The sequence below is a fragment of the Mixophyes fleayi genome, chromosome 11 (assembly GCF_038048845.1).
Source record: "Mixophyes fleayi isolate aMixFle1 chromosome 11, aMixFle1.hap1, whole genome shotgun sequence".
NCBI lineage: Eukaryota > Metazoa > Chordata > Amphibia > Anura > Limnodynastidae > Mixophyes > Mixophyes fleayi.
The window spans coordinates 21,546,988-21,619,076 of record NC_134412.1 but is presented as its reverse complement, the minus strand read 5'-3'; positions in this window follow the sequence as shown (position 1 = coordinate 21,619,076).

Below are 72,089 nucleotides of genomic sequence, written 5' to 3'. Positions count from 1 at the left end.
AATGTGAGGATGACTAGTAATGATGATGATTTACACATAGAAATTGAGGATGCTACTTTGAAACTTGCTAATGTGCAACAGTAAAAGTAAGCATAGCTTTAAGCAGCGGTTGTCTGTGAAGCAAGTGTTTGCAAGTATGACAGCCAGCATCCTGTTGCACTGCGGATCACTAAAGCCATGACAGCTATGTTAGCTTTGGACGTGCGCCCAATTTCCGCCATCAATACATCAGGTTTTAGCAGATTAGTTGAGGTCATGTGTCCAAGCTTTCAAATTCCATCTCGATTTCATTTCTCCCAAACAGAAATTCCTCAGCTGTACTGTGAGATTAAACTTATTCAGTCCCTAGAAAATGCCATTGTACCGACTGTCCACTTAAAGTATGGATATGTCACAAGCGGTACTGGTCAAACACAATACTACGTGACCATGACAGCTCACTGGATAGGTGTATCGCCTTCAACAACAGCACCTGAAGCTTCATCATCATCCTGCCCCTCACACAATTGTTTTCAGATTTAAACACTTGGGATTTTAAAAGAAAAAATATATTTGTTATCTGGGGTGTGCTACTCACAGTCATATAGCACCCTGCCTTTTCTCCACTAAATAGTTCAGATGTCTATACTATATATATATATATATATATATATATATATATATATATATATATATATATACTATAATATACTATTGCAAAAACTAGTAGCCACTGTTTGTCAACTCCTCACTCCCTCACACTCAATTGATCGACACACAATTCTAGCAGACTGATCTCTAAAAAAACTGCAGTAAAATCACAGCTATTGCAATACCCATTGCCTCCTGGAAATTACGTTTTGCCTTGTTTTCAGATCCGATTTTGGTGCCGGAAACCAAGTAAGGACTCTGTTCGACTCGGCACCCCAAAATTTGGATCTGTCGGATTTCTCTGAATCCGAATCACTCATCTCTCCAGTGAAGTAATCTTTTTCCGCTCTGTCCACCATGCGTATTTCCATTTGGAGCCACAAGTGAGCAAATGGTCACTAGGGCATCTTTAGAGGGGCATGTCCCAAAAGTAGAACGGGGCTTTGGAGCAATATGTGTGTTTGTCTCGGGGTTGTATTTTCACCATTGTCACATTGTCAGCGGACATATAGATAAAGGTTGTCACTGGGTATATAGTTATAGCAGAAGTGTGTGTAGCTATATTATTGTACCATCTCCCAATGCAGTCATATATCACAATATTACAATTGCTGCAACTTTCCCTTTAAGAAGAAATACAAAGGCATTCCTGGTATTTATCGAACCGTCCGGTGTCGCCCTGTAAGTGCATGTTGGCACAGCAGATTGTGTTTTGCTGTGCCCGCATTGTTTCTTTATCCACTTCTCTTTTATGTCATACTTCCGTCTCACTGTCATTTTTGGCACTGGATAACTGTTTAGCTTTGTTCTGCCCAGTGAATGAGGCAATCATGTGAATGAAATCCAATGAATGGGGTTTTACAGATACTGTATAAGTGAGAAGAGTGCCAGCCAATGGCAGACAATGGATGCCACGGAGACAGGCTTCTCATTGGTCCTGGAGTAACCTGCGCTCTGAAAGAAAGGGAGGAGAATTAAGGGGATCAGGCCTATCGTTTCCATCTCAGGCCATTTACCTTACCACAAACAAAGTAAGTGTTATCTTAAAAAGGCTTGTGGACAACTCCCTGTTAAACCTGCTGATTACTTAGTTATGCACCAGGAGTAGATTGTGTTACTGTACATAGTTACCAGATGTCTGCTGGATAGAAAGACACAGGAGGGACTGGAATGTACTCTGTCCTGAAAGTAAACAGAGAATCTTTATACTATCTTACACCTGTAACCAGAAATGGAAAATAACTAACGATGTCTGCATAAGGACAGTACATTAGTGATTCTGGGCCTTATTCAGTTGGATGCAATCTGCAATTACAATATATAGTAGGCAAAATGCGTATATTTTCATCATCATTTATTTATTTATATAGCGCCACTAATTCCGCAGCGCTGTACAGAGAACTCACCCACATCAGTCCCTGCCCCATTGGAGCTTACAGTCTAAATTCCCTAACATATATACATACAGACACACACACAGACAGATGGAGGGAGAGACTAGGGTAAAAAAATGTAATAGCGGCCAATTAACCTACTAGTATGTTTTTGGATTGTGGGAGGAAACCGGAGCACCCGGAGGAAACCCACGCAAACACGGGGAGAACATACAAACTCCATACAGGTAAGGCCATGGTCGCTTAAAGCATTTCCTACATTAAAAGTGGTTTGTAAGGCCGAAAAATGTACATACTGCTGGCAGCCTAGACTGGCACCGGCAAGATCAGAGGGGGACAAAAAACATGGGGTTCCCCCCGAAATTACCAAAACCAGCACTAGGCTTTGCCAGACAGGTTTGTTGGCACTTCAGCTGGTTGGTACTTTGGCAGCTGGATCCCACACTGTAGATTTCCCTGCAACAGTGCCAACAGCCCTGGCTGGCATAGTCTAGTGCTGGCATTGACAATTTCACTCAATTTGTCCCTGAGTTTGCCTGTACCAGCCTAGACTGGCAGCACCACTAAGGCTGGTTGTGTTTTCTGCATGGATGATCCATGCTGATGATCATCAGGCTTCAGCACGGATCTTGCACCAGGGGGGGAAGCAGCCACAACATATGCCTCAGTGACAATATATGCTGCTAAGAATTTAGGTAGAGTAATTGATCAGTGCCCTCATCAGAGCATTTCATTTCTGTTGCATATTTTAGCGCATTTCTCAGTATCTTAAAATTCCAGCAACGTGCTCTGTAGATCTTGGCAATGTCTACTAAGGGTTGACACGGGAAACTCCTGCCTAACTCAAAGGGAATAACTTACTATTAGTCACACACCAAATAGAAGGGACCAGCCAATTGGCACCTTTATTAATAGGCCTGAAAATTGTAAGGCCAAAAAATAAATGTATAATGACGAAAACGAGGAACTAGCCCACAGTTGAATAAAAGTGGCTTAGGTTACGGTTTCAGAAGAAGCACAACAAATAGCAATAAGACTTGGAAGAAAAGATTAACATGAACACGAATACGGTTGCTTGCCAATCAACAATGCCTGGTGTCATAGGCAAGCTAATTACTAGTCATATAAAACCGCAAGTATGTGTTTGCTAATTAAGCTATAGTAATAGCTTGATGTGGCTCAGATGAGCTCTGTGTCCAGCCATGAGTTAAAACCTGAAATCTGAATCCCTAATGAATCCCTTTGATTGTTTGTAAACTCTTCAGCTCTCCCCATCAGGGTAATAGATAAGAGAGCTACAGATGGATGCCCAGTGCCAATTCATGGCATGAGTCATAAACGCTGAGGCCTTTGAAATCTCTCTTTAAGAATATTTCATTAGTGAAATGCAACAACTAGACCCCTCACATCCTTGGTTATTCTGTGGACATCTCCACGAGTTGTGTGATTTGGGGGGCAGAGCAGCTGGGATAAGTGTGAACAAAGTTAAGTAAGGACACAGGAAAATGTCATATCATATTTTCTCAAATATCATACTTACAGGAGTCATGTTTGGTATGCAAATGAAGGGAAACGTATGACTTGTTGTTTGGAGGTAAAATCATCTTTGTAAGACATTCTGGTAAGAAGTAGGTCAGCGAAAAGAAAACCTGACTTGAAAGGCACTTGAACAGAGGTCATGAACAACTAATTTGCATTTACACAGACTTTCTAGTTCTGACATCACAGTTAAAGGTGGGCTGTGGCTACCCACATAGTGTCTAAAGATGTCCTGTAAATCTAAGATTTTGTTCACTTTTGGAGAGTCAGTGTCATATTGAGAGTTGTCATTTTATTCTGCTTCTCCCAGCTAATAGAAACTTGATGCTTTGTGAGTTTATTGTATTCATTTTTATTTAAAAAAACAAAAACAATTGTATTATATCTTTGTATGTAATTTTGTTAATTGTTATCTTAAGTATTGTGGATTTATTCTCCATATTAAATTACACTTAACAGGTTCAGGTCTCTATGTTCTTACAAATTCACATGTCAGACTTAGCTTGGCTTTAAAATGCTACAAAGTTGAAATAGGGGAGGTCATTGGGTTTATGGTGAAAGTAAATTGTGATAGATTAGTTTAAAGGGAGAACCCGGGGCTTAAGAGTGTTAGCTCTTCACAGAAAACCTTGGCGTTGGCATAAGAGCTAAGGCAAAGCTACTGTATGGCATAGACTTGGAACATTTTAATAAAGGTGGGAAGGCCAAAACAAAGAGAGGGGAAGGAGGATTACATAGTGGGGAGGAACACATTACACAATACCGTAGTAACAATACCAAGTATAAAAAGTATCTATCAGCATTATATGTCAAATATGCATCAAAAATATAGAGGTCGTACTCACAGTTGATCCTTTACCTATGTCAATCTACTCGGGTCCTGAAGGGAGCTCATTCAATGAGAACAGGGGAAGGGGGAGTAGCAAGTCCACTTGGGCCTGTCTTTCAGCATACATATTAAAGATGAAGATATGGTAACTCACAATAACAATGATAAAGATATGTTGATGTGAGAACCCACACTGATAACTTAGACTCAAGCATATAAGATATAAGAACATTTGCACTCCATTGCCTACTTCTGCAATTGAACTGTTCTCATCAGGCTGTGTTAGTTTATTGTACCTTTATTCACATGCATGTGCTAAAGTATACAATTATATTTTCGGCATATTTTAGGTTAAATACTTCATATCATCCACGTCTGTCCTCTAGCTAACAAGGGGACCTCTGTCTTCGCAAATTTACCACCCTATTGGTCCCAATATAATGGACAAGGGTCCCTAAGGCCAACAAATTAAAAAAAATAGAGACACAATTTGGAAATATCCAATGATCTTGTCCCAACATTGTCCAAATGAAGTAAAAAAGAAAGAAAATTATCCACTAAAAAACATGACCCATCTGTACCCTGGCACAAGCGGAAGTTGTCTGGGAGTCCCATTTATCGATCAGCCAATCACAAGTGTTTTCCCATGCTGACTGTTTGTATAGTCCTAGCCAGCTGTTAGATCACTTTAGTATTGGGCAACAAAACAACAGCATTTAATATAAATGGTACATATTAATTCCTAAGTGTCACAAAACTCATAATATCTATGGAATGTCATTGTTACGCAATTTATTTGTGTAAGCAAAGGTATGGAAACTTTTGCCTATATATTTGCGATTATGACAAAATGCCTTTCCATACTAAATCAATTTTGTATTTTTTAAGTTTAATGGACCTTTAAGTGACAATGTTATTAACACATTTACCAAACACAGGGCTCAGGACTCACTGAAGCGAAACACCAAAGTAACTTGAAGACATCGGAGTATGAGCTGGCAAGAACAAACCATGCAACCGGCCAACAATAAGTCAAACAAATGGAAGAGACAAGAGAGAGCCATTGCTGTTAGACTCTTAGTAAAGGTCACCCTACTATTCACGAAAACGACTCAGTGACTTTTATTAAAAATCAAATGGAATGCAAAAGGGTGACTGCAAAGCAAGAGGAATCAAGTCAGCAGAGTTTCAACCATTTCATGCTCAAGAGGAAAGGATCTATTTTAAGACAAATAATATTTGAGCAGTGGGAGCGGACAGCGCTGCTGATGTTCTTGGCCGCAGAACGTGGCTCTATAACCATTAGTACAACTATTTATAATGCTCAAGGTGACCTGTGATATGCTGGATGGCCCACTCTCACTAGAAGAGGTCGCTGTCCTTGCCCCCATCTCCAATAAGAAAGTTCCAGGACTCCCAGTGCAGAATTTCCGAATATGTGGGCCTAAACTAGCTAACTCTTTTCAAATAAGCCTTCTCCAGGTGTCAGTTGACCCCCTGACTCGGACACGATGGCTAAAATGGCTAAATACTTCTCTTTCTGCCCTGAAAAACGTAAAAAAGTATGCCAACAAATTTTGTTGGATAATCCCCGGACAGGTGCACGTTCCCACTAACCCACTCTTTTCAAATAAGCCTTCTCCAGGTGGCAGTTGACCCTCTAACTTGCTCAAGCGGACACGATCACTAAAATGGCTAAATACTTCTCTTTCTGCCCTGACAAACGTAAAAAAGTATGCCAACAAATAAAGTTTTTGTTGGATAATCCCCGACACGTGCACGTTCCCACTAACCCACTCTTTTCAAATAAACCTTCTCCAGGTGGCAGTTGATCCCCTAACTCACTCAAGCGGACACGATCGCTAAAATGGCTAATGCTTCTCTTACTGCCCTGACAAGCGTAAAAAAGTATGCCGACAAATAAAGTTATTGTTGGATAATCCCCGGACAGGTGCACATTCCCACTAACCCACTCTTTTCAAATAAGCCTTCTCCAGGTGGCAGTTGAGCCTCTAACTCGCTCAAGCGGACACAATCGCTAAAATGGCTAAATACTTTTCTTTCTGCCCCGACAAACGTAAAAAAAGTATGCCAACAAGTAACGTTATTGTTGGATATTCCCCGGACAGGTGCACATTCCCACTAAACCCCTCCTCTATGTGTGATCTGCCAGTTGGCTTAATTTACTCCTGGCAATTCTCGTAACTAGACCATGTTTGTATAGTGTTGTTTATCTATTGCATTTTATTCTTGCTTCTGTGTTTTTAGAAACACCTAGCATTTGTAACCTGAATTATTTGTTCCTACATTCTCTTCTGTACATATTCAGTTGTGCCAATAAAAATTCTTCAATTAAAAAAAATATTTTCACAATGGGTGGTTCAGTCTACAGCCATTAAAGGAGATTTCCAGCTATCGTTCCCAGGCGGTGCTAAATTTATCTTTGTGTATTTATATATTAACCTCTTATTTGGGAAGCTCATATACCCACATATTACCCATTCCCACTTGGGGCTTTCTCACCGAAAATGTAAGAATGCCTATCTACTGAGAGATCCTGGTGTCTAGTGTCACCAATGTACCCATATTGTTGTTAAGGGATTTGGGTACCTGCTCGCAGTGGTGAAATTCAGATTATGTGAAAGAAGACATCTAGTCCATATATTTCCATATCTCACAAAATGAAAATCCCGGGAAGTGGTGCACAGGGCATTGGCAAACCGAGGGGGGTTTCCTTGTCCCTCTCCAAGCCTGGGGCACTGTATAATTGAGGTGGTTGGACCCTGCCCCTGCTTCACACAACTTTGCTTGAAAAGGGAGAGCTGTGTGCACCTAACAGTAGTGCATGCAGCCTTGCCCATGTATATTATGGGGATAGGAAGAGTTGGAGAGCAGCCAAGCACTGTCTAATATTATAGCTACGCCCCCATGCATGCTGGTCAAGCCCACTGGTGGCGTGGTGTGGAAACCCCCCTCTACAAATCCTGCGTTTGCCCCTGGGGGGTGTGGCCATGTCATGATTGGGGAGTAGTCACATCACATTGAGGACATGGCCACACCCCCAGAGAGATGCCTAGCTCTGTAAAGCACTCGGCTGCCCATAAGAAATTTCTCTTCCCACCCGAGGGACAAACAAGTCACTGGGCGGGACAGAGGGACAGATCCCTAAAATCGTGACTTTCCCGCTGATATTGGGACATTTGGGAGGTATGAATTTCATATATTTTGTCTTGAATTTGGAGAGTCTGTAGTTTGTGTAATATGAGCTTTGTCAAATGTATAATTTGAAAATACATTACATACAATACACGGGTTGGGTACTCTTTAACGTTGCGGATAATACCGACACCGGGGAGTACTACCCTTAATTTCTAAATGTGGCAAAAAACGATTGTAATATAAGCAGACTAACCTCCAACCCGACGCTGTAGATCTCCGATCGCAGCAGGATGGTGACTGGAAGTTATTCCGACTAGTCAGGTGTCCGTCAGTAGATATTCACATGATCGCGACCTCTATCACTTTTAATTTAAAGTGCCAATGTTGGGTTAAGTGTTTAAACACTTAACCTGCGGTGTCCTGACATTGCCAATACTCTATAAGTATGACCATGACGCAAAGAGAGCTTCACGACTTTGGAAATATGTTTATTTTTACAAAAGTGCAGATATCATGTTTTCAAGTAGTAATCTCCAACCCCTTACCTGGTTTGTGAGGGGTCTATTCCAGGGACCTGCTTCCTGTATGCTTGTAGGGTCCCTGATTCAATCAGCAGGGCTGCCAAGAGGAATTTCGGGGCTCCGGTACCGCAGCTTCCTGGGGCCCCTTCTATAGCTGCTAAAAGCAGTGTGTCCACAGCAGGTTGGTGGCTCCTCCCATTAAGCAGGCAGGCCAGGGGCCACGGTACTCCCCCCCCATATTGGTGCCTCTGACTATCGGGTGTCCACTAAGGACAACTCAGTTTGTGAGTGGTGCGCAGCGTCTTCAAACCACTTTGTATTCAGTAGTCTTGTATATATTTCCTATTATGATGTTGCAAGATCAATGTGTGGTTTCTTTTTCCTCTTTTTTAATTAATAGATTTCTCCCAGAAATCCGCATCCGAGGTTTGTGGTTACATGTTTCCTTCCTTAATCTAATAGTGATCTGTCCTACATTAAGGTCAAATTCATAAAAGCTGAACCAGGCACAAGTTGTGTAGCAAGAATACGGCTGACACCCAGAGCTCTGTCCCTGCACTTATATAAAGGTCAGTGCAGCATCTTGGCCTGGAAGTAACCTTGTTTTACACAGCAAGAAAGGAGTATGAGACTGTATAGGGGGCATCGGGGAACTGGACAAAAAGTGCAGTTGTGTCGTCAATGACAACCATTGTGGAGGAATCACATTGTGTAAAGAATGATGGACAGATGGAGTGCGCTGTTCACCGCTGAGAGAGGCACAACAGTCTGAGCACTGCAGGTACTTGACGTTGTTCCTGTTTTGTTATATTGATCATCATCATCATCTATTTATTTATATAGCGCCACTAATTCTGCAGCGCTGTACAGAGAACACACTCACATCAGTCTCTGCCCCATTGGAGCTTACAGTCTAAATTCCCTAACACACACACACACACAGACTGAGAGAGACTAGGGTCAATTTAATAGCAGCCAATTAACCTGCCAGTATAGATTTATCAGGAAATTAATTTTTTTTGTAATTACAAGTCATCCGCCTTAATTTCAGGGACTATGGGGCATATTTATGAAAGGGTGAAAAACTCTTGTTTTCACTGGTGATAAGTCTTATCATCACCCACTACATAAAAGAAGTTACCTCCAGTGTTGACATTGTGCTTACGAACGGTAAATTCCGTCGGCAAAGGCGCTACTTGTACCTCCGCGACATCTGTTCTGCTCTCTACATCTCAGATTGGCAATAACTTAACAAAACCATTAATTCTTTCAATACGTTTTTTTAATGCATAAATGGTTTTCATTTGCTTTTTTTTTATTTTTAAAATCAATTTTACATTATTTTTAAACTATTTATTATTTTTCTTTATTAGTGGACATCGAAAGCCCAAACCTGTCCGTTTAGTTTCACTGAGCGCGCACGTGCTGGCGAGCTGACACGTCCGCACCTGATTGGAGAGACTGGCCCATGGGAGCATGAAGTTACCTCTTATCCCTCCCAGTCAATATTCCTGGGACAGCGATATTGACTGGGCAAACATGACAAATATTTTATAGCTTTATTTTTACACTGAAATTTAAAGTTAATCTAGGACATGGCCTATCCAAACTATCTATCTATCTATCCCCACATTTTAAATGTACCTCCCCCTCCAATGCAACATGGTTTTGCCCAAGTGTAAAGTTATAGTTGCCTATTCTCCCAGAATGTCCGGGAGACTCCCGAATTTTTGGGAGTTCTCCCGGACTCCCGAGAAAGCAGGCGAACATCCCGGATCCAGCCATCTCCATTGTTGAAGTGGGTGGGGGCGGGGCCACAATGTCGCGTTTAGCCCCCTGCTACGATTGGCTGAAATTGTCCAAGATTGACAGGGGTGGGGCCTAACGGCGCATCACTCGTGGCCACGCCCCCTCGACGGACCCCCTCCCGGACAGCTGCTTTCTAAAGTAGACAAGTATGTGTAAAGTTACTCCTTTTTTATGCTTTGCTCTCCTTAATGACTCAGGCCCACAGTGCGCTGCATAGCTTGTGATCCTGTTAAGTGACAATCATTGTATAAATCATTGTATGAATCAAGTATAAAGATAGTTGTGGTGTAGCTGAGGATAGTAGAACTATAAGACGTGTTAAACATTCTTTTTTGGTTTCCTTTGCATAAATCTGCTTATTCTCCATTAATCTCAGAGCGCTTGCTGCTAATCACTCTGATTTCAGAACAGCCTTGAATCTTTTTTCTTTATTAATCTCTGACATTTGTTGCAATTTAAATCCATTTAATAGTTTTATATTTCCAAAGGAACTTGATCTATATCATAAAAGATCCACAAGCCTATCTAAAATGAGGCGAAAAAAATGTCTAAATGTTAACATGTCTGCTGTTCTTCCCATGTTCAGTGGGGTTTGTACAATATGTCAAGGACAGAGCAAATACCTACTTAGGAACAAGCACTCCAGAGATAAGAGATTAAGCCATTTGGCTGATTTACTTGGAAGCAATAAAGTCTTTTGGATTCTGGTCCCTTCCTCTTTTTGGCTTTGTTTGAGCAAAACCCACCCAGAAATGTTTTAGTTTTTTTTGCTGGGCCCTCTAGTGAAACCTAACATATCATCATCATCTTCATCATCATCATTTATTTATATAGCGCCACTAATTCCACAGCGATGTACAAAGAACTCATTCAAATCAGTCCCTGCCCCAATGGAGCTTACAGTCTAAATCCCTTAACAGACAGACAGAAACACAGACTAGGGTCAATTTGATAGCAGCCAGTAGTATGTTTTTGGAGTGTGGGAGTAAACCAGAGAACCCCGGAGGAAACCCACGCAAGCATGGGGAGAACATACAAACTCCACACAAATAAGGCCATGGTCAGGAATCGAACTCATGACCCCAGTGCTGAGAGGCAGAAGTGCTAACCACTGAGCAACCATGCTGCCCACTAATTATCAGAGTGTCTTGCTTTTATAGTGTGTTTGGCCAAGAGTGATAGCACCTTTTTTTTTAACGTTCATCATCAGAATTGTCACAGTGGTGCAGAGTATTTCAGTAGATACATCTGTACCGATCTTGTGGGCGGAGGGGGGCAGTGGTCTATCAACTAAAATGGCTGTATGTGGCGAGGGGAAAGGAGGCCAGAAGGAAGCCTCAGACTGAACTAGTGGAAGTAGCAGGTTCCTCCAGCAGTGCAGACTGCAGAGCAGTAATGTGATGCAGGAAGACTGTGGGGGTCACACACGTTTATGATACAACTTCTTACAATGGACATTTGACTTACACCCTAAACAAATAAGAAAATTTGATTCAACTGTAAGGAAACTCGGCCACACCGCAATACTTATGGAGTTATGGCCGGGAAACTCGGCAGCAGGTTGTCTGTTGATAAGATGTGCATGTCATGTGTTCAGCTACCCTGGGAACAGGGGCGGATCTAGAAAATACTTCTACCCGGGGCGATGTAGGGGGGGCGATTTAGGCCCCGCCCCCTTTTTGACATCTGAGTCTGCCAGCGGCTGCATACTATGTGCAGGTCCGTTCAGCAGTGACAGGTAGGGACAGTGTGCTGCCCAGATGCTCTGATTGTGTTTAAAACACAATCAGAGCAGCCAGGCAGCACACTGTCACTGCTGAATGGACCTGCACATAATGTGCAGCCGCCGGCAGCAAGCCCCTGCTAGGGGGGGCGATTGCCCCGATCGCCTCCCCCCCCCCTGGATCCGCCACTGCCTGGGAAGAACTGTTAAATAGATATTGCTTGGTGTTTCCATCCTTAAATAAAATCCAAAGGTAAGAAGATATTGTTACATAGGTACACTCTATAGTACATGGGTACACTCTACAGTATATGGGTACACTCTATAGAACATGGGTACACTCTATAGTACATGGGTACACTCTATAGTACATGGGTACACTCTATAGTATATTGGTACACTCTATAGAACATGGGTACACTCTATAGAACATGGGTACACTCTACAGTATATGGGTACACTCTATAGAACATGGGTACACTCTATAGTACATGGGTACACTCTATAGTATATTGGTACACTCTATAGAACATGGGTACACTCTATAGTACATGGGTACACTCTATAGAACATGGGTACACTCTATAGTATATGGGTACTGTCTATAGTACATGGGTACACTCTATAGTACATGGGTACACTCTATAGTACATGGGTACACTCTATAGAACATGGGTACACTCTATAGTACATGGGTACTCTCTATAGTACATGGGTACACTCTATAGTATATGGGTACACTCTATAGAACATGGGTACACTCTATAGTATATGGGTACACTCTATAGTATATGGGTACACTCTATAGAACATGGGTACACTCTATAGTATATGGGTACACTCTATAGTACATGGGTACACTCTATAGTATATGGGTACTCTCTACAGTACATGGCTATAGAATAAAATCAGTGTAAATATAACCTTATAAAATAGTTAAAATAAACCCTATTTCTAGCCCTGATATCCAAAAAGGCAATTTTTGCTTAAAATAAACAGGACATGAGATGAGGAGGTGGGGAGATGGCAGCTATACTCCCTACTAAATACACATGGATCATTGAAATGTTTACCAAGCATGAATATGACTGCAGCTTTATAAAGAGAGCAGGGTAAACATTATAATCTCTCCAAGATAAGAGCGGCATTTCAGAAGATTCATGTGTATGTTTTGGCAACAGAAGAAATATTTTGCCCTGTTTAATCAAATATTATTGACTATTATTCCTGAGCTGGTTTCATCTCCATAAAAAAATAAATATCAATTTAACTGTTCAGATTCAATGCACACGTGACAAACATTCTCAATCATTTTCTTCCCACCAGAACGAACCTGAGAATCTTTTAGCTGATACAGTGGCTGTAAAATGTATTCAGTCCATTTGGAATTTTCATGTTTTTATTTTATTGTACCGAGGATTCAGAATGGATTTATTTGGGGATTGTCGCCTTCACAATTCTTTGCAAGGTGAAGTACAGAAACGATTCTGCAGCTTTTGTTTCAAATAATTACGAATAAGAAACAGACGATAATTGGTTGTATTTACGCCCTTTGCTAAAACACATCAATAAACCCTAATTGATTGGAGATTGATTGTGTACAATTAAAGTGTTTTCATTGATTACCAAACAGATCCACCTGTCTGTGAGGGGTTAAATGCAGTTTCCAAACAAAAGCTGCATCATGAAGATCGAGGAATATTCAAAAGAAATCTGAGAAAGGGTTATTGAAAATCAGGGGAAGCATATAAGAAGGTTTCAAAGATTTTATATTGATATAAACATATTAATATGCGTGCACGGTGGTGTTGACTGACCCCTGTGAAGTGATTTTGGTTTGGTTTTGGCAAAACCACCCTCGTGTGTTTTGGTTTTGGTTTTGTATTTTTTTTAGAAAAATTGCTAAAATATGCTAAAATCACATAATTTTGCTCTTTTTTTGATCCTACATTATTATTATTATTAACCTCAATAACACTAATTTCAAGTCATTTGCAGTCAATTTTGGCCACCTCACAGGTCACAATATTATTTTCATACACTTTCGGAAAAAGACTGCAGCGACCTGGCTGGATGGTAAGCGACAGAGCAATGACACAAACACACGGCAGTTCCTAGCACATCTAGGACACATTGGCACACAGCAGTGGCAGAAAAGATAAATTGGGGTCCGCCCTCCCTCCCACCCTCCGTGATGTTGGATCTTTAAAAGGAATTCAAAACTCGTGAGATCCGAGATCTGACGACGTCACAATGACGTTTTACCTCGTTTGCAATTCCGAGGGCGCGCGACGGTACCCCTAAGTTCGGGTGTGTTCGGTTCTCGAGGAACCGAGCCTGAGCATCTCTAAATAGAACAACTGTGAAATTGTCTAGCATAGGCTGTCCTCCAAATCTGAGCATCAGAGTGAGAAGAGGACTCGTTACTGACAGTTGCAGTCTTCATGGCAGAGATGGGAGGAACTGTCTATCATACAAGGATAGCTTGAGTACTATACAAATATGTACTTTACGGGAAGGTGACAAAAAGAAAACTATTGTTTAAGAAACTCAGATGTTTGCCTGAAAGCATGGGGGAGGCAGGACTGCGTGGCCTCACTAGGGCAACATGGCACGTTTGGCATAAGCCTAACACTACATTACAAAAATGGAGAGGGCAAAATATAGACAGATCTTGGAGAAAAAAATTGCTACAGCCTTTAAGAGACCCAGCAGAACATTTATATTCCAGGAAGACAATGACCTAAAGCATTAAACTGCATAACCTGGATGTGCTTCACTCTCTTAACCATAACCTCCTAAGACATATAGCACTTTTTTAACTTATCTAAGAATTACGACACTGAGACTTATGAAAGTGGCTAAAGAAGTTCACAGTTTATTAATTGATTAAATGAATAAGTGGGGATGAAAGTGAACCGTGAGGCAGCTAAAGCAAACTGATACTTGGAACCAAGCGTGGATGGCTAACGGCCTACTCCACTTAACGGGACAAATCCTTAACTGCCTGGCCAGCACTAAGTCTGACGTCAGAGTGACTACGCCCCCTCCCGATTAACCTATGACCGCCTCAGAGGCGGGCCAAGGGTTCCTCACCAAAAAAGGACCATGCGTCACTTTCCTCGAAGGGGGTAGTACCTGCTTTCAATCAGCAATAACGCTGTAACGATCAGCCGCTGCCCACAGTGACTTCCTACCAACTGTGCCTGCTCTGTGGTGTGGGGAAGAACCAGGTTAAAACTAGCAATGCACGGGAGCAGGGTGGTCCATAAAGGGCATGGGTGGTGGGAACTTGAGCAGTGAATAAGAAAGAGCATGTGACATGCTAGGACTTATATAGCCAGAACTCCAGGCACTCCTCTTCGTTCCTCATTGGCCGACCCTGGGATGTGGCATTTTAACTCCTTGCAGGTTAGGTTAACTTCACTTACTCCCATATGTATGCGTTTAAGTGCTTTCGTCCATATGGGACTGTTGTCAATAGCAGAGGCCATGTTATATTGACTTACAAAATGTCCTGGAGTGGCCCACTCCAATCCACATCTCAATCCAAGAGACACTTTGTGGAATGGTTTCAAAATTGCTGTTCAACAATGGATCCCGTCCAATTTGATGCAGCTTGAGCAATAGTGCAAAGGAGAATCGGTGAAAATTGCAGTCCAGGGGGTAAATGTATCAAGCTGAGAGTTTTCCGGCGGGTTTGAAAAGTGGAGATGTTGCCTATAGCAACCAATCACATTCTAGTTATCATTTTGTAGAATGTACTAAATAAACGATAGCTACAATCTGATTGGTTTTTCAAACCCGCCCAAAAACTCTCAGCTTGATACATTTACCCCCAGATGTGCAAAGACTTACCCAAGAGACACACAGTATTAATTGCAGGTTTTATATATCAAGTACAAAAACAAGGGGTGGGAGGGGTGTAAACACTCACGTAATCAACTGATGTCTGCTTTTATTTGTACTTAAATAGGAAAAACGCTTTCCGAGCAGTACACCGCTATTCACCATTATAGGGGTACCCCTTAATGAGCAGAGATTTCCAGTATACTGATAATGTAACATTGTAAAACAATATGATAAATACGTGTTAAGATACAAGAACAATTGAATTATTTCCTGTGTCGTTTTTCCCCTGATGAATAAGGTGATTGCTGGAGTCCTGTCTACCAACCCATTGTGCAGGCGATTAGTTCCCTCCAGTAGAGTGAAGGATATCTGTGACCCCCACATTTAATAGATGCAGCCAACTCCATTGTTAAAATTAAAACTATTAAAACAGAATGAGAAAAGGCTGCTCCTTGAGGTAGGTTAAACTATAGTTGGTGTTTGTACTGCATCTGATAAAGACAAGAGTTTTGTCTATTTATTTTTGTTTTTCCCCTACAGTTCAAATGATTGCCTCTGTTAAGCTAAAATAAACAAACATAGAGTAGGAGTACCTTGAAACCTATAGAAGCCAGGTAGGGCATTCATTTTGCAACATTTTTTTAGAGGGGAGTTTAATCTGCCAGACAAATAGAAAAAAGTCTTCGCAGAGGAGGGAAGGGGGTCTTCACTGGGGCTCCCAGAGCAGCCCCGATATGATAAATTACAGCGATGAGTATTGATTGTTACCAGGTCCAATTAAGGGAATGAAGGCCCGCTGGTTAAGGGGTCCTCCATTTCCCCGTGAGCCCCCCCGAGCGCTTACCAGCTACCATTCTTCTGTCCCTGTAGTGCTCCCGCGGGGCACAACAATCTCCTTACTGAGGAGATCTCCTGAGAGTGAGACTGGGACTCATAGTGACAGTCACAGTGACAGCAGGCAGCTAACAGCATAACATTTGCTGTTAGCTGCCCCTGACTCATTGAAAGCCGGCGGGCCCCCCAGATGCCCTAGGCCCCTGGGCTCTAGCCCAGTCAGACCTCAGGTTAATCCGGCCCTGATTGTTACAGCAACTGTGTTAATAAATAGGCCGCTAAGTAAGATCAGTGATGGCGGCCATTTTGTTGAGGCCAATGTTTATTAAATCATATGCAAATACTCAGAAAAATGTTTCCTATTCTGCAGACAATGTGTTACAGCTCATGTAACGCATATACAACAAGTCAGCAGATCATGTGATTGGAGAAAGAGGGCTTTCTTGGTAACTGGAAACCTCCCTATGTGCGCTTAGGGTCAAAATTAGTGAGCTGCAAGAACAATGCATAAGATGTAATAGACAAGCTGGCACATAAAACACATAAAGATTAGTACAGATCATGCTCCTGACCACGTCATGGTCGACGAGCAGACAGGTGTTTGCAAGAGCTTGCACTCTAATCCTTTGCCGTTCAGGAGGTTGTAAGATTTGATCAATTGTTCTCTGCTGAAGGGGTTAAATTTAACCGTTTAAGACATTAGATGATGTTGTTAAATGTGAAACCTAAAATACTAAGATGCCAACTGTACCTAATTTGCAAAGACCGTGCCAGGCTTGGAGGTTTTATACCTGGGAATGTCTCGTTCTCAAAACAGGTTAATTACACAGTGTAGATCTTTTTAATTATGTAAATTGCATTAAATTCTCCCTGTCTGTTATTATACTATGGGCTTTTATAATTCAATATCTATTAAGGAGGAATTTCTAAAATTCCGGCATAATTACATTATAATTTGAAGAGTTTAATAAGCATTTTATGATGTGAATCGTTGTTCCCTGCAGTCCGCCTAGACTGCACCGTCTACAATGAAATTAAATTCACCTGTTCAGCATTAAAGTCTGCCTGGGAATTATTTTATAATGTAATGTTAGCATCTATGAACAGATCTTTAATCATGTGACTACATTACTGTACATACAAATGGTGTCAGCTACATGAATGACTTATCTTGTGAGATCGGCGCCACCTACTGTTGCAAGACCAAATTACACTGAATGATTATGAAGAATGTTAAGTAGACATTAATGTTATATTATATTGTTTATTTGTTTAGTTGTCACCATATTTCACAGAACGTTTAACCTTGGGCCTGATTCATTAAGGATCTTAACTTAAGAAACTTCTTATTTAAGTCTCCTGGATAAAACCATGTTACAATGCAAGGGGTGCAAATTAGTATTCTGTTTTGCACATAAGTTAAATACTGACTGTTTTTTCATGTAGCACACAAATATCAACTTTAAATTTCAGTGTACAAATAAGTTATTAAGTATTTGTGTGCTACATGAAAAAACAGTCAGTATTTAACTTATGTGCAAAACAGAATACTAATTTGCACCCCTTGCATTGTAACATGGTTTTGTCCAGGAGACTTAAATAAGATACTTCTTAATTTAAGATCCTTAATGAATCAGGCCCCTTGTGTGGGCAATAGATGCAGAGTAATTATTAACATCAGACTTTACAGTAGTAATGTTTCATTAGTCCTAAATAGTAGAAGATGCATCTACCCAGTGAGTCTTATAAATGAAGCAAATTAAGTTTTTTTTCCAAGCTAAATAAATAAAAATATAATAATAATAATAATAATAATAATAATAATAATAATAATAATAATAATAATAATAATAAAAGTTAACAGAAAATGTTTTCCAAAACTGTATAAATAATAATGTTAGTCTCAGTTTTGTTATTAGAAAACATTCTACACTATGTGAAAAAGCAACACTTTGTGACTCAACCGCACTCATTATTTACAGTAAAACAATTAAATAGTTCACTGTGTATGCCCTTAGTTCTACACAATACCTTAAATTACAATAACCAATTTATATAAATAAAGACACGGAGACTTGAGTAACGTGGCACTAAAAATATTTTATTATAACCTAACTAGACCTGGTGCCGGAGAAAGGGCACTGAAGATCAGCTCCAGCGATACCCAACCAAGCGTGGACATGGCAATATAGCCTTAAGTCCACCCACTTCTCTCATAACCCCACTGCTTGGCCGGCCCTAACCTGCACACACCTCACTACTCACTCCCCCTCCCTCACTGAGCCGGGCGAGGCCCCTCCCCACGGAAGGGACAAGAGTAACCGATTGCCTTGTAAGGGGACAGATACCTGCGACCAATCACGATAGAGCCGTCTATATCAGCCGCTGATCGCAGTGCCTTCCTCCCCCACCAAAATGTAATCCTACTTAAACCGGCTAATGCCAAACACCATTAAACTCTAAGCTTGATTAAAAACGGCGTGGGTGGGCGGAATTTTGCAAGCCGAGTGATTAAGACCAGGAAATGCATCACCTATACAAAGCCACAAGGCCCTCCCCTTAGCATCATTGGCCAGCTCCACAACCCCATGTTAACTCTTTCAGGTAAGTGCAACTACGAATGCAACACTGTCACTATTTAATTTCGTTCGTCTAAAAGGGGACTCTCTTGTACTTAACTACAAAAAAGTGCGGCAAGTTTTAGAAATATTACCTTTGCTCCTGTAGTCCTCAGAAAAATTTGCTAAATCTGACCTCATGTGACAATACAAAACAGATCTTACTTTGTCGTTATTTAGTCAACAAAATAATAAGGCAACATTATGAAGCTATTTGTAGAAAAATTAAGTACACTCCAAGACCTAGTAACTTGTAGAACCAGCAGTAGCTACAATAGCAACAATGGGCCTGATTCATTAAGGCAAGCAAAGCAAAAAAAGGAGTACATTTGCTCCTGGACAAACCATGTTACAATACAAGGGGTGCAAATTAGTTTATTACCTTGCACATAAGTTAAATACTGGCTGCTTTTTCATGTAGCACACAAACATTTGATAGCTTTATTTTTACACTGAAGTTTAAAGTTGATCTAGGATATGCCCTACCCCTACTATAAATCTGTCATCACATTTTAAATTTACCTCCCCCTCCAATGCAACATGGTTTTGCAAAAGTGCAAATTTACTCATTTATTTTTTGCTTTGCTCTCCTTAATGACTCAAGCCCAATGAGTTTATCACTCTCTTTCATAATATTTGAGGAATTTTGGCCCACTCCTACTTATGTTTGTACAACTTACAAACTTCATTGATGTTTGAGAGCAGTTTGTTTTAGCCCCACCACAGCATTCAACGAGGTTGAAGTCTTTCAGACAATCAGTTGTAGATCTGCATGATCCAGCTTCAGCCAAGCTTCAGTTGTTGGATAGATGGCTTCACAGATTCCTCTAGAATACTACAGTATAAAGGGGAGTTCACTGTGGACTCAATAAGTGTGTGATGTCCAGATCTTTTACCCTCTGAGGAATCACAATGCTAGCTTCAGATAACAGCTGTCAGATAACTCTTCACAATGACAGCTACAAAAGCCTTCTCTCAATTTCTTAAATCAGCCCTTTAGTGAAAAGATCAAGTCAATCAGAACAATTTATCTCACCTGTTTGTAGCCTTTATAAAGTCCCTCAGTTCTATCAAACTTTTTTGGATTCATCTGCTTGTTCTTTGAAGAAGACTAGTCTTGTTGGACTCTTGTTGGACTGTGCATCACGGTTCGCCCTTCTCCAATCCGCCTACCTCGGCTTCATCCCCCACTATTCTATTTTGTACAGTCCCATGACTTTGGCTTCATCCCTCACTAGTCAACCTTCTCCAATCCTTTTACCTCTGCTCCATCTCCCACTTTTCTACCTTCTCTAATCCCATGACTTTGACCTCACCTGTCACTAGTCTATCTTCTCCAATCCTTTGACCTCTGCTTAATCTCCTACGATCCTACCTTCTCTAATTCCATGATTTTGGCTTCACCCCTCACTAGTCTACCTTCTCCAATCCTTCCACCTCTCCTTCATCTCCCACGATTCTACCTTCTGTAGTCCCATGACTTTGACCTCATCCCTCACTAGTCTACCTTCTCCAATTCTTCCACCTCTGCTTCATCCCCCACTATTCTGCCCTCTGCAATCCCTCGACTTTGACCTCATCCCTCACTAGTCTACCTTCTCCAATCCTTTGACCTCTGCTTAATCTCCTACCTTCTCTAATCCCTTGACTTTGGCTTTTTCTATCACCATTCCACCTTCTACAATCTTCTGACTAGTAAATCAAGGCTAGGCATTGTTTGAAGTGTTTCCTCCTGCTGTAATGAAGCCCTTACTTGACGTATTACAGAAATTACTGCACTCTGGACACCTGGTCCTATACATGTATATGTGTATTTATCAGGGGCAGACAGGCATCTGCTCAACAGGCCAGCCCCATAATGGGCTACATTGGGCTGGGTCTCTGGGCCACCTGCATTTTTTCCCTTTAAAATGTTCGCAATAGGCTGCTGAGTCGATTCTTGCCACCCCGGGCTAAAATTTGCCAGAGCTCCCCTGGTATTTATTGAGTTACCTCTCCTACTGAATAGCCTGTAGCTATTTACTATGCTTGGCTATATTGAGTGTTTGTTAATGACTGTAAATACAACATCGTGCTCTTTAAAGAAAATAAAAACAAAACAACAACAACAGTGTATATAAATCTATATTCAACCCTTCTATGTCATACCCACATCTTCATGTTCATTAATTTTTGCGATGCATCATTTAAGCATGGGTTAATTTTTATTTTAGTAATTATTACATTTCATCCAATTAGTGCAACCCCATAAATTCAATGGGGAGTTACAGGATGGGAACTTGGCATAGAATTTCCCATGCCTGTTTAGGAGCTGGGATTATTGCTGGGTAGTAACTTGAAATCTTGAATGCTGAACACAATCTATTGAATATCTGTCACAACAAGCCCTGACACCGTCAAGATAAACTTACCGCACTGGAAGGTGTTATTACACCACAAACCCCCCCCCCCCCCCCCCACCTGTCTTGTTTTATGTGGGAAATTCCAGACTTCAGCAGAGAAACCAGAGTAGGGCCTAACATTTGTGGGTGGAGCTATGCCAAGGCGATGGCATGCTTGGGCAGATCAGGGTGTGGCCTTGGATTATGGTTACGCCCTTCACCATTTGGAATGTCGCTAGGCAAGTATTGCCAAATCCTCCAGGAGAGAACTTCTCAGATATTTTTTATATTTACACGTTTGGGTGTTTTCTTAATCTTTTTTTTTTTTCATTTATGCTTTTTATATTGCAAAATCTTGTATTTATATGCAATAATATAAGCCTGGGTGTCAGTGACAGCTGCAAATTAATTGCTAGTGTTGTGTTGGCCATAGAGTCTGCAGCAGACCCCTCAAGCGACGAAATAGAGGTATCACCGAGTTCTGACTGCTCTGCAAGACTCTAAATGGGACACAGTCGGCTTGTACAAATCTACACCAAAAAATAGATAAAAAGGGGAAATTGTTCTAACGTTGCTTTCATTTATATTACTAGACATTAATTTGGCCCTCCAATAATCCTTGCTAGGACTACTACCTATATAAGGGACTGAAAAACATCTAGCTTTACTGTATGGCGTTACAGCTTTCAAAGTAGCATTTTATGCTTTCACAGTACATTGGGCCTTGTGTTCATTGCCTCACAATTGATTGTAAAGGTCACCGTAAAAACAGCTTTTTTATGGCTTGTTTCCCAGTGTGAACAGCTTCACTCTGCAGAGCAAGTAGCTTTAAACTTATCAGATAGATCAAAGAGAAAAGGTTGCACACAGGTAGGGAACTCTATATCAATTTTTGATGACAAAAATGTCATTTCCCAAGAAAGATAGGGTGCAATCTTATGTGCTAATATCGTAATCAGGACAAAGAAAGAGAAAGAGAGAAGCAAAGAATGCACTCCAGTACCCAAAAATCAATTATGTATAATATAAAGTAATCTTGTATTTAAAACTTCACTTTTATTAAATCATATTAAAATAATCAAAAGCTGCGAAATATTAAAAATGTAGATGTATATGTTGTGTGTTAAAAACTTAAAGTAGTGCCCAACGGCGGCACAGTGTACACATATTAATATCATACTTGCCAACTCTCCCGGAATGTCCGGGAGACTCCCGCATTTTGCGAGAGTCTCCCGGACTCCCGGGAGAGTGGGGCAATCTCTTGAATTCTGCCCAATTCACTAGGAAGTGCCCCACTTCCTAGTGAAGTGGGCAGAATTAGCTCCCAAACGCCGCGATTCCTGGTGAATCACGCGGGTCCAAAATGACGAGCATTTTGGAGCTCCGCCCCTGTCACGCCCACCTCCCATGACAGGCTCCCGGAAGCCAATTATTCAAAGTTGGTAAGTATGATTAATATATTGGAGGGTAACTCTAATAAAAGGGTTCCTATGTTCTATTCAGAGCCCCTATAGATTGCAGAGAGTCAGAAATACTGAGGTCAATTCTATATAATGAGCCAATTGGATTTTATTACCTCAAAAATGGCTGAGTATAAAAGGTGTCTATTATAGGATTATTTATTCCTCCTTAATTATATCAAAGATCACATATATATAATAATATTATTGTAAGTAGTCTGAACACCTTTGAAGTATATCTATAATCTCATATGTTCTGAGCACTCCCACTCTACTAAAAATTATGTAAGACAGATATAGGAGGTCAGATACCTTCACCAGGGCCATTTTTTCCATTGGGCACGATGGGCAGGTGCCCGGGGGCCCCACGGACAAGGGGGGCCCCATAGGCAGGGCTCTTAATTAGAATAAATAATCCTGAAAAAAAAAGCCTGCAAAAAAACCCTTCAAGGGTCACTGAGCAAGTACGTCTATCTATCTCTATATATCTATATCTGTATCTCTATACATATATATATATATATATATATATATATATATATATATATATGTGTAGGGGCCCCGGTGCACTGCTTTGCCCGGGGGCCCATAATGTTGTTAAGATGGCCCTGACCTTCACCACGTATCTCTGCAATCTATAGGGGCTCCTGAATAGAGGTACATAGGAACCCTTTTCAAGAGTTACCCTCCAATATATTAATATGTGTACACTGTGCCGCGTTGGGTACTACTTTAAGTTTTAAACACACAACATATACATCTACATTTTTTAATATTTCACAGCTTTTGATTATTTTAATATGATTTAATAAAAGTGAAGTTTTAAATACAAGATTACTTTATATTATACATAATTGATTTTTGGGTACTGGAGTGCATTCTTTGCTTCTCTCTTTCTCTTTCTTTGTCCTAGCTTCAAACTTATTAAGCTTATTAGCAAAACATCTGAATGACAGTCACACAATCCCTATTTCTTTCACTTTCTTTTGACAATTGTCTAATGTAAATATTAAGCGATGATGGCATAATAATATTCTTGTTTCATGACTTTGTCTACCTACTATAATGGTGTTAGTAAATCAGCTTGCAGATGGAATCAATCACTAAAGAGCCATTGTTTATGTCTCTCTGACATAAAATCCAACAGATGTCTGGGATTCCCAACTCCCCATTTGCCCTCTTGTAGATAATATCTTTCAAAGTAACCTGGAAAGACTAATCCTTTACTCTCTACTGTACCAATGAGCCCTGGCATGCTAAATAGCAGTGGTAGTACATTTTATAGTGTTGTGGTATGCAGTGATACAATGAAGACTATAGTTACCACCACCCACTAGCCGCCATCGATTAATAGACCCTTTAATATATTTGTGGCTGGATCACTTAAAAATAACTTATTGTATAAATGTATTTTAATTAGTGCGCCGATGTGTGTCAATGCAAATGTACTGATTTTTGTATTGGAAATGTATTGATTTGTCAGTATGCCATGTTGGAGGAAATTTGTTTTTGTAACCTTTCCAGAGGAAATCCCATGCTAATTAGACCTTCTCGTTTGTGTGGCCAACACATCTTTTTATCTTGAATGCACAGGAGGGGGTTGTTAGTCTTTCATCCTGTGTCTTAGAGAAATAGGAAACCTAACAGCAAGTAATTTAGGAAATCACAGATTGGTGAAAAGTTTGTTAAATTTAAATTGCGTTCAATCCAAGTTGAGAGAATATATTACATCCTGATGCTAAACATCTGGTGTAATATATAAGACTTTGTGGTGCCAGAAAAGATCAGAGGGCCTGGGTTACCCCTTGCCAAGATGTTTCTTAGAAACAGTATATAAAGAGCTGTAGTTTGTATTTTAACTGTAGTATACTAGTGGAACTTCTGGAGATCACTAGTACTTCTAATTAATGTGTAAAGGACCCCTTGAGCAATAAACATCACTGCATGAAGATTCTACCTGCGACTATTACCTGCTGTATCCTCTGACCAACAGATAAGAGCTTACATTCTAATCCGTTCCCCGGCTGTCCTGTGTTGACCCCAGCACCTCTGTGTCAGCGCTCTACCCGCTACTCGGCAGTCCTGATCCATAGTAAGCGGTCAGAAGGTACCAGCCAGCCCCCAGCAAAGAGGCGCTGTAGCAGCTATACCAGTTACCCAGAAGTAAGCAGTTCTAGGTGCCGTGAAGGAGCCTAGTGGTGGTAGTGAGATTCTCTTGTTTGGCATCAATGTGCATTTTAGTATAAGTGGTCCTTTCGGAGCCCCTGTTATGGGGGTAGTTTAATGTCGGAGGGTTTTCTCCTCCTTATTAGATAAGACATTGCAGAATGGTGCACAATGTACCAAGCTATTTGTCCTTCACTTGCATGAAATAGACTCATTACTCTTAGTTTCCTGTGAGAGTCACTTGAGTTATTTCACATCCAACACACCTGGATAATTGGTCTACGGGGAACAGAGCAAAGTCAACTGACTGCAACTGTGCAAAATGTAACAAAACAAAGTAGAATGTATTATTCCTTGCTTTTATTACGGAAAACCAACCCTTACATCTCAGCAATTTATGTTCCAAAGCAGTGGTTGAAGTGGACATTTAGTAGTGGTGGTATGGAAATTTAGAATAGTTGGTATGAAGAATGTAACGGGATTGTAAGTTTTCGCAATTTCATAGTTTAACAATGAAGGCAGTAGGAGATGTGACGATATGACATACCACCATATACACCCTCACTTCCACCACTGTTCCGAAGACTTAGAGATAAACTGATCTCACGGCAGAGCAGGACCTTTCGCGGGTTGTCAACGTTCGTAGACACAAGCATCAATCTCTGCTCTTGTTTCACTTTTACGCGGAATGTTCATTGTGCACTGTATTCCGCAGCATTTGTAATCTATAAACATGGATGACAGCAGTCAATACATGATAAGTAGACAAAATTTTGAGAAACATGAAATTCCACAGCGAGATGCTGAATGAGGTAACTAGTTAACAGAAAAAAAGTTTCACTCATCTTCTCACTTTGAGGTGTGGCTATATGTGGGTTATGTTTTTTGGAAGAACGGAGTAGTTTTTGCTAAGAGGATCAGCGTTATAGGGTGCCATTCAGCCCATAAGATACGAGCAACATTTTTGCCTAGTTTGTGCTAGCAAACTCATACCAAGCTGTCGAAGTTGTATAATTGGATGAACGAAAGTATATTAGTTAATATTGTTTTATTGGTCGACTGCACTCAGTATGCCACGCTACACGTGGCATACGGCGATCGCAAGGTAAAATACGCATGTACACACTCGCATTATAACATTTAGCTATTTATATAATTCATATTCATATTGGTTCCGTTACACTGTAATTTATGAGCAGATAGTATTTGGTTTATTATTAGTTTATATAATATGATTATATGTACACTTCAGTGATATTTAAGGTTCAGGTTATAGGAAAGGTGTCATGTCTAGTATCATATTAAACCCCTATTCATCAGCAGCTGTCCGGTTCCATCGCCGAAGAGATCGCATATTGCATACTCTAGTTATTGATGTTAGGGAATAAATAGCCAGATTGATATCAGAATGTGAAATGCTAATGAACTCATTGTAATTGGAGCACATCCCCTGGAGAAATTACCCCCACTTTTGGATTCCTTAGTCTGAACTAGCCTATGACCTGTTTACCCTGGAACCACCCGAAGTCTGGACCTATAGAAGCAAGCTACGTCATTTGCATTGTTCTCTGTAACACTGAATGTGTATATATGATCATAGCTGCACTCCCAGTCTTCAGTCTACTCTGACCACAGTTATCTAAACAGATATACTGTTCACTGGGACCCGTGGAAGCGCAGCGATTGCAGCGGTATGTATTTATCTTTTGGTATTGGCTGTACTGTACTGTATTATATTACAATCTTGTATTGAATTGTAAACTTGTTACATCTGCTAAAATAAATCACTTTGTGCGTTAGAAACACAATACAATCGCTTGGGCAATGCTTAAATGAAAATGATACAATTACTTTAATAAAGCTACAACAAGTAACATAAAATATGAGATGAAAAGGGGAGACCATTATGTACTGGGTATAACGGATGTGTGGAAGGGGGTGTTTTTAATAGTTTAGAGTTTAAAGTTTACTGCCTGGCAGACAGGGTCTGGCTGGCAGATGTTAGCTGTGGCGTATAATACAATCATGTATGTGGCTGTGCCAGCTCCAGAAAGTGAATGACAAGGCTGCAACCCCCTTCCTCTCTGTTCGCCCCCAGAAAAAATAGTTCTGTGACCACCCATAAACCAGGCAACACCCCCATAAATCCATCATCCCATCTGTTTAATTTAATTCTAATATCTCTTTCTGAAACAAATAATTATTTTTCCATATGGATGTACCATAAGGCACATGAGTGTGGCCAACCGCAACAGCCCAGTCCTCCCAGCTCCTCGCATTAGAACATGCTACATGCTACACCCCATCCTATGTCAGCTTCATGTTCATGTGGAGCACATTTGTTTAAAAAGGTCACATGTCAAGACAAAAACTAATTTGCACTGCAGTCCCGCCATTGCACGCTTTCAGAGACTATCCTTAGTCATTACGTTAATAGTAAGGAGTAGGTAAATGACGATATGAGTGTGGTCTTATCTTGGCATAATGAGTCCAAGGAGTAAACATATCAAGCTGCGAGTTTCCGACGGGTTTGAAAGCGGTGATGTTGCCTATAGCAACCAATCAGATTCTAGCTATTATTTTTGTAGAATGTACTAAATAAATGACAGCTAGAATCTGATTGGTTGCTATAGGCAACATCACCACTTTTCAAACCCGCCGGAAACTCGCAGCTTGATACATTTACCCCCCAGCCCTGCTAAGACCGGTCCAGGATGAGCCTTGGCGTTCCACAACAGCTGAAGAGTCACAATTTTATCTATTGAAAGGGTTAATTACATTCATTACTGTAGAAATATAGAAAGGATTTCTCTTTAAAAATATTCATGCGTGTTTGAAAGATTTAAAATTCCACTCTCTTCTACTTCCTGTGGCCTCGATTCACAGAGGTAACTAAACAGTTCCAGACAGTTTGACGTCCTAAGAAAATGTAGTCTGGAGTGTTTTGGTTCGAAATGTTCTTATTTAAATTTTAATTAAAATTAATTGAGTCGCTTTGCTAATATGAAATGCAGTTTGTATCATTCATGCATAAATCAAGAAATGTTTTTATCTAAGTCACTGAAAAATTGCTGGCAGCTATAAAGACATGATAAAAATAAAGGCACACTGCTCCATAATGAATTCATGAATGCTTTTTAAACTTTTATACTTTGTTTTAATTAATAAAATGTTAATTTCTGATCATTTAAAATCTCCAGTCCCCCCCCTCCCTCCACACACACACAACACACACACAAATGCAACACACACACACACTAGACTGTTCGAAGCCAATGCAAAATTTGTTGATTTGTGCTACAGCACATTTGAGCTACTAGTTCCGGCTCTTTCAGGACTAATTATCATTCGGAGCACGATTCTGGCGAAAGCTAATATATTTTTGCCACTAATTAAGTAAACTGGTTGTCTGTCTCCAGTAGAGATATCTTCCACCCAGCATTATTGCCGTGGCAGAAGTTATCACCCGATTCATGTTTGGGGAGTTGTGTCCTCTGTTGCCATGGCTATGGAGAGTGGTTAAGTAGAGGTATTACTTATAGATCAGTCTCCTAGTCTGCTCCCTACTCTAGGAATATATGAATACTTAGGGAAAGCATCAGCAGGACCCTGAGCCAGAAAAAGTTATGTCACATTGTTATAATTCCATCATGTTTGGTATTTAAATGTGCGGGAGTTTATGACCGGTTTATTGAGGGGGGTGTTATTTCTCTGGGATATATCTGTGAAGAATTACCCACAGGTCAAGACTTTGGGAATATTTGTGAGCAAAGTATAGTGATACCCAGGGGACATCCCTGCCCGCTATTAGCATTAAACACTGCCCCTATGAAGACCATCCCATTTCATTTTGCTTAAAAACCTGTGTTTTGGAAAGGACAAACTGTCAGACTTTTTGGGGAAATCAAGCCACATTGATAAGCTGTCCATCTTCCTAGCCAATTCCCCTTGGCGCAGATTATGCAACTCACGTAAGAGAAGTGTGGCCATCAGCCTGAATGCAGTTAAAATCACGTGGGTGAGTGATTAGGTGTTTAGCCTATGGGCTTGTATATATTTGAACCAATAGGTAGAGAGAGGGGGGTGGTTTTGTTTTATATAGGTGTTGGTTGTCATCCATTTTCCCCTCTCTGTTTCCGGATTCCTAGCTGTGCAGTTGGATCCCTAGCTGTCAGCGGTGCGGTGGATTCAGGCCTTGGAGTGAACGTCGTGGTATCGTATTACTTCTGTGTATTGTCCTTGTCCTTTGTGTTTTGTCTGTGTTTTTGTCTGTGTTTTCCATCCTTCCTTTATTGTCTTTCCTTCCCCTTTTTCTCTCCCTCCTCCCTCCTCTTTCTTCTTCCATACTCCTCTCCCCCTCCGCTTTCCCCCCCCCCCACCCCCCGTTTTCCGTTATACGTTATTTTCCTCTTTTCCCTCTTACCTCTTTTTTCTCTCCTGTCCTCGTGTTTCCTTTCTATCTGCAGGCTGTCCTCCGCTCCTTTTAACATGTCTCGCCCCAGCCGCGTGCGCAGTGCCCCCTCCAGATATCGCGAGGCGGGGCCTGGCCCTGTCCCCCTCGCTTCTTCATCGTCTCCCCGTTCAGCGGGGGCCCCCTCCTCCGTTGCAGCCGTCTGTTCCCTTAGGGGGTCCCGCAGCGCCTCTCCCCCCCCCTCCTCCTCCAGAGCCTCCGTCAGCAGGGGAAGGCGCCAGAAGGCTGTTCAGCCTGGCGGGCTTATCCCGCTCCCTCTGGCAGGGTCCTTGTCTGTAGCGGAGGTAGTGCATTTAGCGCCACCTCCACAAAGTGGTCCCCCCATTAGCTCCTGCCCCCCCCTTTCCACCCCCCTTCCATTGGTCTCTAGTGGTATTTTCAGAGGTTGGGAGTCCTCTCCCTCCCGGTTTCCTCGGGCAGACCCCCTTCCCAGGCCTCCTGCCTGTTTTGGGCCTTCTTACAGAGGCTTGGGCCCTATCATCTGGGATTCCCCCATACCTGGGGTCCCCCCCCTCCCCCCCCTCCCCCCCCCCCCGTCCCTTCTGCCCATGTTGCATTTTCTTCCCCCCCCCCCCTTCCCCTGGTCTCCGTTAGCGGTGTCACCGGGCTGGGTTCACATGGTTCCTGGCAGGTGGAGGTCCCTGTTCCTTCGGCTGGGGAAGTGCGACCGGCGGATCCTCCGGGTCCCGCCCCCCTTTTTCCTGGGTCTTCCATCCTTTCCCCGGGTTTGGGTTCCTTGGCCGGGGTGGGTTCCAAGGCCTGTCCCCCCCCCTCCCAGCCTTTCCCCCCTTCCCCCCCCCATTCAGACGCGGTTGCCCCCCCTCGGGTTCCGTGGGATTTGCCGTACCCCCCAGCGGGCGGTCCGTTTTTGTTCCCGTCAGGATCTGGGGAGGGTCCTCCTTACCCCATCCCCTCTGGGGTCTACAGGCATTATTACACGGTGCCCCTAATACCCCTTCGGGGGGAAGTCCCTCGTCTTGGGCGTGACCCAGACGCTTCCTCCAACAGACCCCCCCCCCCACCGGGATTCTTAGGGTTAGATAACGAGTCCTTGGGAGTCAATAGTTCATTGTCGGCGGTAGACTCATCTATAGGGTTCCGAGCTAGACTGTCAGATTCTAACGTGCCTCTTGTTTCAGATTCACAAGCTATGGTTGGAGGGATGAAAGCTCAGACATTACAGGTGGTCGGTGCCGGGCCGGGAGCAGCAGAGGGGCCTCTGGCCGCAGCAGATAGCCTGTCGCAAGTCGCAAGGACAGCAGCTGATCCGGCGGGACTTGAAGTTCAGCAGGCGGACGCCGTGGAGGTCGGAGCAGTATCAGGTCCTTCCAGGCCGTCGGGATCCGGGCCGCAAGCAGAAGCTGTCGTCAGCGGTGAGTTGTCTGAAGTTGTTATTCCACATGTACTTACACATAGCCCCCCATTGTCCTCCACGGACGAGGATTCTCCCTCTTCATCGGGGGAGGGTCCTCGTAAGCTTATTAAGTTACTTAATACACACTTTGGCAGGTCTAGATCCCAGGGTGGGAGACGGGGTGGGGCAGTCAAGTCTGTAGCGCCCCAAGCCCCTATGGTGCTTTGTGAGAATACGGCCCTCTTGGCAGGATTACGGCCCAGTATTAAAGACAGGATTAGGAAGGGTTGGTTCGTTAACATGTTCGAGATAACGAAAGCAGCTAAAAAAGGTCTAGATGCAGCTTGTGAAAGAGGGGGTATCGGCGAAGAAGCGTATAAAACCTTCTCCAATTGGGTGACCGGTTATTGTGCATTTGCGGCCTGCTATATCGAAACGAGGCCGGAGGCTCATGAGGATGTGTGGAAATATCTGCACCTCATTAATGAGATGTTTGTAAATGACCGACCTGGAACCTGGCTTAAATATGATGAGTTATTTCGAGAGAGGGTGGACGGTCGCGTTAACATGCCACTGGGGGTAAAGGATGTCGAGATTTGGATGCAACTTAATCGGGCTAGTTTAGCGTTTGGTCCAGGGGCACAAGGGAATCGGTTTCCGCAAGGGGGGAGACGTAGTGCTCCCCAGTTTGTTAAGAACAGATGTTTCGCCTTTAACAATACGTCCTGTGGGCGGGGGGAAACGTGTAGGTATCGACACAGTTGTACGTATTGCAGCGGACCGCATTCTGCCAAGGAGTGTCTGAGGAGTGCCCCCGGTCTCGGCAGAGGCCGCGGCAGTGACGGAAATATGGGTTAAGGGCCCCTCTCCTATTCGTATAGATTATTTAGAACGATGGCTTAGATTATATCCACATGCAGAACAGGCTTCTTTTCTCCGGGAGGGTTTTCGTTACGGGTTCCGGTTGCCAATTAGGATAGCGGTCAAAGCCAGGGCGACGAGAAATTTAAAATCAGCTTATATTTTTCCGGAGCTCCTGGAGGAAAAGATTCGCGGGGAAATTAGCCTAGGACGCATGGTCGGCCCTTTTACCTCACCCCCCTTATCAGATTTAGTCATTTCTCCAGTGGGGATTGTTCCAAAAAAAGTTCCGGGTAAATTCCGTCTAATTCAACATCTGTCGCACCCAGTAGGCGAGTCGGTTAACTACGCTATTGATCAAGATATAAGCTCGGTAGTTTATCAATCATTTGAAGAGGCCTTATCGATGGTTAGATACTTTGGCGCGGGAGCTCTCATGGCGAAACTAGATATTGAATCCGCTTTTAGGTTACTTCCCCTTCACCCAGATTCCTTTAAATATATGGGGTTCCAAATTAAGGGAGGGTTTTACGTGGATAGATGTCTGCCCATGGGTTGTTCTCTGTCATGTGCCTATTTTGAAGCTTTTAGTTCCTTTCTTCATTGGGCAATTCAGGCAGGGACAGGACAAGAGGGCATCGCTCACTATCTTGATGATTTTTTATTTGTGGGCCCGGCCGAGTCCTCAACGTGTAAAGATCTATTGTTCTCAGCACAGGCCCTGTTCTCAGTCATGGGTGTGCCAGTAGCACAGGACAAAACCGAAGGTCCACTTACATGTCTGGCCTTTTTGGGAATTGAGATAGACACAATGGCGGGCTGCTGTAGGTTGCCAGCTGACAAAATCATGAAGCTGAAAGGATTGATAGATAATGCTTTGTCTTCCCCCTCTCTTAAATTGAAAGAAGTTCAGTCCCTGTTAGGGCTTTTTAACTTTGCTTGCAGGGTTATTCCAATGGGTAGGATTTTTTGTAGAAAACTACAGCTTTCTACGGCGGGTATGAACAGGCCGCATGCGTTGATCAAACTCAAAGAGGAGATTAGACAGGATTTGTTGATTTGGACATCTTTTCTGGGAAGATTTAATGGCATTAGAATCTGGCCTCCCCCCCCTATTTCCACCAGGGATTTAGAGTTGTTCACGGATGCATCCGGGTCTAAAGGTTTTGGAGCATACTTTCAGGGCGAATGGTGCGCAGCTCCCTGGCCTCAGGAGTGGGTTGATAGCGATTTGATAAAAAACTTACTGGTATTGGAGTTATTCCCCATTATAGTGTCCCTGGAGTTGTGGGCTTCTCAGCTCAAAGGCCATAATGTTTCTTTTTGGTGCGATAATTTGGGAGTGGTCCAGGCAATTAATCGCCAGAGTGCATCCTCTAAACCAGCAGTGAATTTATTGCGGGTTTTGGTTCTTCGTTGCTTGGACTACGACATTAATTTTCGTGCTAAACATGTCCCGGGTATTGAAAATGGGATTGCTGACTCTCTTTCTCGCTTTGACTGGGTGCGGTTTAGATCACTGGCCCCGAGAGCTAATCCTGTGGGTATAGATTGTCCATTTTATATTTGGCAGATGATCGGTCCGGATTAAGATTTTTGGCTGAAGCGGCCCTAGCTCCCTCTACGCTGAAGACTTACCGGTTGGCGTGGCAACGCTGGGAGAATTATTTGGTCATTTCTGGTAGGCGATTGTTGGCCAATGGTTCAGACATAGAGGAGTTCATGTTGCGGTGTTATCAGGAAGGTTTTAGCAAGGCGTCTATGTCTTCCACTTTAGCAGGAATATCTTTCATGTCTAGAGTTCAGGGGTTATCGGATCCTACGAAATCCTTTCTGGTTAGGAAAGCCCTTAAAGGATGGGCTAGGTTACACCCTGTTCCAAGAGATCACAGACGGCCCATTGACGCTCGTTTATTGGCCCGTTTGATAGATGCACTGCCTGGGGTTTTGATAGATGCTTTCGAAGTTTCTCTTTTTAGTACTGCTTTTTCCATGGCCTTTCATGGGGCTTTGAGAGTAGGGGAACTAGTTGCTCAGTCAAAAAATCAATTAGGGTCAGCTATTTTAGCAGCTAATGTCATTATAAATTTGGATTCCGTTCAAATTAGGATTGCCCGGTCTAAAACAGATCAATTGGGAGTTGGTCATTGGTTAACCCTTTCAAAGCAGGTCAATGATAGGATTTGTCCGGTTAGGTTATGTCATCAATTATCAGAATCACGCCCGCAGGCGGAAGTTTGGTTAGTTCATAAAGACAGTTCCCCACTGACCAAATTTCAGTTCCACTCCATTATGTCCAAGGCTCTACAGGACCTGGGCTTTCCCCCCTCTGAATTCGGAACACATTCCTTTCGTATTGGCGCAGCGACAGAGGCAGCAGCAGATGGGGCTTCTACTTTAGCTATACAGGCATTAGGCAGATGGAAATCTAGCTGTTACAAGAGGTACATTAGACCTGATGTTTAACAATTGTTTTCTTCCCTTGTACGCAGTCTTCTTTTTCTTCGCTTTTCTTTCTCAGGTGGTAGACCCAGGGGCTAGCTGCTCGCCGCTTTTTGCGGGTGCGTGAAGGGCTTTTTCCCACCGGGTTTTCACCTTCACCTGGGTCGCTGCCTTTCCTTTCCGTTCTATTTAATGTTGGAAGTAAAATCACCCTTATGGTTAGTTTAGGGTCGTTTTCTTCCCGATTTTTTGGTTAGTAGTTTCATTAGTTTTCAGTTGTTTATGTATTTGTGACATTTACATTTTGGTTATTAAGTTGTTATTCTCGTAGGGGTTGATGCCAGAACAATATCGGTGTGGTTTTTCGGACATTCCTTTATCTTCTGGGCCGGTATACATCAGTTTGCGGGTTGTTGTCCGTGGGTCCCGGAGAATTCGGATATCATTTGGATAGGTCATCGTGGTATGAGATGGAGGCAGTTCTTGTCGGTTTTATCCTGTGAGATTGCTGTTCGCGGAGTCCCCGATATCCTTGTGGTTCACCTAGGCGGTAATGACATTGGTCAAATGAAATCACTGGAACTCATCATAAATATCCGTGATGACATTTTAACGGCCTCTGAGTATTGGCCGTCTATAAAGTTTTGTTGGTCCTACATTGTTCCCCGTAGGACATGGAGGTCTGATTTGCCTCCCACGGCTATTTCATCTGTGGTACGTAAAGTGAATCAGGTGGCCAGTAAGATTTTTCGTCAGTCTGGAGGTTTTTCTATTTCCCATCCTTTGTTGAAAGCCGAATATATTCATTTATTTAGATTGGACGGGGTTCATCTTTCGGATTTGGGCATTATCTTTTTTATTGATAGGTTATTTTGGAAACTTAGGCCTATTTTTAGGGCTGTGGTTGGCGGGCTGCATTTATAGCATCTCTGCAGCGTGGGTGGGAGAGCAGTGCAGTTGGTAAGTTTGCATATGGTGCTTGGTTTATATGTCATAGGTCACTATCCCCCCTTTCGTATGGTGTTGTCATCACGTGTGTTGGGTCCAGTGAATGGGACTCTGGGCCAGTATGTTGATTATCTCTGGCGGTTTATATAGGGGGGTGTAGTCTTGCCGTTGGACATATATTTCGCACCGGCCAATAGATAAGGTAAATCCTGGGTTGGTGGTTCAATGGTCTGACCTTTCCACCGTTATTGGTTTTGTTTTTGCCTTCTGCCCTGCTCTCGTCCGCCTTCAGCCCCTTTAGTTTAATATATTCATTTAATAAATATTAATAAATATATTTTAATTCCAACGTTATTCTGGTGTCCGTGTCGTTATTGGTTTAGAGGTATTATGGTAAACACTATGAGCTTCCTCACTGTGCATTTTAGAGAAGTGTGGCCATCAGCCTGAACGCAGTTAAAATCACGTGGGTGAGTGATTAGGTGTTTAGCCTATGGGCTTGTATATATTTGAACCAATAGGTAGAGAGAGGGGGGTGGTTTTGTTTTATATAGGTGTTGGTTGTCATCCATTTTCCCCTCTCTGTTTCCGGATTCCTCCCTCCCTCCCGGCTGTTTTTTAAATGGTTTCGTTTCTTTGGTGGGAGAGCAGTGCAGTTGGTAAGTTTGCATATGGTGCTTCGTTTATATGTCATAGGTCACTATCCCCCCTTTCGTATGGTGTTGTCATCACGTGTGTTGGGTCCAGTGAATGGGACTCTGGGCCAGTATGTTGATTATCTCTGGCGGTTTATATAGGGGGGTGTAGTCTTGCCGTTGGACATATATTTCGCACCGGCCAATAGATAAGGTAAATCCTGGGTTGGTGGTTCAATGGTCTGACCTTTCCACCGTTATTGGTTTTGTTTTTGCCTTCTGCCCTGCTCTCGTCCGCCTTCAGCCCCTTTAGTTTAATATATTTATTTAATAAATATTAATAAATATATTTTAATTCCAACGTTATTCTGGTGTCCGTGTCGTTATTGGTTTAGAGGTATTATGGTAAACACTATGAGCTTCCTCACTGTGCATTTTAGTGCTATTCTGAATGTAATCCTTTTTATTTTAAACTGTTTTGCTTGTTATGTCAATCTATTAATTGTTATTCATAATTTTTTTTTATCTGTATGCCCTGTATTTTTGTATATTAAATCTATACTTTAATAATTTGTGTCCTTGATACTCTAACGAATTCATTAACCTATTAGAAGAGATTGCTCGACCAAGTTAACCCTTGGAATGCCAGTGTGTGATTTGTTGATACATTTGATTAACAAGCTGCGTGTGCTTGCATTTACATTTGTGCAACAGTCTGGAGGTGTGAAGAGGTAATCCTTTGTGTGCTGGTGTGGGTCTGGTTAGTTTGTGGATAACTAGAAGCCTGTGTGCCATTGTGGGACAGTAGATTGGGGTCCTATTGCCCGTACTCAATAGGTGGTGGCAAACCTGAAGTGTCTGGGGGTGGGAGAGCGCTGTGTTGGGGGGTGATTGAGTAGGTCTATAACCTGTGTGATAAGTAGAGAGAGACTGCGGGCTAAAATCGTGTGTGACCTCATACAGCGAACACCCCAAAGTCACGGCAGCTGGGAGCGTGTTTGTGACAGTAAATATAACTTTATTCTTATTGCAGTAATTATATTGAGGTATTGGCATTTTATTAAAAATAATCTGCATACAGAGAATTTCATGTTAATTAGCCTTTATTTTTAGGCAGCAGGGAAGGTGTTATCTTGATGAGCACTTTGTGTTGAAGAAGGGCTGTGCTACTCTGTCCAACTGCTCCCATTGGCCGGTGTAAATTTCTGGCCATTTCCATATGCACATTACCTAAGAGGATATTGTATCAAACCATTGTGTGTGCCAAAAATGACATCCAGATTAACACTGTGCCGGGGAAGGCTATACCTGTCCCATACTGAATACATGCATCCTATATGTCTGAGAGGTGGTGGTATATATATATATAGGCCACACACAGATCTGTTTCAAGCCACGCCCCAAACTGTGACAATGGTGCCCACCGCCAGTTGCTGGAGCAGTCACAAGGCAGTGGGACGTTTATTGTGGAACACAGTCACTTCCTAGTCCTGGGAGTCCTCAAGTTCCAAACAAGTTGTAAAACACTTAGTAGCTCATTCTCTGTATTCCGACGCTGTACAACATGGTGCTATCCTTTGTATAGTTCACCTTATGGCTGGTTACATTTGTGGTTTATCTTTTTAGTTAGTGGTATCCTAATTGGGATCTTGCTAAGATACCCGTAGTCCAATGCAGTCTGTTAGACATTTTATTTTCCACCATTATTGTGTTAATAGCATAGGAGACCTATCATACTAAGCTGTATTTTGTTGGTGGGTAGAGACGCTCGAAATTGGTTCATCAGACCTGTTCTAGAGTTCAAAAAATCTACAGCTTTAAATTGCAGCTAAATTTGAGTAAAGGAGAACAAAATCCAGCTTGTTTGAAGTTGCATAATACACAGAGCATCTCTATCGGTGAGTGTGGATTAATACAGACAGGAATTGTTCCCTTTACACCAATCCTGTCAGGTAATGTTAGGAGGTGGTTGGTCTGCAGGGAATATAAAGGGTCTTCAGAGGCTGAGTATTATTTTTCTTTATAAAATGTATCCTATTCTGGATATAAGATGCTATCTCTACCATTATTCTTATGAGCGTGATATGTTAGTATTTAGTAAAGAAGAGTATTTAGCAGACCTGTCATGATTGGGATTGTAGTGCAGTGAGGTGAGCTTATACTGCATTCTGTGTATCCGGTATAAGTGTAACTACTCAGCAGTAATGTGACCCGGGAAATAACTTTAAAACATTATCAACTATGGGGCTCATTGTGAGTGGGGCGTACACCCCTTTGCTTAGCATAAAATACACAAACCTGCACATGCTCACAATAAAGTGCTCTCCGACGTCCGTATACCAAATGTGGTACTTGCTCCTCCTCACCTCTGGAGAGGCAGAATGCAGACCGAGGACAGTAAGGGCGTGGTCACATTATTATGAACTAAGGCAGACCCGCACGGAGACGCGGATATACTTGTCAGTAACTACATACATTGTGGATGCCTGAGGGCTGGTGCAGATACACCCTGATGATGGTGATGACAGTCGCCAGCACTAGCCGCTTCTGATTGGCTGATTGTGATTCACCTCTGCAGCTTTCTTCATGGCGCGTGCCTGTATTATATGTAAATAAATCACACCTAATAGTGAATGTATTTTTCATTTTTCAAATGTAAACAAACTTTTCTTGTGCTTATGACCTGGTTGGGTGTAAGTGCGTCTAACGTAAACCTGGCACATATGTAACTGTTGCAGCGCTGGATGTATCTTCAGATGCCTCTGACTCAGTACATGGGTGTAAATGTGCTATTATTACATGCAGCTACTTAGAGATTACTATTATGATGCTTATTTGTCCAACTCACCATGATACCCTAAGTCTACAGGTTACATGGCCGAAAATTACTGACACTGACCAGTGACACAACCAAAATGTCATTTAAGAAATGTAAAAAAAAATATAAAGAAAACAAAAAGCAAGATATAAAAACAACAGAAGTAAAATATGTGCTCCTTAAATAGACTGTTGTTGTCTTTATTTTTATTGTCAGATATTATATTTCTGTGTAAAGGCAGCAACATGTGTCAGGATCCTCTGTGCAGTTTTCCACTCACTCCAAGTCTCACAGTCGGGTCTGTCTCCTTCTTCCAGGTACAATGTGACGCGGTGGTGCCTAAATACGCTCTCTGGGCTCCTCCCCTTCCCAATCATATATCCAATAATAATCGTTATATCAGAGAACACACCTCATATATGGCATATGTTTCAAACGCTGATCAGAGCTGGTTTATTGTGATACAGGTGGGTGTCATAACACACAATGTTTTGGAGGAGGGGGGCTGTACCCCCCCCCCCCCCCCCCTCCTTCTTCAGGTGAAGTCACTCCAAGCAGACAGGAACAGGTGGATAAAAGCAGCAGCTGTATATGACATTGATGTATCTTTCATTTACACACAGATCTGTTTAACTCTTTTTGGCCACATATCCCTTAGATGTATCATTATATCTTATGAATAAATGTAATTTAAATCATTTGATAACCTTTATCTTCTCTATACCTGTGGTTTACCTCTAATAAGCTGAGTTTTCATTCTTTCAGCTACCCCTGTACTGCCCCCCATTACCATCTCTGCCCCCAGTCATTATCTCACACACCACTTCTCTTCCCATTTCAGGAGCATTTATTAAGAAAACAAATGAACAACAAGCAAAATATATTTTAAAATATATTTATTAAGGTTTTCTTTCAGATTAAAACATACATTTGTTATTCTGCATAATAAACTAGTAAAATATGACTATGGCTCTTACAAACTTGTTCTATAAGAGAACCAAGATAGCGGATACCCCTGGACTCACGAGGAGTCATCCTTCAGCGCTCAGGAGAGGAAAAACCCCCTGTGGAGGAAACCTCTGGGGAACCATGGCTGCAAGGACTGCCCTTCCCTCTGGGCATTAAGGGGCTATGCAGAAATCAAGTACTGAGCCTTATTTAAAAAATTATAATTTGTTGCCCAATTTGTATCTCTCACAAAGCTGCGCAGTCTGCTGAATCGGACGACCATTTTTTAGAATTGCAAAAGTAGTAGCGCCCTGCTAGAACCAAAAATTTCCTAATTTCCAAACAAGCTCAAGGATTTTTTTTGGGGTAGTCAAGCTCCAAGTCTGCAGGCACATCCAAGTGAGGAATACGCTTTGGACGATATACTTACATAATCCTGGCCTCTTTTGGCGAGAGGATGGCGAAGTGCAGAGGATGTTGTCAGTCTGTGCAGGAGAGCTGGTGATGTCTGCTGGTGCTGGGTCAGTGTCCTGGCTGTGTGTGACAGAGGGTGGAGTCTTGAAGCAGTGATATCAGCAGTTACCATTATGATGTCACATCATGACCTCACTCAGCTCAACATTCCATAAAGAGGCAGAGTCCACAGGCTATTTATCACACATCTGTCCATATAGTCCTCTGTCTCCAAGGATTTATTTTCTTCTCATTTACTTTCACTCAACTCCTATCCCATACCGTCATTTAATATATATTATTTATCTGACACTCTTTTAAATGTATTTCTAGATATCTAAATGTACTGCTAATTAGGCCCAAAACTATCAGAAGATTGCTGTAATTAAAAGAAAAGTGTTTCATGGTTTTCTATCTTACAAAGACACAATGGCCAGGCCTATAGTTTTTATCTTTATAATTGACATTGGTAAAATATAACGAAAATAATAATTTCCAAATAAAACACTGATCCCCAGCAGACAATACAACGTTATTGGCATTACATAAATGTTCATATTATGTAAGTAGTATTAATAAATCTCCTTCTTTCCCAATTATAGCTCTTTTGCCCCATCACAGGTCCTTGCAGGGCTGTGAGCGTCCCTCCGGGACATTAGTCAGCTGTCTGCAGAGTCCGAGAGGTCTCTCATTAACCCAGAAATTGTGGACTTGGGTCATGTGCACACAGAGGATAGATGAGTCCTCTCCTATGGAGAGCAGGAGTGACACTGCACAGGAGGTCATTACAGACGTGGATGCTGGAGTAGGGAGGGGGAACTGAACATTCCCAATTTCTATTCTTTCATCTGTCCCTGCGCACTGCCAATCCGTCTTTCCTTGGAGAATAGTGATCTCTAGCCCAGTATACCATACTTGTCAACTTTTCCTCGTTGGCTTCAGGGAGATCCCGGGGGAGGTGGGAGTTCAGGGTGGGGCTTGATGAATCCCCCCATTTTGGCGGGGCTAAGATGATGCAATATTTGTATCATTAAGCCCTGCCCCCACCACTTATTTATTTCGAGACAAGATTGCCCTCCTCTCGCAGGAGCCCGGGAGGTCTCCCAGAAATGCGTGAGTTCCCGGACATACCGGGAGAGTAGGCAACTATGCATTAAACAAAAGAAGCTAATGAATCACTAGAGACTGAAGTGTCTTTTACATTTCTGTCTCCATTACTGAAGTCATGTTGTCTTACCTGTCAGTCTTTGATTAAATCTTGGTCTCCATGAAAATGGCCACCTCCATAGGCATCAATACATAGACATAGGACACAATTTCTGAACTGTGTCATCATGCCACAGATGGCGAAGCCAACCACATCTTGTACTGGCTCAGCACCAGGGAGAATGCCAGACTCTTCAGGGAGTGAGGGAGATCACCCCTACTTCAGGTATCTCCCTGACATTCAGAGAGAGTTGGCAAGTAAGCAGTATACAAATACTTGCCAACTCTCCTGGAATGTCCAGGAGACTCACCAAATCTGGGTAGGTCTCCCGGACTCCCGGGAGATCATTCTCCCGCATCCTGCCTACTTCCTAGTGAAGCGGGAAGGATGGGAGCCTAGCCTCAATGACTCGATTCACGGTGAATAGCGTATTTTGGCACCGCCCCCTGCGATTCAAGATAATGTGATTGCCAGTGCACCGCCCCTTTTCACCCTCCCACCACACCCCCTATTGGGATCTCCCTTCGCTCAATTATTCAAAGTAGGCAGGTATGTGTACACATCTCCTTATTCTCTTGTCCAGAACTGGAACACAGATTAGGTAGTTGTAAAAGGGTTATAATTAAATCAGGAGAGTAAGGGAACATGTCTTTGTAATATTTGCATATTTTAATTAATTACATATAGATGTGCTTCACAGGGTTTGTTTTGTGTGTCAAAAATGGTTCAGTGGGCATAGTCTTTGGAGTTCTTTTGAATATCTCATTCTGAACAAATTTTTGCTTTTGTACTTGCACTCAGCAAGAAATGCATTTATTTACTAACAGTTATTTACATAGTGCCTACATATTATGCAGCACTTTACAAAGTATATTTAATCATTTACACCAGTCCCTGCACCACTGGAGCTTACAATCTAATTTCCCTGCTACACGGACACACACAAATGGTTCATTTCTGTCAGACGCCAATTAACCTATCAGTATGGCTTTGAATTTTGAGAGGGAAAAGGAGCACCCGCAGGTAAGCCATGCAAACACGGGGAGAACATACCAACTCTGCACAAACAGGGCCGTGGTTGGAATCGAAGCCATGACCCCAGCCCTGTGAGGCAGCAGTGCTAACCACTGTGCACTCGGACCTCAAATGTCCCATTTCACCCCTCTCTCACTAGTTCCTCCCATCAAAAGGAAAAAAGTGTTGCTCCCAATGCGGCCAACACGCTGTATATGCGCTCAGCCATGGCAGGTGTCCATACCAGCGGACACAGAAGCATCAGATAGGTGATTAACAACACAAAAGCGAAGAACCAGCATTTTATAAATGACCTTTAGTGCTGCAGATGTATTTTTTAAATGATTTGAAGCTGTTATCCTACTGATGGATAAAAACATTTTTGCCAGCAATAGGGCTTTTCGCCCTTTGATCTATCAGTCCCCCAGTTTTACCCACAATCCAGTTTGCTGCCGTATTTCTGTCAGTGTCTATCCTCCCATTACAAGTCAATGGTTCTGCTTCAGCCGTATAAGCGGTAATTTCTGCCATCACATCCTTCTTTTCACCTCATGTAACTGTTAAATGATAACTTGTCCCTGAACTAACAATAGGAGTGGGGAGTTAACAGCGGAGGGGCATCAGTGCCGTCTCGGCCTGTTAGAAACACGACAAGCGGTAAGCGTAAATAGCTCACCTCCCAATATGTCTGTCCCCACCGGCGGGACAGGGGGGTGTGGCCACTAGCCCTAAAAAGCGCTAGTTTGCCCATTACATACCTCCCTTCCCTCAACATTCTCACCCACTAGACAAACATATCCCTGGGAGGGACAGCAGGTCAGAGCCCTAAAATCGGGACTGTCCCGCTGAAATCGTGTCAGCCACAGCTGAGGTTGCAAACCTGATGTGTCAGCATTAAATACTCATATATCATCTTCACATGTCTCTTCCACGCAGAGGCGGAACTAGTGATCTGTGGGCTCTAGTGCAGGTAGGTCAGGAGGAGGGAGCCGGGGCCCCCTAACCTCTGCATCTGCCATGTAGTGGGCCCCAGTATCTCCTAGGGCCCCGGTGCACGGCCAATGGTAGTTGCACCAGTGCTTCCACGTGTCTTCAGTTGGCGTTCACCTCTGTTTTAAATAGAGATGCTCACTGACCCCCGTGTTTTGTTTTTGGTTTTGCCAAAACCGCCCTTATGTGTTTTGGTTTGGTTTTGTTTTGCTATTTTTGAAAAATTCCATTTTTTGGGCTAAAATAACAGAATTTAGGTATTATTTTGTACCTAAATTATTATTATTAACCTCACTAACACTAATTTCCAGTCATTTCCATTCAATTTTGACCACCTCATAGGTCATAATATTATTTTCATACACTTTCAAACAAAGATTGCAGGAGTTCCTGCCAGTTCTTAAGTGTGGAATTATTTTTACACAAATCCTGACAACAGTTGTCTAGCCATTTGTAGCGTTTTTAAAGCCACACTCAGTAGAGGTAGGGACCTTAACCATCTGGAATCCTCATCCATGTTACGGCATGTGAAGTGAGTTCATGGAGAGCTGTTGGGGAAATCACAAACTTATGTTAAAAAAATAACAACAAGCAGTCCAGCATCATCTACCTCCCTTCTCTCATCTACATCCCAGCACCTGCAATCTACACCCCCAACACCTTCATCATCAATATCCCCAGAAGCAACAATTGACTGTTAAACAATCGTTTGCAAGAGGGAGCAAGTATGAAACCTGTCACCCAGTCGCAAAGCGGATCACAGACGCCCTGGGTACTATGCGAGTATGAGATCTGCGTCCAATGTCCACTATTAATAGAGATGGGCGGGCTCGTTTCCCCGAGATCCGAATCCATCCAAATTTCGCCGAACCGAGCACGCTCTGTACTCTCCCGCCCATTTGGTATCGAAATCAAGGTAAAACGTCATCGTGACGTATTCGTATTTCTGAGCTCGGTTCTCGCGAGATTTGAAAAGCATAAATACACGCCTCTACAGTAATCCATCGCCATTTGACAGAGGGAGAGAGCAGAGTTAGTTCACAGGCTATATTAGCGCAGGTACAGAGCAATAATTGTACACATTATTGTTTCAATTCTTTTCTATACAATTCTAACATTAATACCAATTGTATTAGCAATTGTTACAGCAGTAAGAGAAGGATAGAGGAGGCTTTTTTTCAATTTTTGGCACTCCAAGTGCTTTTGGGGTGTCCCATATTCCCCAGTGTTTTACAGTAATTTTTCTGGCTGTCAAAAGTCATATTTGTCAGCAGTATCTAAAACAATATTTTGCAGTATCTATCTAATACAATTGTTGGCACTACAAGTGCTTGGGCTCATTAAAATGGATTAAAAACAGTCCACATATGAGCAGAATCAGCAACCAGGTTCTGTCACCAGTCCTGATGGTAGTGTTTCCAGTACGTCATCTGGGAAAGGTGATGTAAAAGTACATAGTCTTTTTAAATCAGGTAAAAAAACACACACCCCAAAAAAATTTACCGTGTTGAAGCGAAACAAAAATTGTAACTGAGGAAAGGTTAACTGCCGATAAAAAACAAATTACCAACATGACATTCTACACAAGCAGTGGCAAAGAAAGAATGAGGCATTCGCCTTTCTCTATTAGTGGCAGATCACAAAATGTTACCGAGCAAGACCAAGTAATTTGGAGTCTAAAAGTGGTGCACAACTACTGTTACGCGTGAAAGCCGAGCTGCAAGAAAACAGTAAGGCATTAGAGGATAATGTATGCTCAGAATCTGAAATGACACCAATCCCTGTGGAGAGTCCATCCAACAGTGGTATGTCTAATCGTGAGCATTCTGATGATGTACCCATAAAGAAGGGCCCTTTCAGCAGTTCTGCTGATGTGTGCCTGAACAGCCCGAATGTAGCTGGTGATACACCAAGTGAGGATGACACTTTGGAATTAGAAGAGGATGAGGGGGAGATTTGGGTAGCCGACGAGGGCGCTAATTAGGATGCGGTTGATTGTGTAAGTCCTGCGCCAGTGGCAGCAGGGTGACACCAGTGGCAGCAGTTCTGGCACGTGAGGTTCTGGAACCAATTTGCACTTTCCAAACACAAGCAGGGATGACGCAGGTGGCAGAACACAACAGTTTGACATCTGGGCTGGTTTGAAGGATTTGACAAAAAAATGTGTGACCTTGCCCATAACTGCAACCAATCCTACTATTAACATGCAAAGGATGGTGGAGGGCCTAACAGGGATTAAACTGTATTTTTCCTAATTTGCACTAATAAGGTTTGGGTGTAATATACAGGCAAAGACGAGTGCTCAATTGCTAAGAGTCATTGATGAAGAGGAAAACAAGCAGGCGTGTCTGTAGAATTTGCAGGCAAATTCTACTCCGTTATATAGGTAACACCCAAAGAGAAGAGCTCCATTGCTAATTGTAATTGCTGAAATAGAAATAAAAGGGCTGACAGTCTTGGTGTAAATCTGCAGTTACATTTTATTGTACCATAGGTCACTCAGAAACAGGAGAGGTGGCAAGGTTCAGTGCTAATCTTCCTCAAACAATACTATAATTCATTCCACCATCATAGAAGTCTGTGTACTATGATGTAAATGTGGTACCCCAAAGCCCTGTTGAACAGCACAGAGGAGTGCATAAACGCTTTTAAAATGCAGGGCTACAAGGGGTTAATTGTGCTCCTGAAAACTTGTGCCCAGGAGTGATTGATAGGAGGAGGATGAAGGCCCTGATTGGCTGGGGGAGTAACAGGAAGAGGATGTGCAGGAAGGAGGAAAAAGAGAGAGCAGCATGGTAGAAGGAACAAAGGGGAGGATGTGCAGCTGAGCAGAGAGAAGATAAGCTGCTGCCAGAACTGTGACATTGCCAGCAAAGCGGACGGAGAACAGCTGGGGACATGCAGCGGGGCGCCAAAGACAGTCTCCACTAACTGCAGAACCGTCTCCAGGTAAAACCCTAGCCTGCAGTGTACTGCACACATCCCAGTGTCAGAGGGAAGAGTGATGAGAGAATCTATCCAAAACTGACATTGCATTCTTGTACAAAGAAGGATTGTGAGAACTTTTCCCCCAGATCATACCTTTACACAGGCTGCAGGGAACAATTAAGGCGGTAGTTTCAGCTATATCCTGTGTGTGTGCTGATATCTGGACATTATACCCTGTTGCAGAGCACATGTGCTGATAGAGATTCATTGACTGTTGATAGAACAGCGCCATCTTGTGGCTGAAATGAGCAACAGCCCTGCTTTCTACTAAAATACTTAACCCTTGATGGAAACCTCTGCAGGACATTGGAACACTACCAAATTCCTGTGCACAGGTCAGCCCAGGACTGAGTGGAAAATATGGTAACGTTACCGGGGATAATATTGGTGCACCAAATGTTTTAGATGATGTTAATGTTATGTGATTTACCTAAGAATTGATTTATTAATATTGAAGGTGTGACATTCAGTGTTAGTGGTACCGCTGCAATTCAAGTTAACTCAGCAGTAGATGCTAAAAGTGGGGCGCCTGACCCATAGGGAATAGCACGGTACCCCAAACACCTGAATAAGAAGTAGCCCTCTAGTGGGCGCGGTAGTGACCGTAAGAGTCTTGATGGGTTATTATTGATCGTTTTTGCATCATCACCAGTCAGATATTGTTAACGTGAAAGTAGTAACTGTGATTACCAGTGTGCCTTATTAGACAATGTGCATTGAAGATGTTATCGTTATTCTGCCTTATACTCACCAGGTGTATGTCATATGTTAAATGCTATTGTGCTCTATGCTGATCAGACGCATTATTTTGTCATTACTATTGAGCTGAAGGGGTCAGTGGCGCGGTGTCTTACCGAAAATATCCTTACCCCATTCTCAATAAACCCAAGTTGTTTGACCAATCCTTGTCCCTTTCATTGAAGTATTTATCTCCTGACCACCGGATATCCGAACAGAAAAGAACCTGACTCGTGTCTGGAGAACAAGGTAAGGGAAGGATTCCCATCAGTACTCGACCACCACATAATTACCGATAATGGCCTTCCAAATGGAATAAGTAGTTCATTTTAGGGCAGAGCTGTCACGATTTTTGGGCAATTCTTTTACAGCAGGGCAAATATCAAAATGTTGTGTGGAATCATCTGCATCACCACTGGGTGTCTTGGGAAAGCAATTTTTTGTACAACAAGCAGTTGCCAGAGAAACTGAAGAAGAAGACGTCCAAACAAGATGTTGATAGGTCTTGGATCCTTGCGAAGCAAATTAAGTATTTTAGTCTACAATTAAAATATAGTTAGCACATTTACTTTGTTTTATTTCACACGTTAAATTTCTGTAGCTCCTTCTCAAAATGTATTATTAAGGCAATCACTTGACTCAAGGTAACCGTGTCTGCACTCTCTTCACAGGTGACTACTTCGCTGGACTAAAGTACATTCCCCTCAAATGCTAGTCTTCTTGCAGCTGCTGCATTCTCCTACATGCTGTTCCAGAAAACAGAAATTACCCCTAAATTTTTCAGGACACAAACAGCATCTCCTGCATGTCATTTTTTAAAAGTTCTGTAACACCAAGTTGATTGTGTGTGCAAAACAGGAGATATACTTGTCAGTAACTACATACATTGTGGGTGCCTGAGGGCTGGTGCAGATACACCCTGATGGTGGTGATGACAGTCGCCAGCACTAGCCGCTTCTGATTGGCTGATTGGCTGATTGTGATTCACCTCTGCAGCTTTCTTCATGGCGCGTGCCTGTATTATATGTGTGGCCGTATTGAATCTGTTTCTAATTTCATTTCTACACACGAAAATTATTCCTGGTGTATTATAGTTTTTTTTATTTAAATCACACCTAATAGTGAATGTATTTTTCATTTTTCAAATGTAAACAAACTTTTCTTGCGCTTATGACCTGGTTGGGTGTAAGTGCATCTAATGTAAACCTGGCACATATGTAACTGGTGCAGCGCTGGATGTATCTTCAGATGCCTCTGACTCAGTACATGGGGGTAAATGTGCTATTATTACCTCCAGCTAGTTAGAGCTTACTATTATGATGTTTATTTGTTCAACTCACCATGATCCCCTAAGTCTACAGGTTACATGGTCAAATATTACTGACACTGACCAGTGACACAACCAAAATGTCATTTAAAAATGTAAAAAAAATATAAATAAAAACAAAAAGCAAGATATAAAAACAACAGAAGTAAAATATGTGCTCCCTAAATAGACTGTTGTTGTCTTTATTTTTATTGTCAGATATTATATTTCTGTGTAAAGGCAGCAACATGTGTCAGACTCCTCTGTGCAGTTTTCCACTCACTCCAAGTCTCACAGTCGGGTCTGTCTCCTTCTTCCAGGTACAATGTGACGCGGTGGTGCCTAAATACGCTCTCTGGGCTCCTCCCCTTCCCAATCATATATCCAATAATAATCGTTATATCAGAGAACACACCTCATATATGGCATATGTTTCAAACGCTGATCAGAGCTGGTTTATTGTGATACAGGTGGATGTCATGACACACAATGTTTTGGAGGTGGGGGGCTGCACCCCCCCCCCCCTTCTTCAGGTGAAGTCACTCCAAGCAGACAGGAACAGGTGGATAAAAGCAGCAGCTGTATATGACATTGATGTATCTTTCATTTACACACAGATCTGTTTACCTCTTTTTGACCACATATCTCTTAGATGTATCATTATTTCTTATGAATAAATGTAATTTAAATCATTTGATAACCTTTATCTTCTCTATACCTGTGGTTTACCTCTAATAAGCTGAGTTTTCATTCTTTCAGCTACCCCTGTACTGCCCCCCATTACCATCTCTGCCCCCAGTCATTATCTCACACACCACTTCTCTTCCCATTTCAGAAGCATTTATTAAGAAAACAAATGAACAACAAGCAAAATATATTTTAAAATATATTTATTAAGTTTTTCTTTCAGATTAAAACATACATTTGTTATTCTGCATAATAAACTAGTAAAATATGACTATGGCTCTTACAAACTTGTTCTATAAGAGAACCAAGATAGCGGATACCCCAGGACTCACGAGGAGTCATCCTTCAGCGCTCAGGAGAGGAAAAACCCCCTGTGGAGGAAACCTCTGGGGAACCATGGCTGCAAGGACTGCCCTTCCCTCTGGGCATTAAGGGGTTATGCAGAAATCAAGTACTGAGCCTTATTTAAAAAATTTTAATTTGTTGCCCAATTTGTATCTCTCACAAAGCTGCACAATCTGCTGAATTGGACGACCATTTTTTAGAATTGCAAAAGTAGTAGTGCCCTGCTAGAACCAAAAATTTCATAATTTCCAAACAAGCTCAAGGATTTTTTTTGGGGTAGTCAAGCTCCAAGTCTGCAGGCACATCCAAGTGAGGAATACATTTTTGGACGATATACTTACCTAATCCGGGCCTCTTTTGGCAAGAGGATGGATAGGTGCAGAAGATGTCGTCAGTCTGTGCAGGAGAGCTGGTGATGTCTGCTGGTGCTGGGTCAGTGTCCTGGCTGTGTGTGACAGAGGGTGGAGTCTTGAAGCAGTTACATCAGCAGTTACCATTATGATGTCACATCATGACCTCACTCAGCTCAACATTCCATAAAGAGGCAGAGTCCACAGGCTATTTATCACACATCTGTCCATATAGTCCTCTGTCTCCAAGGATTTATTTTCTTCTCATTTACTTTCTCTCAACTCCTATCACATTCTGTCATTTAATATATAGAATTTATCTGACACTCTTTTTAATTTATTTCTAGACATCTAAATGTACTGCTAATTAGGCCCAAAACTATCAGAAGATTGCTGTAATTAAAAGAAAAGTGTTTCATGGTTTTCTATCTTACAAAGACACAATGGCCAGGCCTATAGTTTTTATCTCTATAATTGACATTAGTAAAATATAACGCAAAATAATAATTTCCAAATAAAACACTGATCCCCAGCACATAATACAACGTTATTGGCATTACATGAATGTTCATATTATGTAAGTAGTATTAATAAATCTCCTCCTTTCCCAATAATAGCTCTTTTGCCCCATCACAGGTCCTTGCAGGGCTGTGAGCGTCCCTCCGGGAACTTAGTCAGCTGTCTGCAGAGTCCGAGAGGTCTCATTAACCCAGAAATTGTGGACTTAGGTCATGTGCACACAGAGGATAGATGAGTCCTCTCCTATGGAGAGCAGGAGGGACACTGCACAGGAGGTCATTACAGACGTGGATGCTGGAGTAGGGAGGGGGAATTGAACATTCCCAATTTCTATTCTTTCATCTGTCCCTGCGCACTGCCAATCCATCTTTCCTTGGAGAATAGTGATCTCTAGCCCAGTATACCATACTTGTCAACTTTTCCTCGTTGGCTTCAGGGAGATCCCGGGGGAGGTGGGCGTTCAGGGTGGGGCTTGATGAATCCCACCATTTTGGCGGGGCTAAGATGATGCAATATTTGTATCATTAAGCCCTGCCCCCACCACTTATTTATTTCGAGACAAGATTGCCCTCCTCTTGCAGGAGCCCGGGAGGTCTCCCAGAAATGCGTGAGTCTCCCAGACATACCGGGAGAGTAGGCAACTATGCATTAAACAAAAGTAGCTAATGAATCACTAGAGACTGAAGTGTCTTTTACATTTCTGTCTCCATTACTGAAGTTATGTTGTCTTACCTGTCAGTCTTTGATTAAATCTTGGTCTCCATGAAAATGGCCACCTCCATAGGCATCAATACATGGACATAGGACACAATTTCTGAACTGTGTCATCATGCCACAGAGGGCGAAGCCAACCACATCTTGTACTGGCTCAGCATCAGGGAGAATGCCAGACTCTTCGGGGAGTGAGGGAGATCACCCCTACTTCAGGTATCTCCCTGACATTCAGAGAGAGTTGGCAAGTAAGCAGTATACAAATACTTGCCAACTCTCCTGGAATGTCCAGGAGACTCACCAAATCTGGGTAGGTCTCCTGGACTCCCGGGAGATCATTCTCCCGCATCCTGCCTACTTCCTAGTGAAGCGGGAAGGATGGGAGCCTAGCCTCAATGACTCGATTCACGTGAATAGCGTATTTTGGCCCCGCCCCCTGCGATTCAAGATAATGTGATTGCCAGTGCACCGACCCTTTTCACCCTCCCACCACGCCCCCTATTGGGATCTCCCTTCGCTCAATAATTCAAAGTAGGCAGGTATGTGTACACATCTCCTTATTCTCTTGTCCAGAACTGGAACACAGATTAGGTAGTTGTAAAAGGGTTATAATTGAATCAGGAGAGTAAGGGAACATGTCTTTGTAATATTTGCATATTTTAATTAATTACATATAGATGTGCTTCACAGGGTTTGTTTTGTGTGTCAAAAAAGGTTCAGTGGGCATAGTCTTTGGAGTTCTTTTGAATATCTCATCCTGAACAAATTTTTGCTTTTGTACTTGCACTCAGCAAGAAATGCATTTATTTACTAACAGTTATTTACATAGTGCCTACATATTATGCAGCACTTTACAAAGTATATTTAATCATTTACACCAGTTCCTGCACCACTGGAGCTTACAATCTAATTTCCCAGCTACACGGACACACACAAATGGTTCATTTCTGTCAGACGCCAATTAACCTATCAGTATGGCTTTGAATTTTAAGAGGGAAATGGAGCACCCGCAGGTAAGCCATGCAAACACGGGGAGAACATACCAACTCTGCACAAACAGGGCCGTGGTTGGAATCGAAGCCATGACCCCAGCCCTGTGAGGCAGCAGTGCTAACCACTGTGCACTCGGACCTGAAATGTCCCATTTCACCCCTCTCTCACTAGTTCCTCCCATCAAAAAGAAAAAAAGTGTTGCTCCCTCTGCGGCCAACACGCTGTAGATTTGCTCAGCCATGGCAGGTGTCCATACCAGCGGACACAGAAGCATCAGATAGGTGATTAACAACACAAAAGCGAAAAACCAGCATTTTAGAAATGACCTTTAGTGTTGCAGATGTATTTTTTAAATGATTTGAAGCTGTTATCCTACTGATGGATAAAAACGTTTTTGCCAGCAATAGGCCTTTTCGCCCTTTGATCTATCAGTCCCCCAGTTTTATCCACAATCCAGTTTGCTGCCGTATTTCTGTCAGTGTCTATCCCCCATCACAAGTCAATGGTTCTGCTTCAGCCGTATAAGCGGTAATGTCTGCCACAACATACTTCTTTTCACCTCATGTAACTGTTAAATGATAACTTGTCCCTGAACTATAAATATAAATGGGGTGTTAACTGCGGAGGGGCATCAGTGCCGTCTCGGCCTGTTTGAAACACAACAAGCGGTAAGCGTAAATAGCACACCTACCAATATGTCTGTCCCCACCGGCGGGACAAGGGGGTGTGGCCACTAGCCCTAAAAAGCGCTAGTTTGCCCATTACATACCTCCCTTCCCTCAACATTCTCACCCACGAGACAAACATATCCCTGGGAGGGACAGCAGGACAGAGCCCTAAAATCGGGACTGTCCCGCTGAAATCGTGTCAGCCACAGCTGAGGTTGCAAACCTGATGTGTCAGCATTAAATACTCATATATCATCTTCACATGTCTCTTCCACGCAGAGGCGGAACTAGTGATCTGTGGGCCCTAGTGCAGGTAGGTCAGGAGGAGGGAGCCGGGGCCCCCTAACCTCTGCATCTGCCATGTAGTGGGCCCCAGTATCTCCTAGGGCCCCGGTGCACGGCCAATGGTAGTTCCACCAGTGCTTCCACGTGTCTTCAGTCGGCGTTCACCTCTGTTTTAAATAGAGATGCTCACTGACCCCCGTGTTTTGGTTTTGGCTTTGCCAAAATCGCCCTTACGTGTTTTGGTTTTGGTTTGGTTTGGTTTTGATTTGCTATTTTTGAAAAATTCCATTTTTTGGGGTAAAATAACAGAATTTAGGTATTATTTTGTACCTACATTATTATTAACCTCACTAACACTAATATCCATTCATTTCAATTAAATTTTGACCACCTCATAGTTCATAATATTATTTTCATACACTTTCAAATAAAGATTGCAGGAGTTCATGCCAGTTCTTAAGTGTGGAATTATTTTACACAAATCCTGACAACAGTTGTCTAGCCATTTGTAGCGTTTTTAAAGCCACACTCAGTAGAGGTAGGGACCATAACCATCTGGGATCCTCATCCATGTTACGGCATTTGAAGTGAGTTCATGGAGAGCTGTTGGGAATATTAGACACTTATGTTAAAACAATAACAACAAGCATTCCAGCATCATCTACCTCCCTTCTCTCATCTACATCCCAGCACCTGCAATCTACACCCCAAACACCTTCATCATCAATATCCCCAGAAGCAACAATTGACTGTTAAACAATCGTTTGCAAGAGGTAGCAAGTATGAAACCTGTCACCCAGTCGCAAAGCGGATCACAGACGCCCTGGGTACTATGCTAGTGTTAGATCTGCGTCCAATGTCCACTATTAATAGAGATGGGCGGGCTCGGTTCCCCGAGATCCGAATCCATCCGAATTTCGCCGAGCCGAGCACGCTCGGTACTCTCCCGCCCGTTTGGTATAGAAATCAAGGCAAAACGTCATCGTGACGTATTCGTATTTCTGAGCTCGGTTCTCGCGAGATTTGAAAAGCATAAATACACGCCTCCACAGTAATCCATCGCCATTTGACAGAGGGAGAGAGCAGAGTTAGTTCACAGGCTATATTAGCGCAGGTACAGAGCAATAAATGTACACATTATTGTTTCAATTCTTTTCTATACAATTCTAATATTAATACCAATTGTATTAGCAATTGTTACAGCAGTAAGAGGAGGATAGAGGAGGCTTTTTTCAATTTTTGGCACTCCAAGTGCTTTTGGGGTGTCCCATATTCCCCAGTGTTTTACAGTAATTTTTCTGGCTGTCTAAAGTCATATTTGTCATCAGTATCTAAAACAATATTTTGCACTCCAAGTGCTTTTGGGGTGTCCCATATTCCCCATTGTTTTACATGAATTTTTCTGGCTGTCAAAAGTCCTATTTGTCAGCAGTATCTAAAACAATATTTTGCAGTATCTATCTAATACAATTGTTGGCACTACAAGTGCTTTGGGCTCATTAAAATGGATTAAAAACAGTCCACATATGAGCAGAATCAGCAACCAGGTTCTGTCACCAGTCCTGATGGTAGTGTTTCCAGTACGTCATCTGGGAAAGGTGATGTAAAAGTACATAGTCTTTTTAAATCAAGGAAAAAAACACACACCCCAAAAAAATTTACCGTGTTGAAGCGAAACAAAAAGTGTAACTGAGGAAAGGTTAACTGCCAATAAAAAACAAATTACCAACATGACATTCTACACAAGCAGTGGCAAAGAAAGAATGAGGCATTCGCCTTTCTCTATTAGTGGCAGATCACAAAATGTTACCGAGCAAGACCAAGTAATTTGGAGTCTAAAAGTGGTGCACAACTACTGTTACGCGTGAAAGCCGAGCTGCAAGAAAACAGTAAGGCATTAGAGGATAATGTATGCTCAGAATCAGAAATGACACCAATCCCTGTGGAGAGTCCATCCAACAGTGGTATGTCTAATCGTGAGCATTCTGATGATGTACCCATAAAGAAGGGCCCTTTCAGCAGTTCTGCTGATGTGTGCCTGAACAGCCCGAATGTAGCTGGTGATACACCAAGTGAGGATGACACTTTGAAATTAGAGGAGGATGAGGGGGAGATTTGGGTAGCCGACGAGTGCACTGATGAGGATCCGGTTGATTGTGTAAGTCCTGCGCCAGTGGCAGCAGGGTGACACCAGTGGCAGCAGTTCTGGCACGTGAGGTTCTGGAACCAATTTGCACTTTCCAAACACAAGCAGGGATGACGCAGGTGGCAGAACACAACAGTTTGACATCTGGGCTGGTTTGAAGGATTTGACAAAAAAATGTGTGACCTTGCCCATAACTGCAACCAATCCTACTATTAACATGCAAAGGATGGTGGAGGGACTAACAGGGATTAAACTGTATTTTTCCTAATTTGCACTAATAAGGTTTGGGTGTAATATACACGCAAAGACGAGTGCTCAATTGCTAAGAGTCATTGATGAAGAGGAAAACAAGCAGGCGTGTCTGTAGAATTTGCAGGCAAATTCTACTCCGTTATATAGGTAACACCCAAAGAGAAGAGCTCCATTGCTAATTGTAATTGCTGAAATAGAAATAAAAGGGCTGACAGTCTTGGTGTAAATCTGCAGTTACATTTTATTGTACCATAGCTCACTCAGAAACAGGAGAGGTGGCAAGGTTCAGTGCTAATCTTCCTCAAACAATACTATTTCATTCCACCATCATAGAAGTCTGTGTACTATGATGTAAATGTGGTACCCCAAAGCCCTGTTGAACAGCACAGAGGAGTGCATAAACGCTTTTAAAATGCAGGGCTACAAGGGGTTAATTGTGCTCCTGAAAACTTGTGCCCAGGAGTGATTGATAGGAGGAGGATGAAGGCCCTGATTGGCTGGGGGAGTAACAGGAAGAAAATGTGCAGGAAGGAGGAAAAAGAGAGCGCAGCATGGTAGAAGGAACAAAGGGGAGGATGTGCAGCCGAGCAGAGAGAAGATAAGCTGCTGCCAGAACTGTGACATTGCCAGCAAAGCGGACGGAGAACAGCTGGGGACATGCAGCGGGGCGCCAAAGACAGTCTCCACTAACTGCAGAACCGTCTCCAGGTAAAACCCTAGCCTGCAGTGTACTGCACACATCCCAGTGTCAGAGGGAAGAGTGATGAGAGAATCTATCCAAAACTGACATTGCATTCTTGTACAAAGAAGGATTGTGAGAGCTTTTCCCCCAGATCATACCTTTACACAGGCTGCAGGGAACAATTAAGGCGGTAGTTTCAGCTATATCCTGTGTGTGTGCTGATATCTGGACATTATACCCTGTTGCAGAGCACATGTGCTGATAGAGATTCATTGACTGTTGATAGAACAGCGCCATCTTGTGGCTGAAATGAACAACAGCCCTGCTTTCTACTAAAATACTTAACCCTTGATGGAAACCTCTGCAGGACATTGGAACACTACCAAATTCCTGTGCACAGGTCAGCCCAGGACTGAGTGGAAAATATGGTAACGTTACCGGGGATAATATTGGTGCACCAAATGTTTTAGATGATGTTAATGTTATGTGATTTACCTAAGAATTGATTTATTAATATTGAAGGTGTGACATTCAGTGTTAGTGGTACCGCTGCAATTCAAGTTAACTAAGTAGATGCTAAAAGTGGGGCGCCTGACCCATAGGGAATAGCACGGTACCCCAAACACCTGAATAAGAAGTAGCCCTCTAGTGGGCGCGGTAGTGACCGTAAGAGTCTTGATGGGTTATTATTGATCGTTTTTGCATCATCACCAGTCAGATATTGTTAACGTGAAAGTAGTAACTGTGATTACCAGTGTGCCTTATTAGACAATGTGCATTGAAGATGTTATCGTTATTCTGCCTTATACTCACCAGGTGTATGTCATATGTTAAATGCTATTGTGCTCTATGCTGATCAGACGCATTATTTTGTCATTACTATTGAGCTGAAGGGGTCAGTGGCGCGGTGTCTTACCGAAAATATCCTTACCCCATTCTCAATAAACCCAAGTTGTTTGACCAATCCTTGTCCCTTTCATTGAAGTATTTATCTCCTGACCACCGGATATCCGAACAGAAAAGAACCTGACTCGTGTCTGGAGGACAAGGTAAGGGAAGGATTCCCATCAGTACTCGACCACCACATAATTACCGATAATGGCCTTCCAAATGGAATAAGTAGTTCATTTTAGGGCAGAGCTGTCACGATTTTTGGGCAATTCTTTTACAGCAGGGCAAATATCAAAATGTTGTGTGGAATCATCTGCATCACCACTGGGTGTCTTGGGAAAGCAATTTTTTGTACAACAAGCAGTTGCCAGAGAAACTGAAGAAGAAGACGTCCAAACAAGATGTTGATAGGTCTTGGATCCTTGCGAAGCAAATTAAGTATTTTGGTCTACAATTAAAATATAGTTAGCACATTTACTTTGTTTTATTTCACACGTTAAATTTCTGTAGCTCCTTCTCAAAATGTATTATTAAGGCAATCACTTGACTCAAGGTAACCGTGTCTGCTGTCACTCACCGGACCGTGAGTGCCTCTTCTCGGACATTTAGGAACCGTGGCCGTCCTCCATCCTGAGGGTCTGCGCATGCGCAGCCCTTTCCAAACCTTCAGTGTATGTTCCTTTAACTTAATTGGCAGATCAGGCAACCTCCCTATATTAAGCACCTGTGGTCAACACCACGTTGCCTGATCTTGGAGTCTCATTCCCTATGAGTCTCTGAAGGTGTTCCTGTGTTTCCTCGTTATTCAGCCCTGCTGATTCCTGTGGTTTCCAAACCACTTCTACCTCTGTGGTTTCCAAACCACTTCTACTCCTGTGGTTCCCATACCACTTCTACCATCAACTATATCATCGTGACTGTGAGCTGATTCCTATCCGCTGCCTCCGTGCACTACAGTCTTCTAACCACTTCAACTCTACTATGTATTATTGGGACTGTTAGCTGATTCCTATCCGCTGCCTCCGTGCACTTCAGTCTCCTATTCACTTCCATTCACCTGTTCCTGATTGTGACTGCCAGCTGATTCCTATCCGCTGCCTCCGTGCACTACAGTCTTCATCCTGCAACTCGTCTGTGTTTCATCATCGTGACTGCTGCTGATTCTTATCCGCTGCCTCTGTGCACTACAGTCTTCAACCTGCAACTCGTCTGTGTTTCATCATCGTGACTGCTGCTGATTCCTATCCGCTGCCTCCGTGCACTACAGTCTTCAACCTGCAACCCGTTTGTGTTTCATTGTGACTGTTTGGCTGATTCCTATCCGCTGCCTCTGGGCGCTTCAGTCTTCAGTTCTTGTCAACTCTCCCGTGTTTCCCTGAGTCTACTGCCTATGGTGCTACCCGCTATTCTCCGTGATCAACAGTTCCAGTTCAACTCTGCTCTCCTGTGTCCCATCGTTACTGCACCTGCTGGTTGCTATTGGCTACCTCCGTGTTCCCGCAGAGACCCGCTGTTACTACTCCTCAGCGCGACTTATTCATCTACTGCTGATCCGCTCTCCACGCTTTCCTGTGTTTCCCTGCTGGTCTACCTACCTGTGCGCTGCACCTACTAGACCACCGCTTCACCCATCCAGGGACTTCGCATCCTGCCGGCCTCCTGCCGTTCAGGTATCTCTGCACTCCTGTCTGACTGCCTTCTCCTGAACCACGGTATGCCTGCTTCTCATTGACTGTGCTGTGTATTGCATACCTTGCTGGACTGTGTTGGTTCTCCTCTGGAGTGTGCTATCCGCTGAGTCTATTGCCATCATTGACTGTGTTAACTTATGCTGGACTACTTCAAGAGACTTTTCTATATTGGCAGTATTGCTCAGTTATCTATACATTAATATTGTGCATATTACTGTGGTTCAAAGTCAAGGTGCCCGTGTATATCTTGTGTTGCAGTTTCTCCCCGTGCACCTCCTCACATATATATTCAGTGGTACAACTTGCTGAAGGCAGACCACTGATCCCTGTTTCCAGTATCACCTGTTCCATTATCCTCTCACTTAGCAGTGGTACAACTTGCTATCGCAGACCACTGACTACCCGGATACCTCCACTTGGATTCCATTCCTTCACTCAGACAGCGGTACAACTTGCTACCCGCAGACCGCTGACTCTCATCACTCCCTCGTTTCTGTTGGACATTCCTCCTCACTATAGCAGTGGTACAACTTGCTACCGCAGACCACTGACTACTTTCACGTGTCCTTTGTCCATACAGTTCCTCGTGTATTACCACTTCCATATTGCCAGTGCTGCTAGTCATAGACTTTCCTGAGCATCTCATCAGCTGCTATTTCCTGTTCCGTGATCACCCTGCTACCAGAGTACCATATTACCACCTATACTGCTCTGGTAAGCCTATCACCTGGTGATCCCTGGGTAAAGACTCCTAGTGCTCGTGACAGTAAGATCAGGCCATGACAGACCCAGATACGGAACCTACCGCTAAAGAGATGCTGCAGCATCTGGTCAGCCGTGTGGAGCAACAGGATGCTCGCCAACAGCTGTTACTTCAATGTTACCAATCGTTAACCTCCCAAGGAACATCTGGACAGACTGTTACAGCTAATATTGAAGCTCCTGTGCTTTCCTCCGTTTCCCCAGTGCCATCCCAGGTGTCTACAGCTCCTACGCTTCACCTGCCTACTCCGTCAAAATATGACGGGGACCCCAAAACTTGTAGAGGTTTCCTTAACCAATGTTCAGTCCATTTTGAACTCCAACCTCAAAATTTTTCTACCCATCGTTCCAGAGTGGCCTATCTTATCTCATTGTTTTCCGGACAAGCCCTGGCTTGGGCCTCCCCTCTGTGGGAAAGAAACGATCCAATTCTACAAGATAGTGCCAAATTCATTTCCACGTTCCGAAGTGTGTTCGATGAACCAGGTCGTGTGACCTCCGCTGCTTCCAGCATTCTTCGTTTACGACAAGGCTCCAATACAGTAGGACAGTATGTCATTCAATTTAGGATCTTAGCCTCTGAACTTCAGTGGAATACTGAAGCATTAGTTGCCGCCTTCTGGCAGGGGCTCTCCGATAAAATTAAAGATGCACTGACTACCCAAGAGCTTCCTTCGTCACTAGAAGATTTGATCTCTCTTTGCCACCGTGTAGATATGAGATTTCGTGAAAGAGAGTCTGAGAAAACAACGGCTGTTAAAGCACCTCTTCGTTCAAATCCTCAATTTCGTCCAGCTCCATCCTCTGTGATTCCCATGGAGATAGGACGTTCCAAATTATCTTCAGAGGAGAGGAAACGAAGAGTAAAGAATAGACTCTGTATCTATTGTGCTGATTCCACGCATACGCTCAGCTCTTGCCCTAAGAGATCGGGAAATGCCAGGCCCTAACTAGTTCTGGAGAGGTGAAGTTAGGGTCCCTGGAGTCCTCTCCATTGTCTATGAAATCTAAAGTCTGCGCCTTTGATGTGACTATCTCCCTTGCTACCAAATCCTTTGAGTCACAGGCATTGATTGATTCCGGAGCAGCAGGAAATTTCATTTCTAAATCACTAGTGAATCAATGGTCCCTACCAGTGATCACTTTAAAAACACCCATTACTGTGACGGCTATAGATGGATCACGTCTCATCAATGGTCTCATCACCCAGAGTACGTCTCCAGTAACCCTTCAGATTGGTGTACTACACCATGAAGAAATTTCGTTTTTAATTCTTCCAGTTACGACAAGTCCGATTGTCTTAGGCCTTCCATGGCTTCAGTGTCACTCTCCCCAGATTGACTGGCGCACTCCTCAAGTTACGTCTTGGGGGTCTGAATGTCACCATCGTTGTCTTTCTCAAGTGACTCCTCTTAAAGTACAGCAATCTTCCATCACATCTTCCTCCCCGGGACTCCCTCCTCAGTATGCTTTATTTGCCGATGTGTTTGATAAAGCTCAGTCTGAACGTCTTCCTCCTCATCGTTCTTGGGATTGTCCGATCGACCTTCTACCTGGCAAGACTCCTCCCAGGGGCCGGGTCTATCCTCTCTCGTTGCCTGAAACTCAAGCCACATCTGAGTACATACAGGAGAATCTCCAGCGTGGCTTCATTCGACCTTCCACCTCTCCCGCTGGAGCTGGGTTCTTCTTCGTCAAAAAGAAGGATGGATCATTACGCCCTTGTATAGATTTTCGTGGACTCAACGCCATTACTATCAAGAATCGGTATCCCATTCCGCTGATCACTGAGCTATTTGATCGCATCAAGGGAGCTCGGATATTTACTAAGTTGGATCTTCGTGGTGCCTACAATTTAATTAGAATCCGTTCCGGTGATGAATGGAAGACCGCGTTTAACACCAGAGATGGGCATTACGAATATTTAGTAATGCCCTTCGGGCGGTGTAATGCCCCCGCTGTTTTCCAAGGTTTCATCAATGAGATCTTTCGGGACTTATTATATGTATGTGTCGTTGTCTACCTGGACGACATATTGATCTTCTCACAGGACCTGCCTTCTCATCACCAACATGTGGCAGAGGTCCTCTCCAGACTGCGGAAAAACTCATTGTTCTGTAAATTGGAAAAATGTTCATTCGAATTACCCCAGATTCCATTCTTGGGGTATATAGTTTCCGGAGTTGGCCTGAAGATGGATCCAGACAAAGTAAATGCTGTACTACATTGGCCTCAGCCAACTACTCTTCGTGCCATCCAGCGTTTTTTAGGTTTTGCCAATTACTATAGACGCTTCATTCAAGACTTCTCGTCCATTGCATCTCCTATTGTGGCCCTGACTCGTAAAGGGGCTAATACTAAGCAATGGTCATCTGAGGCTCTCCAAGCCTTCCAAATTCTCAAAGAGTCCTTCTCGTCTGCTCCCATTCTTCGACAGCCTGATGTGACACTTCCCTTCTTCCTAGAAGTAGATGCCTCTAATGTGGGCTTAGGAGCCATTCTCTCCCAACGCTCGGAGCAACAAAAATTACATCCTTGTGCCTTCTACTCTCGGGGTCTTCTGCCCGCCGAGAGAAATTACACTATCGGGGACAAGGAGTTGCTGGCCATCAAAGCTGCATTAGAGGAATGGAGATACTTGTTGGAAGGAGCTCGTCATCCGGTGACGATCTTCACAGATCATAAGAACTTGTCATATTTGCAATCTGCTCAATGCTTGAACCCTCGTCAAGCAAGATGGTCTCTTTTCTTTTCCCGTTTTGAATTAATTATAACCTTCAAACCAGCCGCTAAGAACAAGAAAGCTGACGCTCTATCTCGAGCTTTTGTGACGTCCTCTGATGTAGAAGAGGTTCCCAACCATGCCATTCTAGACCCCAAATGTATTTCTCTGGCTGCTTCATCCACCAAAATGCTACCATTTGGGAAGACCCTCGTGCCTCCTACCCTGAGGAGGAAAATCCTTTCGTGGTACCATGCCTCTCGTTTTTCTGGACACGCCGGTGAACATAAGACCTTTGAGATGCTCTCTCGAAGTTACTGGTGGCCTTCAATGAGGAGAGACGTCAAAGAGTTTATTGCTTCCTGTGATTTATGTTCTCAGTTCAAATCCTCCCGCAGAACTCCAGCAGGGTTGCTGCGACCACTACCCATTCCGTCCAAACCTTGGACCCATATTAGTATGGATTTCGTTACTGATTTGCCACCAAGTAAGAATCACAATACTATTTGGGTAGTGGTAGACAGATTTTCGAAGATGGCTCATTTCGTCCCTCTGTCCGGTTTACCTTCTTCGTCTACTTTGGCTGAACACTTCATTAAAGAAATCTTCCGCATCCATGGATGTCCGTCTGAGATTGTGTCAGATAGAGGAGTACAATTCGTTTCCAGATTCTGGCGGGCCCTTTGTAAAACTTTGGGCATACGATTAGCTCTCTCATCGTCTTACCATCCGCAATCTAACGGACAAACGGAACGAGTCAATCAAGATCTTGAGACTTTTATTAGGATGTTTTCTTCAGCCAACCAAGACAACTGGGTAGAATTGCTCCCTTGGGCTGAATTCGCCCATAACAACATGTACCATGAGTCATCATCCAAAACTCCATTCTTTGTGGTCTACGGTCACCATCCGTCTTTTCCGGAATTTCCTGCCCTCCCACCCACCCAAGTTCCTGCTGTGGAGACTACTTGTCAGACCTTCAAAAATATCTGGTCTCAGGTCAAGACCTGTTTAAAGAAGACATCTAACAAATATAAGTCTTTCGCAGATAAGAAGAGGCGGGCTATTCCACCACTAAAAATTGGAGATCGGGTTTGGTTATCTACCAAAAATATTCGTTTGAAGGTTCCATCTATGAAATTCGCTCCTCGTTTTATTGGTCCATATAGGATCATTCAAGTTATCAATCCAGTATGCGTTAAACTTCTTCTTCCTAAGAATCTTCGGATTTCCAATGCCTTCCATGTGTCCTTACTCAAACCTCTCATTATCAACCGCTTCTCGACTCCTCCCTCAGCACCGCAGCCAGTTCAAGTTCATCAGGAGGAGGATTTCGAGATTACTGAGGTATTGGATGCAAAAATTTCGCGAGGAATCCTCCGTTTCCTCGTTCATTGGAAGGGCTTTGGTCCTGAAGAACGTTCATGGATCAAAGCTGAAGATCTTAATGCTCCTGCTCTTCTGAAGAAGTTTTATTCCAAAAATCCGGACAAGCCCGGTTCCAGGCGTTCTGTGCCCACCTTTAAAAGGGGGGGTACTGTCACTCACCGGACCGTGAGTGCCTCTTCTCGGACATTTAGGAACCGTGGCCGTCCTCCATCCTGAGGGTCTGCGCATGCGCAGCCCTTTCCAAACCTTCAGTGTATGTTCCTTTAACTTAATTGGCAGATCAGGCAACCTCCCTATATTAAGCACCTGTGGTCAACACCACGTTGCCTGATCTTGGAGTCTCATTCCCTATGAGTCTCTGAAGGTGTTCCTGTGTTTCCTCGTTATTCAGCCCTGCTGATTCCTGTGGTTTCCAAACCACTTCTACCTCTGTGGTTTCCAAACCACTTCTACTCCTGTGGTTCCCATACCACTTCTACCATCAACTATATCATCGTGACTGTGAGCTGATTCCTATCCGCTGCCTCCGTGCACTACAGTCTTCTAACCACTTCAACTCTACTATGTATTATTGGGACTGTTAGCTGATTCCTATCCGCTGCCTCCGTGCACTTCAGTCTCCTATTCACTTCCATTCACCTGTTCCTGATTGTGACTGCCAGCTGATTCCTATCCGCTGCCTCCGTGCACTACAGTCTTCATCCTGCAACTCGTCTGTGTTTCATCATCGTGACTGCTGCTGATTCTTATCCGCTGCCTCTGTGCACTACAGTCTTCAACCTGCAACTCGTCTGTGTTTCATCATCGTGACTGCTGCTGATTCCTATCCGCTGCCTCCGTGCACTACAGTCTTCAACCTGCAACCCGTTTGTGTTTCATTGTGACTGTTTGGCTGATTCCTATCCGCTGCCTCTGGGCGCTTCAGTCTTCAGTTCTTGTCAACTCTCCCGTGTTTCCTTGAGTCTGCTGCCTATGGTGCTACCCGCTATTCTCCGTGATCAACAGTTCCAGTTCAACTCTGCTCTCCTGTGTCCCATCGTTACTGCACCTGCTGGTTGCTATTGGCTACCTCCGTGTTCCCGCAGAGACCCGCTGTTACTACTCCTCAGCGCGACTTATTCATCTACTGCTGATCCGCTCTCCACGCTTTCCTGTGTTTCCCTGCTGGTCTACCTACCTGTGCGCTGCACCTACTAGACCACCGCTTCACCCATCCAGGGACTTCGCATCCTGCCGGCCTCCTGCCGTTCAGGTATCTCTGCACTCCTGTCTGACTGCCTTCTCCTGAACCACGGTATGCCTGCTTCTCATTGACTGTGCTGTGTATTGCATACCTTGCTGGACTGTGTTGGTTCTCCTCTGGAGTGTGCTATCCGCTGAGTCTATTGCCATCATTGACTGTGTTAACTTATGCTGGACTACTTCAAGAGACTTTTCTATATTGGCAGTATTGCTCAGTTATCTATACATTAATATTGTGCATATTACTGTGGTTCAAAGTCAAGGTGCCCGTGTATATCTTGTGTTGCAGTTTCTCCCCGTGCACCTCCTCACATATATATTCAGTGGTACAACTTGCTGAAGGCAGACCACTGATCCCTGTTTCCAGTATCACCTGTTCCATTATCCTCTCACTTAGCAGTGGTACAACTTGCTATCGCAGACCACTGACTACCCGGATACCTCCACTTGGATTCCATTCCTTCACTCAGACAGCGGTACAACTTGCTACCCGCAGACCGCTGACTCTCATCACTCCCTCGTTTCTGTTGGACATTCCTCCTCACTATAGCAGTGGTACAACTTGCTACCGCAGACCACTGACTACTTTCACGTGTCCTTTGTCCATACAGTTCCTCGTGTATTACCACTTCCATATTGCCAGTGCTGCTAGTCATAGACTTTCCTGAGCATCTCATCAGCTGCTATTTCCTGTTCCGTGATCACCCTGCTACCAGAGTACCATATTACCACCTATACTGCTCTGGTAAGCCTATCACCTGGTGATCCCTGGGTAAAGACTCCTAGTGCCCGTGACATCTGCACTCTCTTCACAGGTGACTACTTCGCTGGACTAAAGTACATTCCCCTCAAATGCTAGTCTTCTTGCAGCTGCTGCATTCTCCTACATGCTGTTCCAGAAAACAGAAATTACCCCTAAATTTTTCAGGACACAAACAGCATCTCCTGCATGTCATTTTGTAAAAGTTCTGTAACACCAAGTTGATTGTGTGTGCAAAACAGGAGATATGCTTGTCAGTAACTACATACATTGTGGGTGCCTGAGGGCTGGTGCAGATACACCCTGATGGTGGTTATGACAGTCGCCAGCACTAGCCGCTTCTGATTGGCTGATTGGCTGATTGTGATTCACCTCTGCAGCTTTCTTCATGGCGCGTGCCTGTATTATATGTGTGGCCGTATTGAATCTGTTTCTAATTTCATTTCTACACACGAAAATTATTCCTGGTGTATTATAGTTTTTTTTATTTAAATCACACCTAATAGTGAATGTATTTTTTATTTTTCAAATGTAAACAAACTTTTCTTGCGCTTATGACCTGATTGGGTGTAAGTGCATCTAATGTAAACCTGGAACATATGTAACTGGTGCAGCGCTGGATGTATCTTCAGATGCCTCTGACTCAGTACATGGGGGTAAATAGATTAGAGCTTACTATTATGATGTTTATTTGTTCAACTCACCATGATCCCCTAAGTCTACAGGTTACATGGTCAAAAATTACTGACACTGACCAGTGACACAACCAAAATGTCATTTAAAAATGTAAAAAAAATATAAATAAAAACAAAAAGCAAGATATAAAAACAACAGAAGTAAAATATGTGCTCCCTAAATAGACTGTTGTTGTCTTTATTTTTATTGTCAGATATTATATTTCTGTGTAAAGGCAGCAACATGTGTCAGGATCCTCTGTGCAGTTTTCCACTCACTCCAAGTCTCACAGTCGGGTCTGTCTCCTTCTTCCAGGTACAATGTGACGCGGTGGTGCCTAAATACGCTCTCTGGGCTCCTCCCCTTCCCGATCATATATCCAATAATAATCGTTATATCAGACAACACACCTCATATATGACATATGTTTCAAAAAGTGATCAGAGCTGGTTTATTGTCATACAGGTGGGTGTCATGACACACAATGTTTTGGAGGAGGGGGGCTGTACCCCCCCCCCCCCCTTCTTCAGGTGAAGTCACTCCAAGCAGACAGGAACAGGTGGATAAAGGCAGCGGCTGTATATGACATTGATGTATCTTTCATTTACACACAGGTCTCTTTACCTCTTTTTGACCACATATCTCTTAGATGTATCATTATTTCTTATGAATAAATGTCATTTAAACCATTTGATAACCTTTATCTTCTCTATACCTGTGGTTTACCTCTAATAAGCTCATACTTGCCAACATTTTTTTTTTTTCTTCCGGGAGATGCCGGCTGGGACGTGGGCGTGCAGGGGGCGGGGCTGCGAAATCGCGTCATTTTGGCCCCGCCCCCGTGACGGAATGACGCAAATCGCGTCATTTTACAGTGGGGGCGGGGCTAAACGCCGCAATTCCGGGTGAATCGCGGCGTTTAAACTAAATTTTTCCCCCTTCCTATCAGGGAGATTGCCACACTCGTCCGGGAGACTCTCGCAAAATGCGGGAGTCTCCCGGACAATGCGGGAGAGTTGGCAAGTATGAATAAGCTGAGTTTTCATTCTTTCAGCTACCCCTGTACTTCCCTCCATTATCATCTCTGCCCCCAGTCATTATCTCACACACCACTTCTCTTCCCATTTCAGAAGCATTTATTAAGAAAACAAATGAACAACAAGCAAAATATATTTTAAAATATATTTATTAAGTTTTTCTTTCAGATTAAAATATACATTTGTTATTCTGCATAATAAACTAGTAAAATATGACTATGGCTCTTACAAACTTGTTCTATAAGAGAACCAAGATAGCGGATACCCCTGGACTCACGAGGAGTCATCCTTCAGCGCTCAGGAGAGGAAAAACCCCCTGTGGAGGAAACCTCTGGGGAACCATGGCTGCAAGGACTGCCCTTCCCTCTGGGCATTAAGGGGTTATGCAGAAATCAAGTAATGAGCCTTATTTAAAAAATTATAATTTGTTGCCCAATTTGTATCTCTCACAAAGCTGCACAATCTGCTGAATTGGACGACCATTTTTTAGAATTGCAAAAGTAGTAGCGCCCTGCTAGAACCAAAAATTTCATAATTTCCAAACAAGCTCAAGGATTTTTTTTGGGGTAGTCAAGCTCCAAGTCTGCAGGCACATCCAAGTGAGGAATACGCTTTGGACGATATACTTACCTAATCCGGGCCTCTTTTGGCGAGAGGATGGAGAGGTGCAGAAGATGTCGTCAGTCTGTGCAGGAGAGCTGGTGATGTCTGCTGGTGCTGGGTCAGTGTCCTGGCTGTGTGTGACAGAGGGTGGAGTCTTGAAGCAGTTATCAGCAGTTACCATTATGATGTCACATCATGACCTCACTCAGCTCAACATTCCATAAAGAGGCAGAGTCCACAGACTATTTATCACACATTTGTCCATATAGTCCTCTGTCTCCAAGGATTTATTTTCTTCTCATTTACTTTCTCTCAACTCCTATCACATTCTGTCATTTAATATATAGAATTTATCTGACACTCTTTTTAATTTATTTCTAGACATCTAAATGTACTGCTGATTAGGCCCAAAACTATCAGAAGATTGCAGTAATTAAAAGAAAAGTGTTTCATGGTTTTCTATCTTACAAAGACACAATGGCCAGGCCTATAGTTTTTATCTCTATAATTGACATTAGTAAAATATAACGCAAAATAATAATTTCCAAATAAAACACTGATCCCCAGCTCACAATACAACGTTATTGGCATTACATAAATGTTCATATTATGTAAGTAGTATTAATAAATCTCCTTCTTTCCCAATAATAGCTCTTTTGCCCCATCACAGGTCCTTGCAGGGCTGTGAGCGTCCCTCCGGGACATTAGTCAGCTGTCTGCAGAGTCTGAGAGGTCTCATTAACCCAGAAATTGTGGACTTAGGTCATGTGCACACAGAGGATAGATGAGTCCTCTCCTATGGAGAGCAGGAGTGACACTGCACAGGAGGTTATTACAGACGTGGATGCTGGAGTAGGGAGGGGGAATTGAACATTCCCAATTTCTATTCTTTCATCTGTCCCTGCGCATTGCCAATCCGTCTTTCCTTGGAGAATAGTGATCTCTAGCCCAGTATACCATACTTGTCAACTTTTCCTCGTTGGCTTCAGGGAGATCCCGGGGGAGGTGGGCGTTCAGGGTGGGGCTTGATGAATCCCCCCATTTTGGCGGGGCTAAGATGATGCAATATTTGTATCATTAAGCCCTGCCCCCACCACTTATTTATTTCGAGACAAGATTGCCCTCCTCTCGCAGGAGCCCGGGAGGTCTCCCAGAAATGCGTGAGTCTCCCAGACATACCGGGAGAGTAGGCAACTATGCATTAAACAAAAGTAGCTAATGAATCACTAGAGACTGAAGTGTCTTTTACATTTCTGTCTCCATTACTGAAGTCATGTTGTCTTACCTGTCAGTCTTTGATTAAATCTTGGTCTCCATGAAAATGGCCACCTCCATAGGCATCAATACATGGACATAGGACACAATTTCTGAACTGTGTCATCATGCCACAGAGGGCGAAGCCAACCACATCTTGTACTGGCTCAGCATCAGGGAGAATGCCAGACTCTTCGGGGAGTGAGGGAGATCACCCCTACTTCAGGTATCTCCCTGACATTCAGAGAGAGTTGGCAAGTAAGCAGTATACAAATACTTGCCAACTCTCCTGGAATGTCCAGGAGACTCACCAAATCTGGGTAGGTCTCCTGGACTCCCGGGAGATCATTCTCCCGCATCCTGCCTACTTCCTAGTGAAGCGGGAAGGATGGGAGCCTAGCCTCAATGACTCGATTCACGTGAATAGCGTATTTTGGCCCCGCCCCCTGCGATTCAAGATAATGTGATTGCCAGTGCACCGCCCCTTTTCACCCTCCCACCACGCCCCCTATTGGGATCTCCCTTCGCTCAATTATTCAAAGTAGGCAGGTATGTGTACACATCTCCTTATTCTCTTGTCCAGAACTGGAACACAGATTAGGTAGTTTTAAAAGGGTTATAATTGAATCAGGAGAGTAAGGGAACATGTCTTTGTAATATTTGCATATTTTAATTAATTACATATAGATGTGCTTCACAGGGTTTGTTTTGTGTGTCAAAAAAGGTTCAGTGGGCATAGTCTTTGGAGTTCTTTTGAATATCTCATCCTGAACAAATTTTTGCTTTTGTACTTGCACTCAGCAAGAAATGCATTTATTTACTAACAGTTATTTACATAGTGCCTACATATTATGCAGCACTTTACAAAGTATATTTAATCATTTACACCAGTTCCTGCACCACTGGAGCTTACAATCTAATTTCCCAGCTACACGGACACACACAAATGGTTCATTTCTGTCAGACGCCAATTAACCTATCAGTATGGCTTTGAATTTTAAGAGGGAAATGGAGCACCCGCAGGTAAGCCATGCAAACACGGGGAGAACATACCAACTCTGCACAAACAGGGCCGTGGTTGGAATCGAAGCCATGACCCCAGCCCTGTGAGGCAGCAGTGCTAACCACTGTGCACTCGGACCTGAAATGTCCCATTTCACCCCTCTCTCACTAGTTCCTCCCATCAAAAAGAAAAAAGTGTTGCTCCCTCTGCGGCCAACACGCTGTAGATTTGCTCAGCCATGGCAGGTGTCCATACCAGCGGACACAGAAGCATCAGATAGGTGATTAACAACACAAAAGCGAAGAACCAGCATTTTATAAATGACCTTTAGTGTTGCAGATGTATTTTTTAAATGATTTGAAGCTGTTATCCTACTGATGGATACAAACGTTTTTGCCAGCAATAGGGCTTTTCGCCCCTTGATCTATCAGTCCCCCAGTTTTACCCACAATCCAGTTTGCTGCCGTATTTCTGTCAGTGTCTATCCCCCATCACAAGTCAATGGTTCTGCTTCAGCCGTATAAGCGGTAATTTCTGCCATCACTTCCTTCTTTTCACCTCATGTAACTGTTAAATGATAACTTGTCCCTGAACTATAAATATAAATGGGGCGTTAACAGCGGAGGGGCATCAGTGCCGTCGTGGCCTGTTAGAAACACGACAAGCGGTAAGCGTAAATAGCTCACCTCCCAATAGGTCTGTCCCCACCGGCGGGACAGGGGGGTGTGGTCACTAGCCCTGAAAAGCGCTAGTTTGCCCATTACATACCTCCCTTCCCTCAACATTCTCACCCACGAGACAAACATATCCCTGGGAGGGACAGCAGGTCAGAGCCCTAAAATCGGGACTGTCCCGCTGAAATCGTGTCAGCCACAGCTGAGGTTGCAAACCTGATGTGTCAGCATTAAATACTCATATATCATCTTCACATGTCTCTTCCACGCAGAGGCGGAACTAGTGATCTGTGGGCCCTAGTGCAGGTAGGTCAGGAGGAGGGAGCCGGGCCCCCTAACCTCTGCATCTGCCATGTAGCGGGCCCCAGTATCTCCTAGGGCCCCGGTGCACGGCCAATGGTAGTTCCACCAGTGCTTCCACGTGTCTTCAGTTGGCGTTCACCTCTGTTTTAAATAGAGATGCTCACTGACCCCCGTGTTTTGGTTTTGGTTTTGCCAAAACCGCCCTTATGTGTTTTGGTTTGGTTTTGTTTTGCTATTTTTGAAAAATTCCATTTTTTGGGCTAAAATAACAGAATTTAGGTATTATTTTGTACCTAAATTATTATTATTAACCTCACTAACACTAATTTCCAGTCATTTCCATTCAATTTTGACCACCTCATAGGTCATAATATTATTTTCATACACTTTCAAACAAAGATTGCAGGAGTTCTTGCCAGTTCTTAAGTGTGGAATTATTTTTACACAAATCCTGACAACAGTTGTCTAGCCATTTGTAGCGTTTTTAAAGCCACACTCAGTAGAGGTAGGGACCTTAACCATCTGGAATCCTCATCCATGTTACGGCATGTGAAGTGAGTTCATGGAGAGCTGTTAGGGAAATCACAAACTTATGTTAAAAAAATAACAACAAGCATTCCAGCATCATCTACCTCCCTTCTCTCATCTACATCCCAGCACCTGCAATCTACACCCCCAACACCTTCATCATCAATATCCCCAGAAGCAACAATTGACTGTTAAACAATCGTTTGCAAGAGGAAGCAAGTATGAAACCTGTCACCCAGTCGCAAAGCGGATCACAGACGCCCTGGGTACTATGCGAGTATGAGATCTGCGTCCAATGTCCACTATTAATAGAGATGGGCGGGCTCGGTTCCCCGAGATCCGAATCCATCCGAATTTCGCCGAGCCGAGCACGCTCTGTACTCTCCCGCCCGTTTGGTATCGAAATCAAGGTAAAACGTCATCGTGACGTATTCGTATTTCTGAGCTCGGTTCTCGCGAGATTTGAAAAGCATAAATACACGCCTCCACAGTAATCCATCGCCATTTGACAGAGGGAGAGAGCAGAGTTAGTTCACAGGCTATATTAGCGCAGGTACAGAGCAATAATTGTACACATTATTGTTTCAATTCTTTTCTATACAATTCTAACATTAATACCAATTGTATTAGCAATTGTTACAGCAGTAAGAGGAGGATAGAGGAGGCTTTTTTTCAATTTTTGGCACTCCAAGTGCTTTTGGGGTGTCCCATATTCCCCAGTGTTTTACAGTAATTTTTCTGGCTGTCTAAAGTTATATTTGTCAGCAGTATCTAAAACAATATTTTCCACTCCAAGTGCTTTTGGGGTGTCCCATATTCCCCAGTGTTT